This window comes from Spermophilus citellus, assembly GCF_964194105.1.
Source record: "Spermophilus citellus genome assembly, chromosome: X".
NCBI lineage: Eukaryota > Metazoa > Chordata > Mammalia > Rodentia > Sciuridae > Spermophilus > Spermophilus citellus.
The window spans coordinates 10,121,688-10,193,776 of record NC_138190.1 but is presented as its reverse complement, the minus strand read 5'-3'; the positions used below and the strand labels follow the sequence as shown (position 1 = coordinate 10,193,776).

The window sequence follows — 72,089 nt, the reverse complement described above, 5'->3', positions numbered from 1 at the left end:
TATCTGAGTTCTAAACCTATAGGGAAAGACAACACTTATGATATTGGAAAATGTGGCTTATATTTGTGCACAAGTGAACGTCTTAACACTGATCTCCAGAATCAATCAGACATCATCAGAGTCTCTGAAAACTACAGGCCTATGATAAAAGACTAGGGATAGAGATAATGAAAATATATAGCCTTACTTAAGAAAGGAGGAAGACAAAGGAATAGGGCTCTTCAAGTCCATTTTATTATCTCATACCAAACTGGTCATTTTTAGATGGAGAGGTTAGAAAGACTACATTCATGGATATCCCTCCACAAGGAGGAAACATCAGACATGGAGGGAACTAGATTCAAATGCCGACATCGTTCAGGATAAAACCTCTTCATTGACTCATCTTACCACCTATTCTGCTGTGGAAAAAAAAAACTCCATTGGTTTCAAACTTAATGGAAATATTAAGTTCAGTCCAGGTTTTTCTTTTTTGGCTAGTCATGAACTTTGCCATTTCTACCTCAGATGTCTCTTCAAACCTTTCTTCCTCCACTTCTCCACTCCATCTCCTTTAAGTCAGACCTTAAAAAAAGTTTTTAAAGTATATTTCTTGGATTTGGGGATATAGTTCAGTGGTATAACACTTGGCCTGTGTTCATTATCTAGTATTGGGAAAAAAAACTAAAGCATATTTCCTGTAACAGGCACATTATCACATTTCACATGTACATGGCTTCAGCATGTCTGTGTTGGATAGCTTCTTATACCCTGAGGATATCCAATCTCAAGGACACAGATAGAGCCTTCCTTTTTTTTTCTGCCCCAGGGCCCCAAAGGATTCTATTAACTTCTGTGTGGGCACATCTGGAGGTGCTAGAGATTTACTATCTGGTAGTCATCTTCAGCAAGTGGAAAGTCTCTGGATAAATGCTTTAGACACAGACACATCCCTCTTTGTTTCAGCAGAACAATTTTGAGGAACATTCTTCATTGATGCCCTGGTTGGTTTGAGTTGGTGGCAACAAGCTCATTCATGCAGTATTTTCTTATCTTTCTTCTTCCCTGACTCATCCTGCTCTCTTATTTCCACTTTATGGGATTACCTCCCAAGTGAACGACCTATCCTCTATCTTGGTATTAGGCTTTACTTAGAGGAAACACAAAGTATGTCATTATTCGTGAAGTTGGGTGGTTTTATTACTATTTCTTTAAAGACAAGAAACCAAAAGCATCGATAAGTGAAGTAACTTGTTGAAAATTTTATTTCCAGAACATGTCATAGTGTTATGGGCCAGGCTATATGGGCAATGACCAAACAGACTCCATTTTACCCTGAGACTCCATATCATGTAAGAAATGCATGGAAAGCCCCTCCTCTGCACTCATTAATAGTTGCCTAGCATAATATACTTGGCAACACAAAATAGCAATTCTTATGCAATGTTAAATTGTTCTCTATGGTTTTCATTTTTTTTTTGGGGGGGGGAGGCAATGTACCTTGTCAGAGATTGATTGTCTAGACAGTAACCATTCTCTAATACGTTCTGAACTAGAGTCATTTTAACCACTTTCCCTTCTGCTTGCTTGCTGCCATGCCAATCTGGAAAGTCCCATGGGAAATACCATCGTACCCATTGCATTGTCTCTCTAACTGCCAATTCAGCTTCTGTACCTGCTTGTTTGCAGCTATGTCAACCCGGATGTGTTTTTTGCCTTTAAATATCCTAAAATGCTCAGGCTTGGGGCTGTTCCTTGCAGAGACAGCCCTATCTGTTATGGGTCCTGTGGGGTGCAATCACTGGCTGGCTATTTAGACAAAACTGGGACTTGGTGTGTTTTCTGAGCAACCTGCCTCACAACGATATCTAAGGATAGATCCATGTTCAATGTTTCCACTTTACTGATGTCTCCTTTCCACCCAAGATCCAATGCATTTTCCATGTAAACATTTCATTACCTGAATGAAATTTTAATAGAAAAATTTAGATGTATTAGTAGGCATAAGGTATTTTAAAACGCATTTGTAGAAAGTGGCCTCTTTGCAAGTAGGCAAAGTGGTAAATACTTAATCCATGTGTTTTGTTCAAGTGCTAGGACCCATTTATTGTGATTCAAAGAATGGAGACTTTTTAATCAGCTTTTTATTTGTTTGTTTTCTGAACTATTCATATTACAAGTATTGTTTGCCATGTTCATTTCTTGAAATAGAGCCAAATGAAGCACTTTGCAAGCAAAACAGGCCACTCAAATGATTTATTATCATTCAAAAATAAATGAAAATGCTCCAAAGCTGAACAATTAAGCTTTCAAGAGTAAGTACTCAAGTAGACTTCCTCATTTAAAGAAATCCAAATTAGCTTTAAACTCTCAACTCTAATTTCAATTAAGCAGAAAAAAAAGCCCCTGTCCAATTGTGAACTATTTTTATTTTGCCATTTTCAGTCTTTTTAAACATCAGAAGTGTCAAGACAGAGAAAAGACTGTTGGAAAACATTTGCCTACCATCCTGAATGGTCATAAATAGCAGGTAGGAGATGACATCTTGGGAATGCCCTCTTAGCTTCTCTAGGCTTATAATCATCTAAGTGGAAATGAATGGAAATTGGTCCAAAGAAAGTGAATATATATATATATTCCAAGCAGAAAACAGTGTAACTCACCTGGGAGTTTTGAAGAGCTCTTTTTTACTGAAGAAACTATTTACTATTTAGAGGTATGGGTGGAGTTAAGGGTACCATTAAGGATACTGGGGTATCAGCATGTAGCAACATTAGAAAGCTAGAAAACTATTAGCAATCTTAGGCCTGGTGAGGTAAAGGAGGGAACAGATCTACTAGGCACAGTGATAGCCAGAAACATGGATGTGCCCCCACTCCCAGAAATTGTGATAACAGAAGAATGGTGTGAAGCTGGCAGAGATCCAAGGTAGTAAGTACTTTAACCATTTAAAAAAAATCTCCTATTTTCAAATCACTCTCCAGGTACTTCCCTTTAGCTGAAACCAACCAGAAGCCAGTGGCATGGGGTGGAGGTAGAGGTGAGAATCAAGTGATGTAGCTCACATAGGTCACTTTACTGGGGCACAAAGAAGGACAGAGAAAGATGGAGAAGGGATCTAGGAGCTAGTGAAAGAAAGAGAAAGTACTGCATTTGCTCACTCACTCATGAATCAATCCTATCACATATATGAGCAAAATCAGTTTCATGGAAGCTTTAGCTCCCCAACGGGTAGAACTTAGACCCACCACTTATAGTAACTAAGAGAGAAGCACTCAAAATAGATTTTAGCCTAAAATTTTAATGTTTACTTGGAAGCCTATATACATTTGGGTGCATATTTAAGCAAACAACTGTGATAGTCAACCTTAATATGGATAAAAAGCAATAAGTGCTCATTACACAAATCTTTCCTCAGTTGACTGATTATTGAATCCACATCTCAAAGGTTTATTCAAATTGGACCAAATTATTTTATTTTTTCATATATTCTTATTGGGGCTGGGCATGGGAGCCTGCACCTGTAATTCCAGTGAGTTGGAAGGTTGAGGAAGGAGGATCACAAATTCAAGAGAAGCCTCAACAATTTATCTAGGCCCTAAGCAACTTAGCAAGACTGTATCTCAAAATAAAAATAAATAAATAAAATTGGCTGGGGATATGGCTCAGTGGTTATAGGAATAGGGTGCCACACTCATGAATTTGCTGCAGTTTGTCATTCATTCGTTAGACACTCATTGAGCATCAAGCAGTTTACTAAGCCTAAGAGGAAGACATAAAAGCATCCTTGTTAAGGCTGACTCATAGTGGGGTAGGGAGAGGGAGCACGGGAGGAATAGACAAACTCTAGATAGGGCAGAGAGGTGGGAGGGGAAGGGAGGGAGCAGGGGGTTAGAAATGATGGTGGAATATGATGGACATCATTATCCAAAGTACATGTATGAAGACATGAATTGGTGTGAATATACTTTGTATACAACCAAAGATGTAAAAAAATGTGTTCTATATGTGTAATATGAATTGTAATGCATTCTGATGTCATATATAAATTTTTTAAATAGTAAAATTTTTAAAAAAGCATCCTTGCCTTGTTCAATATTGCTTGCAAGTTAAGGAGGTAGATAAGAGACAAGTAAATACTTTAATAAAACATGTGCAGATGATGATCAGTACTGTAGAGGAAATGAAAACAGTGAAGAACTGAAATACAATTAGGGAGAAGGACAATCTCAAGTAGATAAGGTGGTCAAGTAAAGTTCTTTTGAGACAAGAACATGAAAATTGAAATCAGAGGGATGGAAAGGAGGTAGACCTGTGAAAAGCAAAGGAAGTTATAACCTAGACAAAGGGAACAGCAAGTGTAAAGGCCTAGTGGCAGGAAAGGAACTGAGTCTTATGACAGTGTATCCTCTTATTCCTTTAGGATAAGGTGACTTAGAGTTACTTCAAAAGTTATAAATTCCTGCAGTCCCCTCACAGGTGCACTGCATCAGGATGCAGAGAAAGGATCCCTGGGAAATAGGTAAAAACTATGATCAGGAACATTTGCAAAACCCTGCCCATAAAAAATACCAAATATTATTTGGACTATATATGGTGGTATATCTCAAAGACATGGGGGCTGAGTGTAAACATGTGTAACCTTGTTGATTTCCATAGTGCCTTATTTCAGAGGTATTAACCTCTTAAAAGTAGCAACCAAAGTTAGCAAGATCAAATGTACCTGAGACACCTGCTTCCTGGACCTTGGGGCTGCTGTTGGCTTTAGATATACAAGTGATGAAATGTGGTAGGCTGAGTTCCAAAGATGCTCCTCCAAGATTCCCGTCCTCTGGTTATTCAATCAAATGCTAATCTAGGTATTGCCATGAAGGGGCTTTGCCAATGTAATTCTGGCTACAGGACTTAAAATAGACAGTAATAAGGATTACTCAGGCAGGTTCAATTTAATCACATAAACCCTTAGAAGTAAAGAATTTTCTCCAGCTGGAGTCAGAAGGATGATGCCACAGAAGAGGAGGGCAGAAGAGGCATTCAGAGAGATGCAGCAGATTCAAAGAGATTAGAGGCACGACAAGGACTTAACCTACTGATGCTGTAGTGGGGGTGGGGCACATGGAAAGTGTAAGAAAGAATGTGGGAAGCCTCTAGGAACAAAGACCATTCCCTGGTTGACAGCCATCAAGGAACTAAACAGCTTGAATAAATTAATTTGGAAACTGATTTTTTTTCCCTTAGAGCCTCCTAACATAAGCCCAGTCAGGCAACAGCTTGTTACTGGCCTTGTGAAATATGAAGCTGGGAAACAAGCTAAGCCCACCAGGACTTCTGACCTACAGAAATGTAAGATAATAAATTCGTGTTGTTGCATGCCAATAGGGTTGTGGTCATTTGTTCTGGTGGCAATGGAAAAATTATACAAGAGGTTATAGTCAAACTCAGTGGCTCCCAACCTTAAGGCCACTTTTAACACTCATCATCATTAGGAGTCCCACCAGTGGTTTAGTGAATTGAATCATTTATCCATCACTTAAGTTTTCTGAGACTCACATTCCTGATCTGTAAAACAGAGATAAAATTGCCTCTGACTCAGAGTGTATCTGAGATGCTGATGAGATTAAAGCACTAAATAAACTTTGAAATACCATACACACATTAAATGGTTGCTTCCACAGGTTTGGAGACATCAGAATGCCTTTTGGCAAAAATACTTGCACATAGTTCTTCCCATCTGTTACAAGTCAGATTGCCTGAGAAGCAGATTTGAAGATGGAACTTGGAGTTAAGGTCTGAGGCTATTTATTAGGCCTATATGGGATCAAGACCTATGGAAGGAAGCAGGATTGGGCTAGGGAGAAGTTGAGCTGGAACACAGTTCTGTCAGTTAGTCCCATAAAAACTTTATAGCTGAGATGTTCCTTCAAAGTTGTTCAGGGATGAGCCCTGGGTCTGAGCCTTGATGCCTTCTGAATAGATTATCATTGGATGAGGTTGCCCTAGAAAGAAAACACTGGCTTGATCCAATCTATTAGATTGAGCTGAGGCAGTTCCTGATGAGGGCTGATAGCCAATAGCACTCCCAGCAGCTAAGGGTAAAGTCCTTCCCACTTGAAGGGAAATCTGAGTAGTCTACCACAATATTCACCACAATATTATTGATCTTTGTGCATTTTCAATAAGAGGCTTTTCTGTTATACAAAGGAAAGCATATCTTAGGTACCATTTTGTTGTCTATATGTTTCTTGTGACTTGGCACTTCAGTTTCATGCAAAATAGATGATATTTTGTAATTAGTATCCCCTCTTAACTCTCAATGATCTCTTGTATTAGCCCATTTTTAGGATCTTTGAATGCCTATAGATTTTTGGCCAAATTTGAGCCTGCTTAAATATGCTGGCATATATATCTGCCAAGATCAGCTCAAGAAAATAACATTGGGAAGGAACTAAGGAGAATCCTATAGGAATCCTCTTAAAATGCCTGTGGGCTAAATGTTTAAATATAACAAACAACCACTAGGGTCCCCCAAGGCTCTAATTTGCTGTACTAAAGGAGAACATTTTGTGCAGTGATGGCCACGGGATTCCAGGAGAGTTTCAGGAGAGGCATTTTAATATTTCATTTTATCAAACCTCTTCTCTCTTTCAAACAGCATAATAAACTGCAAATGTCTTATGACCTTGGAGTGTTTTTATGCCATATTCCAAGCCTTACAAGTTACCCTGGGATGTGAGGGTTGAAATGTTATGGTAATGTGTGATTGAGAAGGAAAAAACTAGAGCAGTAAAGGAAAAGGATGGAAAGACATGATTTTTAAACATCATGTTCAATCCTATTCCTCTAGCTGACAGTTTTGTACCTTTGAAATCAGCATTAATTCTTCACTGCCTATCAGGCATATTACTGTTTTGTTATTGTAGGGGTTAAAAATATTAATCTGCACTGAGATCTTTGACATAATGTTCTAGGGTGAACAATATTTGGTTAAACCAATTTTAGCAAAGTATATAGGTTGTTAAAACTTAGACTCAATCTATAAACCAAATCATAAGAAACTTAACTGTGGTTACAAGTCAGTCTGTAAGTGTTATCATGCAGAATAAAGATTTAATTGACAATAGTTGGAACATGAAAGAGAAGAAAACAGGATGGGGTAGTATTATTCTAGTCTAACAAAATGAGGAGAAAAAAGGAAGAGCCCATGTTTAATAGTCCCAGACAAGGAGGCTTAAAATTCTATATAATGTTACACAGGTGACTACTTTTGTTGTTCTCTTATGTGTAATATATAGGGAAGAGGAGTGGATAAGTCAACTGTCTCTATCTAAAAATCAAGAAATCAGAAAATCTTAAGGTTGATATCAGCATAAGTAATTTATTGAGAAGTATAATAGTATCAATCTGAGAAACAAAATTAGAAATAGTAGTTTCTTCTAGGGAAGGCAACTATTTTCATAAACTCTTCCATGCTATTTTATTTTTAAGAATATTACTTTGCACATATTCATTTGACCAAGCCAGAGAAAGAGAAGATGCAACATCAGCAACTTAGTTTCAGGACAGCAACAACATTCATTACATTAAATTAAATGTAGCTAATTTGGATTCTATTGGCAATGTAGCTTTGATCATATTTAATTTGTAAATTTGTTTTGATTTTACAATAGAAAAAAGCATAAAGATTTTATACTCAGCTTGATGTATGTGCATTTCCAAATACCATTAGAATAAATCAATTTTTAGAGGTCAAAACTTTTTCTTTCTATCATTATATCACTTAAGTTTAAAGACTACCACTTCATTGTAAGGGGTTGAGCTACCTTGGTAATGACTCATTACTCAGGGCTTGGTTCAATTTCATGTCCTCTCTGAAGCTTTTCCTTTATCTTCTAAACAGAATTGATGATGCTCTCCTTTGGGTCCCACTGTATATTATACATGCATTTATCACAACTTATGCTTCTCATCATAGAGCTATTTGTTTATACAGATGTTTGTTTATGGTTACTAGACTAAAAGTGGTTATGAGTAGGCTCATAGCTTGTTCATGTGTATTTTTAGTACCCAGCTCAGAGCCAATCACATACAAGAAGCCCAGCAAATATTTGCTGAATTGAAGATATTCCCTTGGTCTTCAGAGTCGTCCCCCCCCACCCACCTCAAGTGTTAGCCATCAATTTTAGAAATCTCAAGGTACTTTATTCATCACGGCCAAAAAGCTTTTTAGAGATAGGAGAAACATTAAGATGAGGCATAAGTCTTATAATTAGATTTATGGCAGATTCAAGGCATCATAAAAAGAGTTGTCTTAAACTCCTTTCCTGGGTGTCTGTACCCCGTGTAGAGATAAGGTAATAGTCTTATTATATTCAGGTATAGAAAATATTAGTACAATGGGAGACTATCCTAGCATATAATGACATATCATAGGTACTTATGTGCCGCAGTCTGGCTGGGCACAATTCAGGAGCCACTTGTCAAAAGAAACTAACTTTGGGCTGGGGATGTGGCTCAAGCGGTAGCGCGCTCACCTGGCATGCGTGCGGCCCGGGTTCGATCCTCAGCACCACATACCAACAAAGATGTTGTGTCTGCCGAGAACTAAAAAATAAATATTAAAATTTCTCTCTCTCTCTCTCTCTCTCTCCTCTCTCACTCTCTCTTTAAAAAAAAAAAAGAAACTAACTTTATTTTTAGAACCACACACCAAACAAAACAGCTCCTCAGGAAAAAACCCTCAGAGCCCAACTGCCACCACCGGCTTCCCACAAGCCTCTCACCCCCACACCAGCCTCTCCACCTCCCACAATCCTCCTGCTCTTGAGGCCGATTGGCTGGGTTGCATGGGCGGAGCCAAAGAAGTCCCCCAATGAGCAGCTCCGTGGAGGAGCCAATCAGCTAGATGTTGCTGGGGCCGCTGTGAGCCAATCATCAGCTGGCAGTCTGAAGGGCAGGGAAACAGCCCAATGAACATCACCGCAGAGGAGCCAATCAGCTAGATGTTGCTGGGGCCGCTGTGAACCAATCATCAACCGGCAAGCTGGAAGTTTGCTGGCAGCTGGAAGTTTGCTGGGGCCCCTTTGGCTGTGGCTCTCAACACTTATGCATGATCAGCTTTTTAAAGATAACTCTGCAACACTGAGATTTTCAGTATTACTGCAGGAAGGAATTTTAACCTACTTCTTAGCCCCATTCTCACTCATCCCCCTTTGCAGTTCATCCTTTACCCAGATGAATCTGTCTTATTGGTCTACCTACTTATGAAAAGAGACAATAAAACCACAATACAAGAAAACAAAAGGTGAAATTATTGAATATTTCTGAAAAGATCAGACTCAGAGGAAGAAGCAGTAATTCTATTTGGAGATGTATAACCTATTTGTTGAGATTGGTGAAATTGTTGAGATTTTTGTTTGTTGTCTTCCCCAGTCCCCTTGGTATTGCCAGTGCACATGCCCATTCATTAATTCATTTAGCAAGACATCAGACACCAGTTAGGAGCAAGATGTTTCTCTAGGCGCCATGGTTGATTTGCAAGATGTGGCCCTAATAAACCAGAGTAAGAACTTCATGCAATTTGTCTCCTGGCCAACCAGTCTGTTATTTGCAGTTTTACAACTGACTTTGACAAAAGGGAGCACTCTCTATCGATTGCAACTTTTAAAATGGACCTAAATAGCTGACAGTCAGGTATTTAAACAAAAGCATGAAGGCTCCTTGGGAGCCATTAAAGCTGGTTTAGTTGCTTTATTCTTTAAAAAGACATATTTGTTTTATTGTGATCTCAATTATAGCACTTCCTCAAATGTTGACACCTATGAAAAGCCACTATATATATTTACGGTAAAACGATTATGTGATACTTAACCCTACAGACTTTTTAAATACCTCATATTTCCACTCAAATAGATTTAAGGATTCAGAAATAAGACGTATTTTCTTAAATCTTTTGCTTTTTAAGCTTAGAATTTCTAGATAGTAATCTAGTTGGAAACATCAGCACTTGAAAAAAATAGGGTTTATTTAGTTCCTTCGGAATGTTTTTATTTTATTTTTCATTGAAGTTACTTCAAAACATTCTTAAAGAACTGGATTAAGTATTTATGGAAACCTCTTACCCTCTTAAGTTATGAAGTTTAGAATTAAAAAGTTTAACTTATCCTCAACCAGGTATCAAACAAGAATATATGAAGAATATTAAGAATTCATTTGAATTTACTTCCTTTCATCTGTCATCTCCTTTAGTCCCAGTTTCTTTTAAACTACCAGTGCTTTTATAAGAAGAATAATTTGTAATGTAGATATCAAATGTGGACTAATACTAAGAATTTCCATTTCCCTAAATTAAGACCAAGTATTGTAATCTTAAGATATCCCCAAACTTTGCCTATAGGAATTTATCAGTGATAGAATTCTGTACAGATGTACACAACCTCAGAACAGAAACGTAATGGTGCCATATTTAGGCTTAGTATAAGAGAATATTTTTCCATAAGCCCTGGGGAGAACATTATTGACCTTATAGACATATTCCACATTTCACTAGTCCTGGATAAAATAGGATCTCATAATAACACTTAAAAAGTAGTATCTCTTCATCCCATGCCTAGAAGTTACAAAACTAATTCTTTCCTCAAATCTCTTCTACAGCTTTGGGAAAAACTCAGAAAATTCCTGGAGCTTCCACTATGTGCCAGCAAACATAGTCCTCCTAGCATTCTTCTCTTTTGCCACTCTGACTGGTTACTTCTTGGGATCCACCACTGATCTTTGTCTGATTGTTGCTATTGGATGGCCTTCAATGGACTTCAAGTCTTAGCACAGTGTTATGGTAACTCAAGAATTCTCCATCAACAGATTGACCACTTATTGTAAAAAAGAGATAACAATGTCTATTTTGAAAAGTCACTGGAAAGTTTAAACAGGATAATATACAGTTGATTCTCTTTATTCATAGTTCTGCATTTGTGAATTCACCTACTTGCTAAAATTTATTTGTAACTCCAAGAATAATACCGTGACTGTTTTACATTCACAAAGAGAAGCAGCATGGCAAAATTTTGAGTTATCCAAAGCATATGTTACTAGCTGAAGCCAAACAAACAATGCTCTGTCTTGTTCTAGCTCTCATACTGTAAATGAATACCCTTTTCCAGTCTATTTAGTGCCACATTTTTGCATTTTCATGCTTTTCTTTGAATATTTAACTGTGTAAAATGGCCCCCAAGTGTAGTGCTGAAGTGCTGTCTAGTGTTGTCTAGTGTTCCTAAGTGCCAGAAGGTTTTCTGCCTTATGGAGAAAATATGTATGTTAGATAAGCTTCACTCAGGCATGAAGTACTCCTGGCCATGAGTTCAATGGTAACAAGTCAACAATATGTATGAGATAAGATCTTTAAACAGAAATAAATCAAAGAAAGTTATGTGTTGATCAGTTGATAAAAATGTGAACATATGCTTGCCAGAATCTAAACCTGCATTTCTACTAGGAATAATGGTTCAGTATTTGCTGATTCCATATTTGTAGTAATTTTATAAAACATAACTACAGCAAATAATGAGAACTGACCACACTGTAAATGCCTGGTACTTAGGTGGAGCTAAACAAGTACTTCCTCCTTTCTCTGTTCTCTGTATACATAAGAATAAAATGGTGAAATTTTCTTTGAGGGTTAAGAGGTGACTGCTTCCTAAACTTCCTCTTCTTAAAGTGTTTCCTTGAAACCATAAGAGGGTCAATAAGAGGTCCAACCTTTTTATTTTACAATGAAATGTCAGGGGCCTTTTGCTTTCTGGTCCTGTAAATGTATACCTTCAAAATTAACTCTCAGATGAAGTACACAGGGGATTGTCACAGGTGAACGTCTTTATCTCTCAAAGAGATAAGAGAAGATTAAATTATTCTTTCTTCTGTCTCACTGTAGAAATTCGTATTAAATTCTTCCTGTCTTTGTGGGTACATTTGAGCTACCTTACAAGAATATAAATCTGGTATTGCTTACTTAAAAAAATGTGTTCCCTCTCTCTTTTATATTGGTAGAGTGAGGTCTTTTGTCAGTAAGATTATTTTATTTTTTCAACATGTGTTGGAGTTTTATTCTGGGTAGGCTGTTCTTTTTAAATTTCTTGGGCTTGTTTATATCTGTCAATGACTGAATGGCTTTTTGGCTTAGCTATTATGCAGTTCAAATTATACTAATGCACCTGTTAAGTTAAAGTGGTTATGCTTGTGGGCTCTCAGTGAATCAATTTTGCTGCCGAATAATGAAGCACCTCAGGTTTTCCATATTTCTGTGTCTACTTAGAAACCAGAAAAATGGATGTCCAGATATTTTGCAAGGTGCCTGGTGATCCTAATTGTCGATTGAGGATGTTGCAGGCATGGAAAGAAAGGTTGTTTAGACTCTAAATTTTATGGCATGATTCTCAGTTACTGGCTCTAGTCATGAGCCAGATGTCTGATTTTTCTAGGAGGTGTGTAAATCCAGTAATTTAAGATAGAAACCCATTTGGGACTCCATTGGATCATCTTAATAGCTGTTCCGAGGAACCTATTTTAGCAAAAACTGATGCAAGTGATGCCTGATTTTGTACTCATCCATCTGTCCCCTTTTTCTCAATGTACTTCTTTTCCTGGAGATGTTCTAAGTGATATCTAAGTCACTGGCTCAACTCACTCCTTCCTCTAGGACAGGGTTTCCCAGCCATTGTTTGTTGTTGTGCGTGCTGTTCTGTGCATTGCAGGTGGATATCAGCATTGCAGGTGTTTAGCAGCATTCCCGCCTTAACCTGCAAGGGGCCAGTAATACCCCTCACTCTCCATTTATGACAACCCCAAATCTCCACACATTATCAGATGTCTGGGGCGGGGGATTCCTTCATAGATTAGCAGTGCTTTAGTGAGAGAAGGTGTATTTTGTGCCAACTATGGGTTTTCAGTGTTTTCTGGCTCTGTGATTCAAAGTAAAGGGCTTCCAGGCCCACAAAAGAAGCTCATCATAACCTGGCACCAAGGATTTCCACTTGTCTATAGTAATAGGAAATGTGGCTGCCATGTGACCGAGGTACTTCTTAGCAATTGTTGTATAGTTCGAAAGTTGCCCGAATTTTAGGAACAGTACCTGCTGTGTGTCTTGGTTTTCTTGTTTACACAAGGAAGAAAACACTGCCCCTCACAGAAACTTCATTTTGTTTTGCTTTTGGATTCTTTCCTGATTCAGAGAGGACAACAAACAGCAGCTTCTGGAAGATGAAGAACAACCTGATCATCTAAATTGTGCCTTTTCTCAGTTCTCTGGAGTTCCTGACCTTAATGGTTGGGAACTTCCTTTTTTGATATTTCCTTCTTCAGAACCTTTGTCCAACCAAGCTGATTGGCTTATCACTGAGAGGCAGGAAGAGGTAGTGCATCACAGCATAGACTCAGTTCAAAACATGGCTATGTGACTCAGTTTGGGTGACTTTAAATGGCTCGGTTTAACTTCTGGTTTATATTTCTTTTTTTACATAATGCTGATAATAACATTATCATTCTTAGTCTTTGTTGCAAATCTTAAATAAGTTCATATTCTCCTAGCACTTGAACAATGGTGTGAGGAAAAATTTGTACTTCAGTGGAAAACTACAGACCTTTCCCCCTTATCTGCTTCTGATTCTATGGAAGTAAATTTACAACTCTAACTTGTAGACAACTGATAGCAATGCAAAATGATTCTTGTATATGAACGTGAAAATGTGCATTCATTCATGCTATAGCCATTTAGCTGCTTTTATTTCAATGTTTCTCTGTTTAAGGGACATGAAGAGCTGATGTATTTGCCTGTTCTTCCTTTCAGTGTCTATATAATAAATTCTCTGGATCTAAAAAGGACTTATGTTTCTTTACTGGTCAAATCTGTCAAGCCTTGGCTTTGACTTGTGCTTGACAACCAGAATTTGAAACGAGATTTACCTGTCTTTCCAAAGTCTGTTTCTCACCGTATCTCTTTACACCACTGGGTATTACCTCTTTTAGTGGTCTGCCATCTTTTAACTATCCTGTTTTTGTAGTAGTATTTATGATTGTTAGTGCACGTATGAAACTGAATCCACAAATGCCTGTGGCCTTCATCCCAGCCTATATCTGTTACTCATTGCTGCCTAACACATTATCCCCAAACCTAGCAACTTAAAGCATCACATGGTTTATGTGGGTCATGAATTTAAGCATAAATTAGGTGGGTGGTTCCCCTGGCCCTGGGACTCTTACTACATACTCAAGGCTATGGTCTTACTACATGAAGTTCAACTGAAGAAGGATTTGCTTCCAAGCTCACTCACATAGTTGTTATCAGGATTCAGTTCCTCAAAGGCTGTTGAACTGATGGGTTGGCTATTGGCCTGAGGTTACATTCAGTTCCTTGAAATGTGGGCATTTACAATATGGTAACTTGCCTTATTAAGGTGTGCAAGCTAAGAAGGCAATAGAGACAGTCTGCTGAAATGACAGTCCATCATTTGCCATACTGTATTCATTAGGAACAAGTCCCTACATCCTGCCCACACTTAACAGGAAGGGATTATATAAGGATGTAAAAGCCAAGAAGCAGGAATCATGAGCCATCTTAGAAGTCTGCCTATCATACAGCCATATGGGATCCAAATTTGTGGGCTTCATCCCAGCACAATCTGAACCAAATCCAAATGGGCATATAAAATAACCATAAGCCAGAGTTCCACAGATCTCATAAAGAGGAGTAAATATGAGGCAATATTATTATTAAGGTCCAAATATAGCTATATCATAGACCCCGCCTACTGACAGCAGATCTCCAACCTTTTCCTTCAAAGTCAACTTTGGTTATTTCTGAGAGTCCACAGGAGTGCCTCACATAGTCTCATAAACAAGGCCACCTCAGTCTTTAGTTGCAACTTTTAAGAAATGGAGCCAGGCATTGTCATTGTTTCTAGCACTCTCAGAGGGAACCCTTAAGATGTTAAAAAGGAATTGTTTCCTTCAGTTCTCATTGCACTATTGAAGCCATCATCTACAAAATAAACAGAACACACTGGACAAAATTCTCCTTCCCCACTGTAGATCACAACTTGGATATCCAAATAGTGGTGCTTAGTACCCAATGCTTCTTCTGTGGAGAGAGCCTCTGTTTTGTTCAAGTACCCTTACTCAGGTCAGGTCAGGCAATGGATATCATGCCATCCTCTCTGTCTTGTCATCTTCCCATGTCTATTCCCATGTGCTCAAAACTTCCTCATAGGTTCCCTTATCACTTCCAATCTGTGTTAATTTCCAGAGGCAGTCTTTAGAGAAAAAAGTTCAGATTTGGAACTTTTACCAGCATCCATGGTATAAATGTTCCCACTGTGCACAATGATGTCATTGAACGTGGAATTGGGAAGAGACTGTGCACCATCTAGCCCTTTGCAAACTGGTACAAGCTGGCTCCAACATACTGCTATCTGTAAGGCCAATGTCCCCAAAGACACAGTCACAATATGAATCCTAGCCTGGACTAATGGGAGCCTCACTATGTGCTCTTTATTGGTTATTCACCCTCATCTGGGGATGTGTAGGATTAAATTGCTGTACCTTGTAACAATTTAAAGTATATTATATGCATGTATGAATATGGCATAGTGAATCCTACTGTTATATATAATTGTAATTCACCAATAAAAATACATAAACAAATAAAAATAGAAACTAGATGAAGTTATATGGGGTAATGTGGAGACCTAGACAGAATGAAGAATCTTCCTTTAGGATACTGGCAGAAGTGACTATGGAACTCTTGTGTGTTATGTTTACTCAACGTGCCGTCTCTGAAAACTGGGACTGGATCTCAGTATCCTCAGAAAAAGAAGTCTGATGTATGCAAATAATTGTCAAAGTCATCACCATTTAAAATATACTTCCTATTCTCCAAAATTCTCATGGACTACAGATTATTTCCCAGACTTCATTGTTCTTCTTGGTGTCTTTGATATCTTTACTCTATATTCCTGTGTTGGTCCAGCCTGAAGGAAGTTTGTTCCTTCTTCATTCTAAAACTTGATCAAGTTTATTTTTAATGGTTATTTATTTATTTATATTGGTACATTACAATTATATATAATAGATGGATTCTTTATGCCATATTCATACATGCACATACATAGTTTAAACAGCTTCTTTTAAAAACATAATTATGAACTCAAGGGTCTGATATAAAACATTGAGGTTTTAGAAAGAGCTAGATAGACACATACTTCTAATTTCACATCTATATAACCTTGGTGGGTTATCTAACTTTCTTGAGTAAGAATCTTTGTATGTCTACTAGAGGTAAGAATGCCTACCTCCTAGGTTTATTCTGAGGGCATAAATTAGAGGCTGGATGTAAAGTTCTAGGCATAGAGTAGGTGCTTGTCAAAAATTATTATTTGTCAATATATCCCAAGCTTGTATAATTATGTCAAAATGAACCCTAATATTATGTATAGCTAAAGAAGCTAATGAAAATTATTATTTGTCAATTAAAAAACAAATGAAATACTTTTAACATATTCAAATATTCTAGCATTGCTTTAATTTTTCCTTTTTATTTTTCTATTTTTAAGCATGGATTAGTTTTCTATCCATGGATACAGGGTTGGGTTGAACTGGGATGAATTGCTCTATTTTGGGTTGAGAGCCAAAATGGGCACTCAGTGCAGGACACAGCAAGAGAGGAAGGGAGACATTACTTTTATAAGGAGGCTCAAAGTCTGGAGCCACATTTGGTTTTGTTTATTCATTTTGTACTAGTATTTTACGACCCCCACCCCATTGGGTTTTTTCCTTCCCTGTTGCTATATCCCCAGCATCTAGAACATCACTTGGCATAAAAACAAGTATACAACAGTACTTTTTGTAATTAAGTGAATAAAAAAAAAACAAGATGGATTCAGAGATAAAAGGTGGATTTGCTCTGAGCAGAACCCAAATTAAGGTGATCCAAGATATCACCAGGCAACAAAACAAAAAGCAGTTGGAGGAAAATTAAGTCATCAAAGAGCCTAAACTCAGAGAGGTACGCCAAGCACACAAGAAGACCCCACGAAGCCAAGAATCCCAGACACAGCGGTGAGCCACAACGGACACCAGCAAATTGTCATCACTTTGTTAGTGGAGCTAATGCAGATTTTATTGGTTTTGTAGTTTTATGGTCATTTTATACATTTTTTGAGGCTTTATAAATGTATGTGCTATAAAAAAATAAATAAATAAAATATAAAAGCATAGCCTATTTATCTTAAGAATAGAAAAATGTCTAGATACGTATTTAGAAAGATAACAAGTAACAGTCCACTTTCTCCCCCATTCCTACTCTTTTTTGAAGGCAAAGTGTTCATCTTTCCATAAATTTTTGTGTTCTAATTAGTAATATATGACAGTAGAATGCATTTGGACACATCATACAGTTTACACAAACACAAATATATAGTATAGGTATTTCCTCAATGTTTACTTTTAAGAGATATGCTTTACTCTGAAACTTGTTTTTCTCACTTAACAATCCATCGTATGAATATTATTTGTTTTGGGGGGTAGACAGGCAATAGGTACTGAAATATTTATTTATGAAATAAACCTATAAAATTATTTTGTGGTAACAACTTTATTGAAATATACTTCACATACCGTACATTTTACTATTTAATGTATAGAATTCAATAGTTTTTAGTACATTCACAGAGTTGTACAATCAATACCACAATCAATTTTAGAACTTTTCATCACTCCTTAAAGAAACCTCATACCCTTTAGCAATTGCCTTCCAGTTCCCTCAGACTTATTCCCCTTTACTAGCCCTAGGAAACTGCTAATCTACTTTTTAGCTCAATAGATTCACCTGTTCAAGATATTTCATAGAATTTGAATCATACAATATTTTTGTGACTAACGTCCTTCACTTGGCATAATGTTTTCAAATTTCATATATTTTGTAGCACATATCCACACTTACCTCATTTTTATTGCTGAATTATATTCCTTGTATAGATATCCCTCATTCTATTTGTTCATTTATCAGCTGATGGGCATTTGGGTTATTTCCACTTTTTGAAATAATGCTGCTGTGAATGTTCATGCATATCACCTGCTTTTTAAGCCCTAATTGCCTGGTCATTTAGACCTGTTTCTCAGCCCTGCTCCACAGTCATATCAACCTGAAGCCAATCTTCTTCCATACCCCATGTTCTAAGAATGTCTACTCTTTGGCAGACCCCTGATAATTCTAATTTAGGTATGTGTCCTGGAGATCAAGCTTTGATTACACACTATGTCTCCATGTTTTATGACACTAATTTTGAAAATAATGATTCCCTCACCAAAACAAATTTGTACGTATTCTGACTACTTGGTCTTGTGTATAACAAGATATGCTGAAGCAAATAAGATACTCATAATCTCAATGCTATATTTTCAGTTTAGATCTCTTTATGTGTCATATACCCAGAGTATCAAATATTCAGCTTCTTGGGACACATGGATTTCCTACAGGCATCTCCAAAATGCATGTCCAAGATGGTACTCATCCCATTTCTTACAAACTCACTCTTACTCCTGTATTCCCTACTGTGGCAGATGGTACTACCACATATTACTGTCAACGAAGTCAGAAATCTGGCAAATGCCCTAGACTTTCCCAAACACCCACTCTGCATGTAGTCATCCAAGGTATATTAAACTATCTGAAATAGGTCCCTAATTCATCCTCTTCTCTTATCCTCCCTGCCACTACCTTAATTCAAGCTACTCCAATATCCCTTTTGATGCCATGAACTCTTGAAACAGTGCTCCATGTTGCATATTTTCTTTGTCTATGATATCCTTCTACCTCTCATGGGCCTAGTTAATGTGAATGTAAGACTAAATTCAAATGTCACCTTCTCTGGAATACATTTTCCTCCTTTCTTATTTAAGTGTGATGAATTTCACTTGTTCTCTGCTCCTTGGCACTCTGTTTTACATCTATTTTGGCGAGCACAACATTCTAGTGTAGTTGCTTATTTAACTATTTGTTTTTTCATTTGATTCCAAAATCCTTCCTTCTTTTTAAAATCACATGCATAAAAAAGAAAATTTTGGGTGAATGATCAGTTTTCTGTTTACTAATATAAATGAGGAACCCCCTCCTTATTATATGTCACCTTCTTATAACATCAGTATTAAATTCAAGAGTACTTTAAAATATGTTACTGTTTTAATTTCTGCTTTCTCTATCTGGTTTGACAAATTTTAATGATTAAATTCTCTATAATTGGAGTGATTCTTGAAATGTGAGTAATAAGTCCATTAATAGTAATATCTAACTTAAAACATTTTCAAAATGAACACAGTAATACAATAAACTCATTAAGTTTCCATTAAATTCCTCCATGAAAGTGAACATTGTGCATTTGTTAAGGGTTACTTAATGAAATATCATTAACCCAAGTACTTCATAAATTAATATAAAGCTCTTCACATAAAATAATGTCTTACATAAGTATATGCCTTGTTATGAAGCTCCATGGTCAGAGTTCATCAATTCTATAAGTTTATCACACTGAGGAGATTGAATTTCATGCTTTGCTAAAGATTAATAGAAAATATTACCTGTGTTGTGCACATTACTTATTAATGTAAAGACAAGACTGACTGCCTCTTCCTAACAAGAAGAGCTTCAGAAATTAAAGCATTATAGAGGATTTCAAATATTCATATAGAGGAAGCAAAAAAGATAAGAAGATAAATGAACAAGGAAGGACCATAGTGGACAGCTGCCCAAGGGGAGCACAGCTTGGTGACCCTGGGCCCACGTATACTTTCAGAGCCTGCTTGGGGTGGGCAGGCAACAAGGGGCAGTGGCAACAAGGAAGGCCCAGTAAGACACCAAGAGATGGTCACCATTGAGTCAAGTATGAGCAAGCAAGGAGCTACAGAAGCACCTCAACCTAGAGAAGTGGATCCCAGAACAGTTCACTCACCTCTACTACAACTGTCAGAAGAGATCCCAGAGCTGTGAGCTCCTGGACATGGAGAGTGATGTCAGGATCCAGGAGCTGCTGGTTGACTGTTACAAACCCAGTGAGGTCTTCATCTTGGGCCTGCTGGACAGGACGGTACATGCAGAAGCTGAGCACACCCAAGAAGCAATAAGGGTCCCCAATCCAGGTGAATGTGATTCCCACAAGACAATCACTGTCCCCAACCTTGTAGCAACAGCAATACCAGAGGACCCTGTGGCCAGGCCTGGTGCCATGAGCAGAGTGCCCCATCTCCATGGCTTAGGGGCATCTTCCATTGCCCCCTTAGTTTTCCACTTTTGGAGTTTTTTTATTGTTTATTCAACTTTTTGTGTTTTTATATCGACTCTAGTATGGACCCTTTAATAAAGCTAGGATCTGCCTTTGGAGCAGCTAAAAACATGAACAAGGAGGATATAATAAATATTTAAATGTTTGTGAGACATCCTTATTTATGGGCAGTAGGGAGGAATAGTTCAATTTTTTTATTGAAAAGAACACTAAGCCAAATACCAATTTGTTACTTCTGTATTGAGATGGCAAACTTCACCCTTTTCTACACTCAAAGATTTTACTGATTTGTTGGAAAATTATAAGAATTATAAACAATTTATATGATCTCTGAAGGAAAGGTTTGGGTGCCACCATTAAATCAGACCTTTTGATGCATATCTGAAAAATGTAAAAAGTAGAATTGGACTGATGGAAAAAACAGGTGAAAACCCCTCAAGCTCAATCAAACAGATGAGGAGACTGAAGAGAAGTGAGTAGATAATTCAGAGGAAAGTTCAGTGCTAAAGAGGGACTGAGAGTGGGAGAAGATAATGGTGTATTTTTGGAGTAACTGGGTGGCTGTGGGGGGGGATCCCTAGTATGGTTACTAGGAACGGAGAGTAAAGAGGATCTAGGGAACTCCTGTGGCCACAATGAATGTAGAGAAGAAAAGAGAGGTTTTCTCTGGTGGTATTGAAAATTCTTTAAGAACTCAACTCCAAAGAAATTTACTTCCTACTTCCTTAGTGAGGGACATCTTCAGATTCCATTCTTCCCAATAGTTGCATCTCCTTCATGGGAGGTTGCTTTGACCACACAGAAGAATGGAATCAAGGTACAACAAAGTACCCTGCCTTCTTACTCATGGGCAAGATGTGGGAGGGAGTATGTGGTAGAGATAAATACAAGGGGAACAGTGATCCTCTGTTACTGAGGAAACCTTCACTAGATACCAATATTGATCAGTTTACATTATCATTTATAGGTAGGAATAGGCAGTCAAGTAGGGTGAAAAACAATCAACATAGCAATGACCTCTCAGGAAGCAGAGTTAATGTATGAACATATGTTTATATGAAATGAAATCTGATTAGTAATCTCAGGAAGTTTTTTTAAGTATTATGCTCAATTAAGAAAGCATGCAGCCTAAATACATAATTATATTAAAAATTCTTCCTTTTTAAAATTTTTTAAGTTGTTGATGGACCTTTATTTTATTCATTTATTTATATGTGGTACTGAGAATCAAATCCAATGCCTCACACATGCAGGACAAGTGCTCTACCATTGAGCCACAACCCCAGCCCCCCAAAAGCTCTTTTAGTCATTAAAAATAACTGCAATTTCACTTCTGGATATAGATTCAAAAGAAATCAGGATCTCAAAGAGATAGCTCTACTCCTATGTTCATTGAAGTATTAATCACAATAGCCAAGATATGGAAACAACCTAAATATTCATTGATGGATGAATGGATAAAGAAAATATGATAAAAAATATAAATGATAGATTCACCAAAAATATCGAGTAAAGAATCAAAACACACCACTAGAGGAAATCACTTAACCACAAAGGAAGACTCTAAGAAAGGGAGAAAGAAAGAAATGAACTGCAATAAAATAGAAAATAAGTAATAAAATGGCAGCAGTAAGACCTTATCTATCAGCAATTACCTTAAATGTAAATAGATTAGATCATCCAATTAGAAGATATAGAGCAACTATATGCTGCTTACAAGAAATTCACTCCACTTCTAAAGAAACACATGGAGTAAAAGTGAAGGGATGGAAGCCAAAAGAAAACAGAAATAGGCAGACTTACATCAGATAAAATAGATTTTAAATAAAAAATAGTAAAAAGAGATAAGGAATGTCATTATATAATGACCAAGGGATCAATTAAGCAAGAGGAAATAGCAATTCTAAATATGTATGCACCCCATATTGGAGCACCCGAATATACAAGGCGATTATTAATAGATTAATGGGAGAGGTAGAGTCCAAAATAATAATAATTGGGGATTTTTAACACTTCATTTTCCACAAGGGATAAATCATCCAGACAGAAAAATCAATAGACAATACAGAAAACAAGGTTCATACAAGGTTAATAAACATATATACAATGACAAGTATATTAGGTGATGTAGAGAAAAATAAAACAGGAAAGGATGAAAACCGGTAGAAATTCTCAATTAGAGTGACCAAGAACATCTACTCTAGGAAGATGACACTGAACAGAAATTCAAATGAAATGAAGGCATGAGCCATGGGGCTTTCTGGGGGAAAAGTGTTTGTTGCAGAGGGACCAGCCAGTAGAAATGTCTTGAGGCAGGGGTGCAGTGAGAGTGTAAGATATCCTAGGTGAAGAAATTAGAGAAGTAGCCACAGGCTAAATGAATTAGATTCTTGTGGGCCATGATTACAAACTTGATATTTTATTTTATTCTATGTGATAGGAAGGCATTGAAACAGTTTGCAAAGGTGAATGTCTGAATTTGCCATACATTAAAATTTTGTTTTGACTTTTGGAGGTAGAAGGAATGTAGGAAACAGGAATGGATGCCAAGAAATCATTAGAAAGCTATTCTAGAACTTCAGGTGAGAAAGCTGATGGTGGTAATGCAAAATAGTGAGAAAGGGTTGGATTCAGGTGTATTTTGAAACTAGAGTTGATGGGATTTGGCTGATGAGCTGTACAGGCAAGAGAAAAGGAGAGAAGTCAAGGTTGATTTCAAGTTAATAAATAAATGGAGGATGGGGCCATTTACTGGAATGGCAACACAGGAAGAATGGCTGAGGGGAACCAAAGGACCAGTTTTATGCAAGTTAAGTTTGAGATGCCTATAAGGCATCTAGGAGGAGATGTTGAGGAGTTTGTGAGACTCAGAAGTCTAGAGTTCAAGGGGAAGGCTGGATTGAAGGTCACAATTTGGAGCCTGTCAGTATCCAGGAGGCATTTCAACTAAGTGCCAAGTGAGTCCCTCAAGACTGGTTATTATTCAAGGTAGCTATTCTTTATTAAAAGTCTACAATAGGCTTGTAATTGTATAACTCACTTTTGAATTACTTAGGATAATAGAAGAACCTACTGAAGAAAGGAACTCTAGAATTAATTCCCAATTACATATACAGAGTATGCAATTCAGAAAAATATAGCTCTTTGCACATAATTGGAATTTTTGTCTAATTTTCTTTCTGATAACCCAATCTTTCATCATCTCCAGGAATTCCTCTTGTACATTCAACATTTCTAAAAGTGTATACAATATCTATTGGACAATTTCTCCCTTATGTATGATCATATTACCTATTTTGTGTTAAAATCTTGAATCCAAGATTTTACCATATTTCCCATAGGTTCTCTGTCCTGCAAGAAAAAGAGATTTTTCTCTCCTCAAAGACACTTGCCAAAGCTGCATTAAAGAAGAAATGAATGAAATCTGTTTGATCTCAGAGACATGCTGTTTTGTAGATAATGAAAACAAATGAAGCATAGCAGTTAATTTTGTTCTTTGTATCACAGATGGGGCCTCCTGTTAAAGAAATCTCTCAATCAAATAAATTCTTTTATTCGACACTGAAGACCCAGAGAATTATACAGTTAATGTGGACACCCTCTTTATTTTCATTTAAAGAAAGATAAGCAAGGACAACTCATATTTGCTCCCAAACTTCCATCATTCTCTGAGCTCTAGACATTTTAAATTCCAAGACCATGGATCATCATTGCCTATTTTTAAACAGTGAAAGGCTTCTGTATAAGTACATAAGATAGATACCAGCATTGGACCAAAACAAAAAACAAAAAACAAAAACAAAAACAAAAAAACAAAAACACACACACTGTAGAGACCTTCATGTTTTAAATGGCTTGTCTCACCAAAGTTTCAAGGTCACGTTTTCTTTGTTTTTAAAAAAAGGTCAGTGCAAAAATAAATGAATTGCAGCAAAAAGAAATACCAAGTAAATAGAGCAAAAGAGAAACCTGCAGGATTGGGGGAAAAGCAGAGTTGAGGGGTGAGGTAAATATCAGCTGATGGGTTCTGAAACAGAAATTTCATACTCACAAAAATCTTCTAGAAATAATTTTTAATATATTTTGAAAAAGCTTAAAAACAGTGGCTCAACACTGGTTATGTCTTTTTCAGAAATAGAATATTTTCACTCCAATGATTCTCTGTCTTATTTTGAATGTGTTTTCTCATGAATCCTTGACAATTTGGGTGACCTTGTATAGAGATGAGAGAATCTGAGAATCAGAGATGACATGTGACTTATATTAAACAAAGACATTCCTCCATGCCTAGGATTAGAGGTTCACTGCTGACCATTGATTTACCAGGTCTCTCCCTGACTTTTGCCTAGGGACATATTAGCATCACAGATAATTATGCAAAATTATTTTATCTATGCTAATCAGATTAAACACAATACATAGTATTCAACAATCATTTATCTAATTTCACAAAATAACATTCTTGTCTTTCATGTCAATATGTGACTCTAGGACATTCTTTTTAAAGACTGCATCACATTCACTTAAATCAGTGGTCTCTAACTGGGAATGGCAGGAGCAATTTTGCTCCCTCCCACAAGGGGACAGATGGCAATGTCTGGAGACAATTTTGTTTGTCACAACTGGACAGAAGGTGCTAATGGGTGGGGGCCAAGAATGCTGCTCAGTGTCCTACATGCACTGGACATCCCTCACAGCCAAGAATGACTGACGTTTGGCCCAAATGTCAGCAGTGCTAATGCCGAGAAACCCTGAAAATAGACCTATAGTACTACAATTTACTTAACAAATTCTCTATTGGTAGACATTTGAAATGTTCCCAATATTAACTACTACAGTAGCAATGAACATACAAGCATCTATATGTCTGCACATCATTCTAAATATTACTTTAGGATAAAATGCTTAGAAGAATAATTTTTGGTCAGATATTATGCCACCAAAGGGTTATATATGTTGTAAACTTGAACTACAAAAGGGTATATGAATTCGTATTTCTCTCAAGAATATGTGAAAGTGCATGATTCTCCAAACATTCTTCAATCTCCACAAAGTATTATCCACCCTGTTAAGTTTGGCCAAACTTTAACATATGAGTTTCTACTTCCTTATTGTTATTTGAAATGAATTTTTACTGAGTTCAACCATATTTTCAAAAGTTTATTTGTCTTTAGGTCTTTTTTTTATTTTGTAAATTGTCCATTCACATCCTTGATGATTTTTTCTATTGAGTTGTTTATCTTTATGATTTGAAAGAATTTTGTGTTATATGTGCTATAAATGTTTTTTCCTCATTTGTCATCTGTATTTTAACATTTATAATTTTTGCACATGCAGAAGTGTTACATTTTTATAGAAGCAAATTTATCCTCATTCAAATATTACCTCCTGGAGATGTCATGTTTAGAAATGCTTTTCCTACCACAAGATTATAAAAATATATGCCTGTGTTTTCTCTAGCATTTTCCCAGTTCCTTTTTGGTATGTTTGTCAGTTTTACATCTAATCCTTTAAATCTAGCTCCATTTACTTCAGTATAAATAATGTTAAGCCACTGACTTCTCCTAATACAGCTATCACAGCTTCATAGGAACAAGTCAAATGGAGATTTTCACAGCTTCATAGGAACAAGTCAAATGGAGATTTTCACAGCTTCATAGGAACAAGTCAAATGGAGATTTTCATTGCTGAGAGTAAACTCCTAACCTTACCATCTGTAATCCATTCTGGAACACTAGCCAAGTTTCTTCGTAACATTACCCACAGGCAGGACTGATACCTAACACTTGTTAAGTGTTAAGCTCATTAGGCTTAAGAATTTGAGAGATTTCACACTATTTATATATTCCATATCATTTTAATTATTCACATTATTCCACTTAATCACATTCTATATTGGTTTATTTTATCTACATATCACACTCTAAGAGCAGGCTGTACAGATGGAGCACAGTTTAGGCTGTTGGCTTGGCTGTGTGTTTCTTGAGAACAGTGACTATATATTTTTCCCTCTCCAGTGTGGGGCACATACGATTTATTGAATAAATACCTGTTGGACCTAAAGTCATACTTTACTATGTAAGAATCTCTGCTTGGTTTGGCTATAACTTAGCCCCAGTGTTTTCCTCAAGAGAAATTGTCTGCAAAATACCAGGCGTTTTATTATCTTCCATTTAATCTTTGTACTATCTGTTCTTATAACACTTTTCTGTGTATGGTATATATAAATTGAAGATAAATAATTTAAAATCACCCAAATTAAGGTTGGCATGAAATGTGAATGTTTAAGGTAAATAAATCAATATTTTTGAGATTTTTATAGTCCATCAGCTCACATGCTTGGGTAGGGAGCTTACAAATAAAAAGTTATTGCTAGAACTCTAAATGAAATATCATGGCTAGAGAGAAAGAAAGTGGAATCTTTAATAGACCATAATAATATTTTAATCTGAAAACATTTCTACTTCTCTTCAAGAAAGTTAAACTATTAAACTCCATTGCAAGTGACTTACTATCATTCCCTTAAAAACCCTCTTAATTGTGACATTCCCAACCAATACACCAGACATCAAAGTACTTACTCATCACCAGCCCACCTAAAGGAAATTTCTAGCTGATTTCAAAGTGCTTGTGACTGCATTATCTTGGAGGAACCAAGACCAGGCCACTTTGTATGTGGCTATAGAAACAGATAATGGTGTTGGTGTCCTTTAAACAATTCTATTCACTTGGTCAAAATGATCATGTGGTAAACCATTAAGTATTATTGCACAAGTGATATGAAGAGATCTTTAGATTCTTGCCACTTTGATTTGAGGCTGAATGAGTGGACAGATTCTAACTTTGTGTGTGGTCAGTGTTATCACTATTATTTAAGAAGGAAATTTGTTCTATGCCAGAAGCACTTCCAAACAAAAGTCTTTTTTTTTTTGTATTCATGGCTAGTTGCATCCATAACTATCAGACAAAAGATAAAAATTGATAAAACTACAGCCTTGGGGATAGAATTTTATCCCTGAGGTCTCCTCAGAGCCCTAGCTTTATATAAATTTTCCATCACACTCTCAGCCAGCTGTTCAAAATATAAGAATCTATTTCCCTGATGGGTAAGGAATCTCAGGGTAGAAAACATATTCAGAACAAAATTACAGAATTGCACTTCTTCAGTAAAATTCATTTCTTTTCTTACTTTTACAGAACATTCACAGCTGAGTCTAAATACATTTCTAATCAGATGTCCTTAAGAAAACAAGGCCACTGGGGTTGGTGTGGTACACATTGCGAGTCTCTAAGACTGGTTTTCCCCTGCCTATTGTCTCAGCTGTGTTTTTCTCTTCCTGGATCCTTAAGCCTTTAATCTTTTAAAGTTACCTTTTCTTTGGAATTACTTCTGAGTTCAGTGCCACCAGCTGGTTCTTCTCAGGTCCTAAGAGTCAGTTTACTGGTTTGTCTGTGCCACTTAGGGACTTATTTCTGTTCCTTAATCTTGGTCTGAATGACAGAAGGTAGAAAGGGTGGGTAGAAATTGCTGTAGAGAATATCAATTAGAAGGAACATTTGAAGTGCTGACATTTTCAAATTTTAAAAAAAGCCCTAAACAAAACTGACAATAAAAAGAAACTTACTAGTTACCAAAATTTCAAATTAGTAATCAAAAATTTTCAAAACAAGTCCACATGTATTATTTATTTCACTATCCTCAAAGAATCTTCTTTGGCTAAATTGGTTATCCCAATATCTCCACTAAAGAAGTGCCAATGTGATTACATTGAATTTGTATTATGGCATTTGCAGGTAAATGGATGGAAATGGAGACCGTCATGCTAAGTGAAATAGGCCAGTTTCAGAAAATCAAGTGTTGAATGTTTTCTTTAATATGTCGAAGCTAGAGCAAAATAAGGAAAAGAAGGAGGGGGGATAGGATATGATAAAGATTCAGGAAAGATCAGTGGAGTAAAAGGAGATTAAAAGGGAGGGAGTAAAGACAAGAAAAGGGAGTAAATGCAGAATGAATTTAACAAGTCAAGTTATGTGCATATACAAATATATGCCACGGAATCTCACCTTTATCTATAAATAGAAAGAACCATCAAAAATAAATAAAAGCAGAATTGACTAGTTTTGAAATAAAAGGAACATCAGTAGAGTAAGGAGAATGGAGCAGGGAGGAGGAGAAGGAAAAGAGGGAATAACGGGCACTGAAATCAAATTTCATGCGTTTATGATTTTGTCAAAATGAACCCAATTACTATATATAATTATAATACACTCTTTAAAAAATGCCGATTCTGAAGGTGAGTTTCCAAGGGTCACATGGCCACTAGATGGCGAGGTGAGATTCGGATTGAGGCTTAGATCTTATGTTCTACTATACCTCCCCACTCCTGGAGTTGTTTCAAGTGAGGACAGGAAGTGGGAAAGAATAAGCAGAAAATGCAGAATAGGAAAGTAGTGGGGGAAAGATGCTGGCACACTTCAATTAAGGACAAATTTTATGGATTTGAGTAAAAAATGGAGATAAATTCTTGAGAGCAAGAATGGGGAGAGTCTGGGAGCTGGCCTCTTAAAGAATGGTCAATGGGCCCTGGGTGGAGCTGAAGCTGGAGGGAATGTTATCAATGGTCAAATATGCCACTTCATGGTCTGGTCTGATTCTCCAATGATACAAGACCCTTCCCATGCAAATATGGTCCTTACATTTGAGGTTCTATTTGCTTAAGTTGAAACTGGTCTCCATGGACTATAGTGCAAAGGCATGTTATCATATTTGCAAAGACAATGTGTGTCCAAAATCACACAGATCACTCTTAGATATTTCAACTCAATGTCTCTGGTCTCATTTGTCATAATAGAGGCACTTTCACCGAGAAGCAAAGAACTCAAGTGAGAAAGGCCAGAAAGGAGGCATTCTTTATGTATCATTGCATGCACTGTGTTTGTTCAGTCTACTGAACTTTCCTGGTACTGCTTTCACAAGTAAGAATACCCCAATTTTCATTTATACATTTTGTTTTCCTTTTAAGAACAAAACAAAAGAAAAAAGTATCAAAAATCCCTTCCTTCAAGAGTTTTAGTCATTTCACAACAAGTCAATTCTGCTTTTGTTTTTGTGCCTGTGGCATGGTATGTGGTTAGTTGCTAGATTAAATGGCAAAGGCTCATTCTGAATATCTCAACTGGAGCTACAGAGTGGTTATTGGAAGAAGGAGGAAGAAAGCAAACTGAAGAAGGGGTTTGTAATCCACCCACGTAAAACAATTTGGCTCCAGGTGAATGGTGTGGCGTATTTGATTAAAGCCCTTTCCAAAATGACCTTTTCTCCACCTGTGTGTACTATGCATCTTTTGGAACCTGAGCTTGGAGGCTTGATAAGAAAGGGCAAGCCTTGACACCACTTTTGGAGCATGATTCACTTGATAAACATGCAGACCTTGATGCAAGACTGGGAAGGCACCAAGAGCAGAAATCACAACAAAAGAAGGCTCAGGGCTGACTTACTGAGTTTTACCAGCACTCTCTTTTGATTTCTTGCCTAGCTTTGGGTGTGTATGCATGCCTGGGGAAGCATAGAGGACACTTTTGTAATCTCTACCTTGCCCTTGGTGACAAAAAGCTAGTACAGGTTGAACATCCCTAATTTGAAAATCTGAAATCTGAAATGCTTCAGAACCTGAAACTTTTTGAGTGCCAATATGAGACCACAGTGGAAAATTCCATTTCTGACCTCATGTGATATGTTGCAGTCAAAATACAAAGGCACTAACAATTTTGTGTATCATTACCTTCAGGCTCTGTAACATAAGATTTATGTGGAACATAAGTGAATTTAGTATTTAAACTTGGGTTCCATCCCCAAGGTGTTTCATTTTATATATGTAAATATTTGAAAATAAAAAAGGAAATCCCAAACACTTCTGGTCCCAAGTATTTGAGGTAAAGTATGCTCAACCTGAATCCAGTGGCATCACATATATACAGAAACTATAATTTGAGCTGAAAAAAGACTCAACTCTTAGGAAAAAAAATTATTTTGGGGATCTTTGCACATAGATTTATTCTAACATACATGTACCCTCCCATATTCATACTTGCTTGCGGACCTTAGAATGGTCATCTTAATTTTTAAAAAAATATTTTTTAGTTGTCAATGGATTTTAATTTTATTTATTTATATGTGGTGCTGAGAATTGAACCCAGTTCCTTGCACATGCTAGGCAAGTGCTCTTAGATATTTCAACCCAATGTCTCTGGTCTCACTTGTCATAATAGAGGCACTTTTACATAGAAGCAAAGAAATCGAGTGAGAATGTGAGAAAGGGATGACCTAAACTCCAGCCCTTTACCTAATTTTTAAATGTATTTGAAATGCGGGTTTAACAAAGGTAGCATTCCAGCACTATTATGCTGATACTTAGAAATCTCATCAGTAGTGAGCCAATATAATAACTACATACCCTTATATACTCTATTTTAAGGGGTCTTGGTAAGAGATTTCCAATTTTTTTGAAATTATATATAGTTATAGGCTACCACAGTTTCTCTGTTAGTGAGTGCCAGCTTAAATCCCAGAGAGATGGAGAAGCTTTCATTGCAGTAAAAATACTTTCTATGATCTCTTATCTGTGACTAACAGTATATGGCTATAGCTTTTTTTTCCTTTAGAGCCATTTTTTTCCAGATTTCATAAGGAGATTACCACATACAGATGCTAATGGATAAAAAAGCTCTGACCTTTGCCTTTCTTTAAGTGTAGCTTTTTAGGTTGTAATTCCTTTCCAATTCATTTTCATAAAAGGCCTTTGAGACCCAAAGTAGAGGTGAAAAAGAGGACATGAGAGGTGCTGTGAAGCAGAGGTCATGAGCACATCTCATCTTTCATGTCTTCAGTCCCCAGGATGACCTGGCTGTTGGAAGACTTCCTCACTTGACCCTCTGTTAATTAAATAAGGGAAAGCAGTACCATGGGAAGGGGAAGATTCTTTATTTTCTATTCTTTTTTGTGTTTCCGAACTACCTCTTTTTTAAAAAAATTTTTTAGTTGTAGATGGACACAATATTTTTATTTTATTTTTTTAATGTGTTGCTGAGGATCGAATCCAATGCCTTGTCCATGTGAAGCAAGTGCTCTACCACTGAGCCATAACCTCAGCCCCTTCAACTACCTCTTTGAGCATTAGTTTTCCCTTCTTCTGAGGTCCTCATTTCCAGCTTCTGCAAGGATGTATCCATCAGCTACTGCCACAAAAATTCTTCATAACAAACCATCGCAAAACACAGTGGCTTTAAGTAACAATCATTTATCCTGGTACTCATAGGTGTGTAGTTTGGAAACAACTAGACTGGGATAGGCTGGTATCCAGACTTTGGGGTCCAAGCTTTAGGATCCAGACCTCAGGCTCTAGGCTGCATGCTGATTCCAGTTCTGTTTGACATGTGTCTTATTTTTCATGGACCAGTGGCTATCCAGGGTATGTGGTGAACTCCAGATGTCTCAATCAAGGACCCAACATCACAAGGCAGTGTCTATATAGGGCATGTTCATTTCATGACAGTGCATATAGTACAAAAGGACAAACTCAATAGCACAAACATGTTTCAAGTCTTTGGTTGTATTGTGCCCACTAGCATCCTATTGTCTAAAGCATATCACTTATACTAACCCAAAATCAAAAGATCAGAAAAGTAATCCTGCCTCTCAAGTAGATTTGGTAAGGGTGAGGTTATATAATGCTACTTCAGTTGAGTGAAGAACCAGGGAGGAAAAATTCAATATTCCATAAATAGAAAGTATTATAGTGTACTGAAATTGTTAGCTGTTTCTACTCAAACTAGACTGATCAGCTTGAGGATAGAGCCCAATTCTTGTTCACCTCTGAATTTCCATTCCCAGCATAAGACTTGCAATTGTGTGAGGTACTAGCTAAATTATTCTAGAAATAAATTCCTTAGTAAATTATTCTGGAAAAACAGAGTATGGATCTATTTCTCTCAAAGCCTTATTAAGACAAAGAGAAAGAGAGAGAAGTAAATAGCAAGGGCTAGACATTCTTTTTGTTGATGACTGTTACAGAGTTTCTTCCTAACCTTCTCTATTTATCTTCATTCTTTTTGGCAAGTGTTAAGTTTTTTAGGGTTTGAAACTCTTTGGTTCATCTTGTAGAAGCCCATGATGGCAGGAAAAGTCTTTACTCTTACTTTCATCTCCCTGTACTTCCTAACACCTGTGTGGACACTTGCTGTTTTTGTTTTCATAAACAGAGTGGCAATGTTCCTCAGAAAAACACATTTTTATGCTTCTGATGAAACATCTTGAAATTAGATGGGCACCTAAAATAACATACGATTGTCTTGAGGCTTCTTTCCCCCCGTGTAACTGACAAGAAATTGAAATTCTGGCATTCTATTTTCCTCTGTGATCCTGGGCCTCCAAACATGTTAACTCTAAGGCTGAAATAACAACTAGATAGCTCCCTTGATATTATGTGTATTAGGGTTTTGCAACATTACAGGGGACTGGGAAGACTTCAATTTGTATTAGTTGAATAAAAGTAACCTTTATTTATACAACACCTACTTTTTCTTTCCATAAAGTGTTCAAAGACTAATTATTCATATTACCCTGCAGCAGCCTATCTTTGTCTAGAAGGAAACACCATCAGTGCCCCATATATCCCTGGGCATTCAAGATCCTTGTATGCTCTGTGATAGGTATGGAACAATTAATTGGTCCTCAAAGATGTTTGTGTTCTGAGGTGGGCATGGTGGCACATACCTTTAGCCCCAATTTGGGAGGCTGAGATGGGGAATTTCTTGAGACCATGAGTTTCAGACTAGCCTGAGCAATATAGAATGACCCTATCTTTAAAAAAAAAGTAAAGAAAAAGAAATGTTTACATTCTAATCCCTGCAATGTATGAATATGTGAACTTACAAGTAAAAAGGGAATTTGCAGGTGTGATTCAGTTATGATTTTGAGATGGGGAGATTATACTGGATTATCTCGGTAAGCCCATGTAACCACAAGAGTTCCTGTAAGAGGAAGGCATTGGGGTCAGAATCAGAGAAGAAGATGTGGTTACAGAAGCAAAGGTTGGAGGTATACCGTTGGCTTTAAAAATGAAAGATGGCTACAAACCAAAGCTTCTAGGCAGATTCTAGAAGCTATGAAAGGCAAGAAAATGGGTTTCCAGAAAAAATATAAATGTCTGACCTACAAAATTATAAGACAATAAATTTTTATTATTTTAAGCTACTAAATTTGTAGCAATGGGTAACTTATACACTTGCCAAAGGCTTTCTACTGCAAATACTGGGATCTCTCGAGGCCTGAAGGCTTTCTCTGGCTATGGAAGCAACTTACCTGCTTAAGCACTGGAAGGGCCATGTGTGCCATGTATTTGAGCCTCAAAAAACACCCTCAATTAATGAGTGGCATGTTGAATATGCCAATTTCTTTGCCACTCAGGTGCAACAACTCTGAGGCATGTTCTACAGCACCTCCAGAGGTCTCAAGTTGCATAAAACTTGGTGACCCATATTAGTGATCCACCCAATAACCTACCCTACAGTGGCTTCCTCCCTTTCCTGTCCCACTTCTCCATCCCCCTATTGGTGATTCCAGGGATTGTTTCGCTAACCTACTACTTATGTAAGGGCCGGTTTGTTGAGAAGCACAATCTTAAGACACCCACCTTCCCTCTCTTTGTTTATACATATCCCTGGAGAATCATTGAGGTGGGGACAAAACAATGGCTGGAAAATAGCTTGACATGACAGCTCAGAGAGGCCCTCTCCAGTAGATATGGGGGAGATTATAAAAATCTTTATAGTATTTTTTTGGAGAAGACACAGCAAGTTTTTATCTGAAAAAATTCTGATAAATAGGGATGGGGTTGTGGCTCAGCAGTAGAGCACTTGCCTGGCATGTATGAGGCCCTGGGTTCAATCCTCAGCACCATGTATAAATAAATAAATAAAATAAAGATATGGGTAAATAATAAATAAATAAAATAAAGGTATGTGTCCAAATACAACTAAAAAATAAATATTTTTTAAAAAGTTCTGATAAATAAGCTGTAAAATGATAATAGAAGATTAACTGGAGATTTAGAAAAGGAAAAAATTAACTTTTAAAAATTGCTCATTGAGTGTACACAGAAAGTCTGCATTTGGCATGATGAGAGTGGTGGGATTTATAGGTGCCTGTTTAGGAATAAATGTCTCCTGGTTTCAAATGCATGTATTATTTGTCTTTCTGCTAGGATGCATGATTAGGAATTAAATTGTGTCTTTTTTCATGCTTAGGAAAAAAATGGTTCATTGATTTTATGATAGTTACCCCGTAAGATTGTCTATGGATATTTAAAATCAGAAACATGATGGGTGGGTACTTTTTTTTCATAGATCAACAGGGGAACAAAAGGTAATTTCAATCTAAATAACGTAAAAATGCAAAATAAATGTAATCTGATTTCCTAAAAATCATTTTGCAAGCAAGGAAAATGGAAAGGTGGATGTGTGCGTCCTGAAGCTGGCCAGCTAATGTTAATAACTTAGGGTTTTCAGGCATTCACATTGCATCTCATCTTTTATCTCAGGCAATCCAAATGCAACTTTGAAAAGTACAGTTCCTGTTGTGTGGGTTCTTTAATATCTGTGACAAGGAAGTGCTAATTCTATAGAACAAGGGGTGCAGAGTGTTCTAACATTATAAGAAGCAACTTTAACCACTATTCTTTTAACTACATCATCTTATTTGCAAAAGCATTTGGAAACAAGACCCCTTAACAGTGGAGTTGATGTTTTTATGAGGATATTTTCATATATTTTTTCTTATTACAAAATGAGGCCATTGCTTATTTCAATGTTAGAATACTTAGCTGAAAAATGTCAGTAGTTTTACATTTACATATTAAGTGACCAAAACCCGATATTTTTGAAGCTTAAGAAAATAAGCTTCTATTACTTTTATTATCACACTTGACATCTTATTTAGAGCTAGCTCTTTTAGGTATGAATGACCTGGATTATGTTAGCAGATAGTTTTTACTTATGTAATTCTATAATGCAATAAAAACCATTAATGTTATTATTATCATGTCACTTTATAAGAGTTTCTTAGTGTACCAATTTGTATGGCATTAGCTCACACAATCAAAATTATGTGAAAAGGGTACCCTTGACAGGCCTGTTTTATAGTTGAAGGCATTGAACATCACAATAGTAAAGTAATTCATCAGAAATCACACACCTTGCAAGTGGTAGAGCCAATATTAATATCCCAAAACAGAATCCTTCATCTGTTTTAAAAGGCTAACTTAAATACTTTTTTTTAAAAAAAATATTTATTATTTTTTAGTTCTCGGCAGACACAACATCTTTGTTTGTATGTGGTGCTGAGGATCAAACCTGGGCCGCGCGCATGCCAGGCGAGCGCACTACCGCTTGAGCCACATCCCTAGCCCGTAACTTAAATACTTTAGAACCTTCATATATAAGTTGACTCTAAGACTTAGTAATCAGAACTCTTGATATTATAGTTATTTTAATTTTACTCACTACACAATAAAGTAGTATGGCTGGACTGGAGTCATAATGAGGAAAATATAATTCTATAACAGTTCAACTGACCCTAATATTTGTACCCCATATTTTTTCCATAGGTTATTTCACCCAAAGCTAACACACACATATTCTCTCTCTCTCTCTCTCTCTCTCTCTCTCTCTCTCTCTCTCTCTCTCTTTCTCTCTCTCTTTACACACACACACACACACACACACACACACACACACACACACAGAGTTATATCTCCAGCTCACACCTTTCTTCTAAGATCCTAATTCATGCTACCATCTGCTACCCCTGTCATTTCAATGCTGCTATTTCAGACATTATTCAGCCATAAAGAAGAATGAAATTCTGTCATTTATGGCAAAATGGATAGAACTGGAGGACATTATGTTAAATGAAACAAGTCAGACATATACAAATACTACATGTTCTCTCTTAATTAATAAAATATTAATTATGTGTACAAGCTTTAAGAGTTGATCTCAAAGAGGAGTATAACAGTGATTATTGGAGGTTAGAAAAAATAGAGAGGCACGGATGATAGAGGGAATTTGGATAATGGATACCAGAAAGCAGTTAGTTAGGAGGAATAAATTCAGCAACAACAAAAAAGAAGAAATGATAAGAAGATGGAAATTTTAATTACACATTCTATACAAATATTCAATCTGAAATACTGAAATGTCACACTGTACCCCTTAAATGTGTATAATTATATGTATCTTCATCATCTTCATCCAAAGTACCCATCAACTCTTTTTGATACCAGGGATTGAACTCAGGGGTACTCAACCACTGACCCACATCCCCAGCCCTTTTTTGTATGTTATTTAGAGACAGGGTCTCTCTAAGTTGTTGATGCTGGCTTTAGAACTTGGATCCTCCTGCCTCAGCCTCCCAAGCCCCTGGGATCACAGGTGTGAGTCATTATGACTGGCATCCACCTACTCTTTTTTATAAAAAAATATTTTTAGTTGTAGATGGACACAATACCTTTATTTTATTCATTTTTTTGTGGTGCTGGGGGTTGAACCCATGGTCTTGCACATGTGAGGCAGGCACTCTACCAACTGAGCTCAATCCCCAGCCCATTTATTATGTGGTGCTGAGTATTGAACCCAGCGCCTCACACATGCTAGGCAAGTGCTCTACCACTGAGCTACAACCTCAGCCCACTCAACTCTTACTGGAACAATTGTAATTCTTTTCTTACTACTTGTCCCAAGTCCACTCTTGCCCCCATGTTTATCTTTAACTTTTAAAAATATTAATTATGACATAATAGAGAAAAATATAATAGAGACTTATGCTACTCAAAAAGCCATTCTTTTACAGTGATAAATATATTTTTATAGATCTTACACAAATATTTTGTTTTTTTATTTTTCCAGACCTCTTTTTTATGTTTTAATTAATGCATTATACATAATATTAGGCTATATTTTGACATAATCATACATAAATGGAATATAATTTGCTGCACTTAAATTCTCAGTACTTCCTCTTTTCCTTCACCTTCCTGCCCTGTTCCATTTCCTGTACTCTACTGGTCTTCCTTCTATTTATTCAAAATCCTCAGCATGCCCCATTTAGTTGCCACCTTGCTTCCCAGGCTTTGTGCATGTATACACTCTACCCCTCTGTTGTGAGACTTCATCTATTCTGTGAATTCTTCATGGTTCTCATTGTTCCTCTCTCCCCCATTCTCCTAAACCCGGCCAATTGCTAGGATTGTTGGATACTTAACTCTAATGTCCTTTCCTTTCAGAGGCTTTCTCTGACTTGAAAGTCCTCCCACCTCCAAATTTTGATGAAGTCTCCATTTTAGATAGGCTTTTAGCAGCATTGTCCAATAGAACATTCTGTGGTGATAAAAATGTACCACATATGCACCATACCTATACCATATGTGACTAATAAACACTTCAAATATGGCTGGTGAGATTGAAGAACTGAGTTTTTCAATTTGAATTGGTCTAAATTTAAATAGCCACTGACTACTATATTATATAGTTCAGAACTTTTCCTTCCAATTGTCTCTTACCATGGCACTTATGTGTTAAACTCAGTGAATGGTTGTTTAATGTCTGTCTACTGAAACTTTAAACTTTGTTAGGGGAGAATCATGTCTGCCTCATTCATCATCAGCATTTAGCAGAGTACCTGGCATCTAGGAGACAATCAATGACTCTTCATTGATCACTCCATATATTGCTCACATATTCTAACTATTAGACAAATAAGAGCCCTTTCAGAATTGTGAGCAAGAAGACTGACAAGATAAACTTTGAAAGCAGGGGACCAAGGAGTACTGGGGAACAAAGTTAACTAAACTATGCTATGAGAATGTATGAATGCATCCAATTCTATATATAACTATAATGTACAAATTTATTTAAAAATAAATAAATAAAAGGAAGATCCATAGCAGAAGAAGATAGAGAGGAAGATAGAAGATAGAAGAAGATAGCAGAAGGAGATAGAAGAGGAAGAGATAGTATTGAAGATTATGGAGAAAACTATGTTATATGACTTTCTGAATATGTCAAAATGAACCTCACTTTTATGTATACATATAATGCACTGAAAATAAAAAAAATCATCAGCACTAAACTTTGCATTTTAGAAAGAGTATGCTGACACCCATGGGAAGAATGTGTACACGTGACTGAAAGATACAGAGCTCAGAAGATTGGTACATTTATCCCAAGCAATAAGTATCAAGGTTTAAATCATGGTATGTTCTTAGGGGTGTTGCATATATTTACGAGTTTAGGTATTAATTAAACTTGAGACATACAGGAGAGAAAGGTATCTTAGTTTGTCTCCTACTCCCTAAAGCAGACAAAGGCGAGGGTGTTCGTGGTTATTTGGAAGATGGTCCCAGAGAATCCAAGTTAGGAAGGGAAGACATGAAACTGGGAAAGGAAAAAAGCCAATAAGGATGAACTAATGATAAAAATTATTGCTGAGAGCAACTGAGACTCAATATCACTGTGACTGTGATATTGAGGAACTGTGTGGAACACCACTTCACAATTGTCCCATTAGAGAATGAGAAGGCAGGGGCATTATCCACTAGCTCACATCTCTTATAGAAGGCCTCCTGTTATAGTTTGGATGTGAGGTGTCCCCTAAAATCTCACATATGAGACAATGAAAGAAAGTCCAGAGGATAAATGATTGACGTTGTGAGAGTCTTAACACAATCAGTGATTTAATCCCCTGATAGGGATTAACTGAGTGGTAACTGAAGTGGTAGGATGTGGCTGAGGAAGTGGAAATTGGGTATGACTTTGAAGCATATATTTCTATCTGAAAAGTGGAGAGCTCACTCTCTGCTTCCTGATCACCATTTGAGCTGATTCCCTCCATGATGCTCTTCCACCATAATGTTCAGCCTCACCTTGAGCCTCAAGGAATGAGTCTTCTGTCTATGGACTGAGACCTCTGAAACTGTGAGCCCCATATAACTTTTTCTTCTCTATGATTTTTCTGGTTGGATCTTTTAATCACAGCCGCAAAAAAGCTGACTAAAACATTTCCCTTGAGATATTTGGCTCCACTGAGCATCTGTGTTAGGCATTTGTGGCCCAGCGAGTTCCTCTACTGTCAGAAAAAGTGCTTATGTGGAGAAGTGAGATGAAAGTGCTCCAGGAGAGAAGTTGTCAACCAGCCAGGAACCATTTCCCTCAGCTGCAACACCGAGGGATATAGAGCAGGGCATCAACTGCATCTGTTCCAGATGGTTCTAAAAATACCCTCAGGTTTCTGACTTGGGCAAATGAATGGAATGGTGAATTATTCCCGAGAAGTGGGAGATATTAAAGAAGGTAGGAATAACTTAAGAACAGGTGCTGTGCTTCGTTTCTTTTGCAATTCTATCACTGTCTCCCCTTCTTTACAATGGAAATGGCAGGGACAAGTAGTGATGGCATTATCATTTCAAGCACTGCTTTCCTCATGGCTTCTGTGTTCCCAAACTCTATGAGAAGTGAACACAAAATGAACTATAATTAAATATTCTACCATCATCTTCCCTAACATACAACTCACCTGTACTTAAATAAAGTAATGTGGTACAGAGAATATTAAAATGTCCCCAAGATTCCTGAATCCTGGTGTACATGTTCTATGTAATCTCCCAGTCTGGAGTGTGGACAGGACCTGGAATATAATTAGCTTACATTATATGGCAAAGGTGAAGAGATATAAATAAGATTGCTACTAAGTTAATGTTGAATTAATTAAAAGGTGAATTATCCTGAATGGACCTGAGTAAACAAGATGAGTCCTTTAAATTAGGGTCTACAGGTCAGACATGATTTTATTACTAGCTTTGAAGAAGCTTGCTCCTATATCGTGGGAATGCCTATGAAGGGAGCCATGTAGCAAGGATTTGAGGGCAGTCTTGAGGAGCTAAGAATGGTACCCAACTGAAAACTAGCAAGAAAATGAGGACCCCAGTTCTACAAGCACAAAAAAAAAGAATTTTTTTTTTTTACAAATTTATTTGTTATACATGGCAGTACCAATGCACTTCAATTCATAGTATACATATGGAACACAATTTTTCATTACTCTGGTTGTATACAGAGCAGAGTCACACCAAAGAGAATGAATTTTAACAACCTGATAGAGTTTGGAAGTGGATTCTTCCCCAGTCAAGCCTCTAGACAGGAATGTAAACTGGCTAACATCTTGATTGTAGCCCTTTAAGACTCCCAACAGAGAACCCAGTAAAGGCATGCCTGGTCTCCTGACCCATGGAAATTATGAGATAATTAATTTGTATGTGGTTTTAAGCTGCTGAGTTTGTGGTAAGTTACACAAAAATGGAAATCTATTATAGGTAGTAACTAAAATAAAGAGGTCTGTAATTGGATCCACCCTGTTTTAGTTTTACCTTGAACCTATAGCTGAGAGTTTGTATGCCTGTTTCCTCATCTACAAAATAAGAATAAAAATACAACTTATGTAATTTTTATAAGTATTAAATTCAGGCTTTAAGTCAGAACTCAACTAACTCAGCTATTATTATGATATTACTATGACACTGTTATTATTTTCATCATTATCTAATTCCTTCCTAGGTCCTAAGTTATCCAGGAGCTTAATAATTAGATAGTGATTTAAATAAAGCTGAATAAAATTGATTTGGGGGGAGTGGTGAGTTCTGACAGGTTGATCTAAGAAGAATGGAATAATTTTATGTTCAGTTTTATGAAAATTAAGTAGGTATTTACTATATTTTTAGGAGAAAAAGGTGAATAAATCTAAAGAGCAAATAGTAAGGGTTTAGTGAAGAAAAAAATTAGGCAATGTGGCACAGATGCTATTCTAAGTGTTTTTCAAAATCAATTACCAAAGCATAGCATATATGTATAACACTGTAAAAATCCTAAGTAGAAAGCTGAAAAAAAATTAAAAACTTCCATGTACCTGACATCCAGATGAAGAAACAGTATTTTGGGAAATTCTGGAAGTAATTATAGAACACATTCCTCAGTGCTATGCCTCCTCAGGGGTGAGATAGCTGGCCATTTATAGAATTCCTCAAACTTTAGCTTATATCAGAATCATCATCAGGATTATGAAAATACCTCATTGAACCCTACCTCCAATTTTTCTAATCATCGGGTCTGAGAAAGAGTTTGATAATTTGCCTTTATAACAAATTTCCTGGAAATGCTGATGCTACTGTTCTAGGGTCATGATTTGAAAACCACTGTCATTAGTGTTTCTATATGGAATTTCTTCCCCATGATTTCTCAAGAAATGTATTATTCTGAATTTTGAATCCTAAGATAAACCTATTGATAAATTGGGAAAATAGAGAAGAGTATTATAATTTTCTTGCATGAATTAAAGCTTAAATATCAACATAGAGATGATGGTGTTAAAGGAATCCACTAATATAAAGCCAAAAGAAAAAGAAAAAGTGTGAGCAAAAGTTCACATATAGAATTAAAAGTTAAGGTCAACATTTCCAGGAACAGAGACAGGAGTACACAGAAGAGAGATGATCATGATCTGATTGGACAGTCTTGCTTGTATCTGTTGTTAGGCTAAAACTGTGTAGTGTATTTGTGTTCTACTGCTAACAGTAAGTCATTCTTGCAAATACAAGAAATATCCATTAGTTTATATCCAGAACTATGCTTTGTAAAAATCCTTTCATTTATACATTAGAATAACAAGTCTCAGAAGCAAAATAAGTCCTTAGATTGGCAATTTCAACTTGTGAGTCTGGGTAGTGTTGTTAACTTTGTCAAAAGACCTAAATAATGCATTATTCAAATAATATCCAGTAATGTTCATTGGCATTTCCAAATACTGAATATTCACAATAGAATACTGTAGTATGTAAGTACTGCTAAATGTAATATTGTTATTTATTAAAGATTTTTCTATACTCATAATAATGAGTAAAGAATGTAAAGAACACTAAAGTATTTAAAGAATAATTTATAATTTGGGGAATTCCTATATATCATTTCCCAATATTTCAATTTATTATTTCAAATGTTGAAGAGTTTGAAAACATTATTTTACACCAACTTTTATTCCTCATAATTGTTCATAAGAAGAGCTAATTATCTGACCTTTTCCCCTTGTGAAGAAGACAAAGCCAGCTCTATGGATCTACCAGAGAAAGCTGGAAGCAACTGATACAAAAATGGCATTACAAAAGACAAAAGATAACTAGTGTTGGTGAAGGTATGGACAAAAGGGAACACTTGTGCACTGTGGGTGGGAATATAAATCGATCCCATCATTACAGAAAAACAGTATGGAGTTTTCTCAAAAAATTAAAAAAATAGACCTATCATATGATCTAGCAATCCCATGACTGGGTATATGCCCAAAGGAAATTAAATTAGCATTCCATAGAGTGCAGGTACCCACTCTGTTGGTCAGTGTGCAATTACCAAGATATGGAAGCATATCTAAGCATCTGTTATGGACTGGGTGTAAAATGTCCCCAAAAAGCTTATGCATGAGACAATGCAAGAGGGTTCAGAGGAGAAATGACCGTGCCCTGAAATCTTAATCCAATCAATGAATCATTTCCCTGATGGGATTAACTGGGTTTGGTAACTGAAGGCAGATAGGGTGGAGCTGGAGGAGATGGGAATTGGGGGCGTGGCTTTGGGGTCTATATGTTGTAATCTGGCAAATGGTCTCTCTCTCTCTCTCTCTCTCTCTCTCTCTCTCTGCTTCCTGATCATTCATCATCATGTGAACAACTTCCCTCCCCCACACTCTTGCCCTGTTAAGTTCAGTCTCACCTGGAGCCCTGAGGAATGGTGCTGGACTTCTATAGACTGAGACTTCTGAAACTTTGAGCCCTCAAATAAACTTTTCCACCCCTTAAAATTGTGCTGATGGGATCTTTCACTAACAACAGTGAAAAAGTTGACTAAAACTGTGTCCATAATCAGATAAATGGATAAAGAAAATGTAGAACATACAAACAATGGAATACTCTTCAACTTTTTTTTAAAAAGGTAAATCCTGTAATTTGCAACAACATGGATGAACCTGGAGGACATCATGTTAAGCAAAATAAGCCAGGTACAGAGGGACAAATATTGTATGATCTCATATGGTGGGTGACAAAGGTTTGGGTCAGAGGAGACAGGGTGATAGTGATCAAAGTCTTCAAAGTTTCAGTTAGGAAGAATAAACTTCAATGAGTTATTGCACAGAATAGTGGCTATAATAAATAACAATGCATTGCATATTTAAAAATTCCTAAAAGTGTAGATTTTAAATGTTTTCACCACAAAATAATAACTGTATGAATTGATGCATTTAATTAGCCTGATTTAATCTTTTAAAATTGTAAACGTATGTCAAAACATCCCATTGTACTCCAAAATATATGCAATTGTTATTTGTCAATTAAAATAAAATTTAAAATAGAGGGCACAAGTATTGAGGGAAAGATATTATTGAATTACTATTTAAAAATAGCTTTATTGAGGTATAATTTATATACCATAAAATTAAACTATTTTAAGTGTATATTTTTTACATGTACATGATTTTTGGTAAATATATAGAGTTGTTCTACCATCGCCACAATTCAGTTTTAGAGTACTTTCATCACCCCCATGTATCCCTCATGCCAATTTTCAGTGAACCTCAACTACCCAGCTCAAATATCATGCAATCATTGTTGATCTATATGCTTTAATTTTGTGTGTGTTAGGGCTTGTGTGTGTTACTGGGGATTGACCCCAGGGGTGCTCTACCACTGAGCCACATCCCAAGCCTTTTTTATTTTGAGATGGTGTCTCACTAAGTTGCCCAGGCTCAACTTGATCTTGAGATACTCCTTCCTTCACCTCCTGAGTAGCTGGGACTACAAGCATGTGCCATTACACCCGGCTGCTTGAATTACTTTTAAGGGATCTGTCAACCATAGGACTTTATGAAAGTAGAATCCCGAGACTTGAGCACAAAATGCAAGCTCACTCCAGGGAATTCAGAAAGCATTTGCCTTTCTGAGAACACATGCCTTCCTTGCATTTGCCATTTTGACACTTAGCAGCTTTCCTCATTAGCACAACTTTTCACACTTAGCAGTCCTGCAGACTCCTGTTGATTGTATGGCTGTTAACCGAGACCCTGGAATCCTAGAAATACTGAGGGTAAAGGGGCTCTGTTGTGTTGTGTGTTATAAATATTGGCTTGTTTGCAAGTGTAGACACTTTGCTTCCAGGTAATTCTTTATGGATAAAATCAACAGAACACAGGTTTTGAAAACTTTGAAGTGCCAGATATTTGCTTTTGGGCTTTCCCTAGAATGTTATCTTGTCCTAACTTCATAAAATGATGAATTTAAACCCTGTTCTCTCCATCTCAGTTGAAGAAACTGATGTCACAATTAGAAATACCTGGAGTTTTCTACCCATCCCTAAGAACATGTGTTCATGTTGGACTCCTAGGTAACCTTTTCCGTGGCTGAGGAGATTCTATTATTGTGTTCTTCACTCTCCTAAAAGCCCAAAGATCCATCTTTGTTCTGACCAATAACTTGAAATTTGGTATTATAAAATGAATAAACATTTTCCCCCTGAGCCTCAGTTTTCTTACCTGTAAAACAGGCCTAATCATAGCACACCCTAAGTGTAAGGGAAATACACTAAAGAATAAAAAAGAGAATTATGTATAATATTTAAGACATAGGTAATACATTCTATTTTTCATCCTTTCATTTGTTTACATTGAGTAAATGAGAGGTTCCACTATACTATTCTACACAAGACCTAAAAATTGCAGTATAAAAGGAATAGGGGTTAGTGGTATAGCTCAGTGGTAGAGTCCTTGTCTACCTTGTGCAAGGCCCTTGGTTTCATCCTCGACACTACTAAGCAAAAATGAAAACAAACAAAAAAGGGGTAAATTATTGATATGAATAATAACTCAGATTGACTAGAAGGGAATTATGATAGTGAGAAAAGACCATTTCAAAGCTTATATGATTCATTTTATATAAATAGAAACGTTTTACATATATTTTTTAAATTCTTGAAATAACAAAATTATAGAAATGTTGAATGAATTAGTGGTGCCAGCTGTTAGGATTAGGGGGAGGGAACAGGTATAGCTTATAAGGGGGTAACAGAAAGTAGCCTTGTGGTGACAGACTGTTCTGTATCCTGACTGTGGTAGTGATTACATGAAGTTACATATGTGATAAAATTGCATATATCTACACACACAAATAAGAAAACTGAAATCTGAAAAAGTTCAATAGTGTATTAATGTCAGTTTCCTGGTTTTGATATTATACTATAGTTATGCAAGATGTTACTATTGGGAGCAGCTAGATGAAGGATACATGGGGCCTCCCTATATATATATCTTACAACTTCTTGTGACCCTACAATTATTTTAAAATAAATATTCAAAACAAATTTTTGTGTAAGATACAATTAATTAGAAAATTTAAGATTCTCCACATTATTCATTAGGGTAAGAGAAGAGATCAAGAGGAAGATTAGATGAATTATAAGAAGCAAAGAAGATATATTTGTTTTGGACACATGTGTATATTTATAAACCTGTGACCCCATTACATATTTAGGTGAGCATGCCTTTGATTGACATAAATGAAAACATAAGATATTTGACATTTGTTTGGTTCTTTTTAAAAATATTTTTAGTTGCCAATGGATTTTTTCACTTTGTTTATATATATATGGTGCTGAGGATCAAACCCAGGGCCTCACACAGGCCAGGCAAGTGCTCTACCCCTTAGCCACAACCCCAGTCCTGTTTGGCTCTTTTCAGCTTTTACAATGCATCTTGCATTTATTATATATCACTACACATATATCCACTTTGTTTTTAAAAATGGCTAATTAGTATTCATTTCTATGATATGCCAGGCAATACATTAATTATGTAACCATTTCCTCATTAATCAGCTTTGAAAATGAAGCTTCAGTGAAAATGTCCCTGTATTTGTCTTTGCAAGCCTTTATCTCTATGAAATTTTTTCTGAAGTGGATTTACAGGGTCAGTATTTTGTCAAATTGCACACTAATGATGAAACTTACCCATGTCAATTAATCAAGCCGTTAACTTAGTTTACGATAAGAAAGGACATAGATATGGAGATGTTCATACTGTTGAGAGTGAAACAGAATGGGCAGAAGGGATCATCAGCACCTGCTGTTGAATTAGAGGTGCTACTCTAATCTCCCTTCATCTACTTGAGACACAGCGGCTATGAAACCAGATGTGACCTCCTTCCTGATCAAGTCTCAGTAGCTATCTTCCAACTTTAGTAGGACTTCATTTATATGCCACATTTCTTTCTTTTTTTTTTAGAGAGAGAGAGAGAGAGAGAGAGAGAGAGAGAGAGAGAGAGAGAGAGAGAGAGAATTTTTTAATATTTATTTTTTTCGGTGGACACATCTTTATTTTATTTTTATGTGGTGCTGAGGATCGAACCCAGCACCCCGCGCATGCCAGGCGACCGTGTTACCGCTTGAGCCACATCCCCAGCCCATATATGCCACATTTCTATATGCATGTATTCCATGATACTCATGCACCATCACCTTTTGACTTATCATTACTATTTCACCAAATTTGAAAATTACCATGTCCATGTTAAGAAAAACTAGTGCATAACAGATGTAAATTTTTGATGTTTTGGGGAAGCTCTTTTTCTGGGATTCACAGTTACACTATCCCCTTTTCAGGAATCTCCAGTAGATTTCAACAACTGCTCTTATGGGGCACATGATTTGAAAATCATCTTTGAATACATTTCTACCAGAGTGTAATTGTTAGAGGTGGTATAGAATAGTGATTAAAAGCAAGGATTAGGTTGATATTTCAAATTTTACCTTGCCCACTCATGCAGCACAGAACAGGGATTAAAAACCTATCAGCACAACTTTTCATTTCTCTGGTTGTACACGATGTAGGGTCACACCATATGTGCAGTTATACATGTACCTAGGGTAATGATGTCTATCTCATTCCACCATGTTTCCTGCCCCCTGCCCCCTCTCTCCCTTTTTTGTGTACAATGATTCAAAATGCATTCTGTTGTCATATATGCCTAATTAAAAGAAATAAATCTAATAAATAAATAAATAAAAGAAAATATAAGAAAAGCAAAGGATAATAACAACACTTTAAGTGTTGAAAATTATAATGAATAAAATCAAAATTATGCATACATCTCACTACTGTTTACCTTAATAAACACGTAGAACTTAGAAAATAATAATAATAAAAAAACATCAGTCTGGCTCAAGTCTAGAGTCTCTTACCCACAATTTCAGTTACATATTGCTATATTAATACTCTGTAGTGAGTAACCAAACACACACACACACACACACACACACACACACACACACCCCACAGTGCCATACAATAAGAAGCATTTATTTTTTTGCAAATCCATGGGGGAGCCTGGGGTTGGCTGATCTGAATGACAGGTCTCAGCAGAACTTCCTCAGCTGGAACCAGAAGAGTAGGCAGGGCATATTCTTCTCATGCTTATGACAAAATGGCAAAAACATCTCAAGTCCCGACTCAGGTGATGACTGCTTATACCCATTGGCCAAATCAAGGCATATGCCCAAGCCTGATATCAAGGGGTGGGAAGCAAGATGAGAATTACTACTGAGAAACATGGCACAGGTTATCACTACAGAGAAGGGTGAAGATTTGGGGCCATTAATGCCATCTGTCACAACCATCAATCTAACACTACTTCCAATATATTTCAAGTATTATTCATTCTCAGCAACTTAGTAGAGTCTTTATGGAGTATACTACACTACCCCTCCTTTTGTAAACAGATAAGGTTATTTCTTGTATTTGAAAAGCATTACTATTTTCTCTTGGCCTCTGAATATAACCAGGCTAGATTGTTACAACATCTTAGTTCTTACTTTCTTTCTATCATCTAGGGACACATTTGGCTATAGTAAAAGAACTCAACAAGGGAGGAGGAAAGGGAAGAGTAAGGACAGAAGAATTAATCAGACTTAACTTTCTTTGTCTTGTATTTGAATACACAACCAGAGTTACTCCACATCATGTACAACCACAAGAATGGGATCCTAATTAGAATAAACTATACTCTATGCATGTATAATATGCCAAAATATACTCTACTGTCATGTATATCTAAAAAGAATAAATAAACTAAATTTTATAAAAAGGAGAACTCAAGAGCTAACAATAATTTAAATAATAAAGAAATTCATTTTACACAAGAATTCTGGTGATTCCAGGTTTGGTGTGATGGCTCAATGAATGAGTCAGGATTTTTCTATCATTATGTTCTGTTGTTATCAGCCTGTTGGCTTTTCTGCCTTAGGTTATTGCCTCCTGGTCTCAAGATGGCTGCTGCAGTTCCAAGCATCAGAGTATCCCATTTTCATATTCAAGCCAGAAAGAAAAGTAAAGGAGCTATACCAGAGAGTATGCTTTACTTAAATATTGTCACTTTATAAGGAAGAAAGACTTTTTGCAGAAGTTCTTGGCAAACTTCCTCTTCCATATAACCATGTAGAACTGTGTCACATGGATACCTATAGCTACAAAGAGACTAGGAATATAACTATTTGTCTGCTGTTCATGTATTTACCATTTTAATAGAAATTGAAAAGGTAGAGGGGTTGGGATGGCTATTGTGCACCACTGGCACAATATATCATACTTTTTTCATTATACTAAGAGATCATTTTAGGGCTTCACAACCTAACTTTATACTCTTATAATAGTTTTCATATTGACAGGCAGATTGGACAGGGGAGAATTAATCCTGTTTTTCTGAAAAGTCCAAGTCTGGGCTTATGAGTTAAGTATTTTTTTCAACACTTGGGATTTTATTTTTCATTTTAAAAAATTAGTGTTTGTTTATTATCCCAGTAGCTTAGTATAACAACAATAAGGAAACCATGTAATCATTTTGAATAACTGAAAAAGACAAGAAAACAATACAGAGTCTTTGTTTCACAAATTCAGCATTGAACTTCTTAGAATATTCAATCTGATTGAAATTTACTGAGACTCTCTGCCTTTGGGATAATCAAGCTATTATGTAGTTCCCTAAATAGCAAACACTGAAAAAGAAAAACTCAGTTTTACTAGTAACACATACACCTATAAACAAAGTATTTAGTCTGATCCTCATTAAGACAAGTAAAATCTATTTACATTTACTTGTGGGAAAAAAGATTGATTTTTTTCATTTGTCCTTAGATAAACACTAATAGCTACACTCTGAGAAAAATATTATTCACATGCAGTGTCTTCTTCCCTTGCTTATCAAATTAAAATTATTCAACTCTCCAAATTCAGACACAAATGTGTCTTGTCAGAACACATAAATTAGGGGCAAAAATATAATCTGTGAATTAGAGTGAATAAGAAAGGATGCTGTTATCCACATGCTAGGATACCAAAGTTTAAAAATTGGCAGAATTCTCTAAAAAATGTGTTCATCCATATATTGTAAAGCAAAATGAAAAGGTCCAGGAAACAAAAGGAATTTTTACTTAAATTGATTTAATTTTATTTTGGAATTTGAATTGATGGTCAGTTTTATGCCATAAAAGAAACTGATGTCTGGTCCTTTAATATATCTGCTTAACATATCCATACATATGAAATCCCATCATCTCTCCAATGAGATTTCTAATTTATAAAATTAACACACATGCACACACAAGTACAAATAAAACTGGCATAATCTGAATAAAATTAGTAGATTGCATTACTGTCCATACCCTGATTCTCATGTTATATTTTAGTTTTGCAAAAGGTTACCATTGGAGGAAATAGGTACAATGCACATGACAGTTCTGCATATCACTTTTCTAATTTCATATGAATCTACAATTATCTAAATAAAAAAGGATTATATGCTAAGCACAAGAATTAGGCTATTTGGTCCCTGGAAACACAGAGTTAATATTACAGTTGCGAAAGTCCTTAGAATGGCATTTCTCATATCATGTTCCTCAGAAAATTAGTCCCATTACATACTCTATGAAAAGAAGGCATGACAGGGTAATTTGTGGTCAAATAATTTTAAATTCTCTCCTGGAGATTCACAATGCTCATGAGTATAATAAAAATTCTGCAAATCTCTGTACATTATTTTTCTATGGCCATAGTAACACTGGGGTTATAAATAGCTAGTCTTAATGGCATAAAATAATAAACATTTATTTAGCTGGTTTATTAGAAAGGGGTTGGCTTATCTAGTATGACTTGGTTAAGGTGGTTTGTTTCTTCTCTATGTGACTTACATCCACCTCTAAGGTAGTCTCACCTTGAGGCAAGGGAGTTAGCCTGGGGTAACTCTTTGTTTTTCAAATAATTTTCTTGTAATAGATTCCTGGAATAATGGTAGTCAAAGTACACATGATCCCATCTGGGGTGGGAGACAGAGTATCAAATTATTAATAGAAACAAAACAGTAAATATACACTGTAATAAGTGCTCTATGAAGGAAAGATATACATGACTATTGAGATTATAAAATAAGGATCTGACCTGTCTGAGAGAATAAAGTTGGTATGGGGAAAATTCCCAACAGAAGTGACATTTGAGCTGATGTCTGAAGTATGTGTAGGCATTAAACAAGAGAATAAAAGAATATAATCCTAGTAAAAGAAGAGATAGGAGCATCAGCCATCCAAAAAAGGCATTGCAGAAGGCCTGAAAGAGCCATCAGACTGATTGGCTAGAAGGAGATTCCAGGAGGGCTGGAGTTGTGGCTCAGTGGTAGAGCGCTTGCCTAGCATGTGTGAGGCACTGAGTTCAATTCTCAGCACCACATAAAAATAAAATAAAGGTCCCTCAACAACTAAAAATGCATGTCAAAATGTTAAAAAGGGTGTTCTGAGGTAAGGCCCAAAGTAACAGCAGCTGCCTTGGAACAACAACTGGAGCAGTATGTTAGGAAAGATGGTAGTTTGTAAAGGTTGGTTATGTGGGGGAGTGATAATTGATACAGAAAAATATATAATTCCCTCTCCTTGGCTTGTGAGTTATCTATTCAGAACAAGAGAAGCTCTCCCAGAGCCGAGGTAGCCAGCAGCTCTTAGGCACGTGGAAAATACAGCATTTCCACCCAACCCCATTGGTTTTCACTCCTGGGAAGCTCAGTGACCCCTGTAGGAGGTAGCCCACCTTGAAGAAGGAAAGGTACCAGGATGTAAAGGCTACTTGCGAATTCTTGGGGCTGTAAACTGGCTGCAGCCTTTTAAAACCAAGAGTTTGGCTGCCTCGTACAAGGGGGAGTGCACTGGTCTCTGTTGTTGTCCTGACTGCATCCTCTTTACTTGTTGCTGTGAGTATTAGCCCAAACAACTCATAGCTGCTCCTCTCCCTGAAGATTTTCCTCCACCGAATGGCAGCTGCCTCACCTGGAATGTTATTGACAGGGACTACAAAGGGCCTGTCCCCTGGGTTCAAGGTGAGACTAACTAGGTGTTATCTGTGCTCCAGAGTGCTGCATGGGCTCAGGCTGAAACCCCCATCTGAACCCACATACTTGCTTGATTTCCTTCATGTCTTACCTTGATTTTGTTAGACTCTTCACTTCAATAAAACACTCATATCCAAAACTGTTTCAAGATCAGCTTCTAGGGAGCCTGATCTAAGACAGGGATTTGGTAGTGGTCAACCAGTTAGCTATTTTTTTTTTAAAAGAATAACTACCTGATTAACATAGGTTTGGCAAAATACTCTATCTTTTAGATGATTAAAATGGTCAAAAATGGATGCTGTCCAATGAATAAGTATATCTGGACAGATTGGCTCAGGTACAGGTTTTAAGTTGCAATGCCTAATGCCTGGGACTTGGGAAGTTTATGTTAAACTTGCAGATTCTAGTTTCACAAGGTATTTCCTACAGAGGAGAGGTCAGAAAACTATGAAACTATGACTCATGGGCCAAATCTGGCTTTTTGTATAACCCATGAGCTAAAAATGGTTTTATATTTTTAAATGCTGAAAGGAAAACAAAGAATATTTATGGTGTCTGATAAATATATGCAATTAAAAAATTGTGCATATGTAAATACAGTTCATTGAAAGCCAGTCATGCCCATTTATTTACATTTTGTCTGTGTCTGCTTTGAACTACAATAGCAGAATGGAGTAGTTACCAAAGAGATCATTTGGCCTCAGGAACTTAAAATTTTTACTATCTGCTTTTCCTGAAAAAGTTTGCCAACCCCTACTGTTGAGGAATGAAGAGCTTGAGTTCAGTTCTTTTGATGAAGCTGATTCTGTTGGTAAATTCCAACTGTTAGAAGATTTATCTATTTGGGGGGGTTAACAAGTTTGAATTGAGCAGACATCAAGGAAGTAGTTATGTTTGTGGCTAATGGGGTAGAAGGCCTCTGAGTTAAAGGTAAAAATCCATCATGAGAAAAAAGGACATTGCAGTTTGGAAAGACACTCAGGTTTTGTCACTAAGAGGAAGGAAGAGGTTGACTTGCAGCATAAGGGACTTGGAGAGGTGGGGATAATGGAGTGGGCCAGCAAGGAACTTGCAGAGCTAAAATAAGTGAAAATCAGTAATTGCTTTTCAATACTGTCTAAGCCCCAGGAGTCCCACTGAAGCAGTCAAAATGGATTGAATTCCAGCTGGAGACAAGGCTTGCTATTGATTAGGCAGGCCCATTCAGCATCTTGCATCTTAGTATGAATGATTACTCTCCAAGAAAACCTGCCCAGAAGTAGGTTTCCATCACTTTTCTGATGACTCAAGAGATATACTAGGTAGGATAAAGTCATGGCGATAGATTACTGCAGCACAAACTAACACATTCAAATTTAACTCACATGTGTTTGATACAGAATAAATTTTTTACACTTATGTTACTCCATTGTGAGCCCCAGTTTATGAATGAAGAAAATAAGACTTGGACAGTTTAAAAATATTTATGCAGGACCACAATGCTAGTAAGTGAAAGTAACTGGAAGTAGTAGTGTTAGCAAGCTAGATAGGCATCATGGGGTGAGGAAAAAGATGAGAACGGGAAAAAGAAGACAGGAGAGGGATCCCACCACATGTGAGAAACCAGGGGGCTGCCACTGGATTTAGGTCTTGGACTCTTGTAGATTCAGGCTAACTACTAGAGTGGGCCTAGGATGAGATCAGTGAGCATATTAAGGATCCCAGAGACAGCAGAAACAGCACAAGTTCTAAGTATGGATGAAGATTAGAATAATCTCATTGGTGTACTATATTTTCAGAAAAGGAAGACTACATGCATACTGATTGAGAATATGGAGCCCAAAACCAATCTGCCTATCTACTTAGCTTGTGTGAGTTAGGTGAAGTCACTTTAACTTCTTTGTGCTTCAGGACCACAAAATAGATTGAATCTAACAGTAGTGCTTATCCCATAGGGTAGCTCTGAAGATAAAAACAAGGTTAATAGTATCAAAACATCGAATTACCTCATGAATATGTACAATTTTTGTGTTGTTATTTATCAGTTAATTTAAAAAATATTTTCAAAGGATTTAAGATTTTCAAAATGTAAATGCACCTTTATTAAATAAAGTAGATAAAGGATATCATTAGTAATGTTCTTGTGAACATCGAAAAATAGGTTCTAATAAGGTATAATTTGCAGCATCTGTTGACTCCCCTGGTGTAAATACTCCCACCACGGCAGGTTTTAAGCTACAAAGGTAGCATCATTGAATGCAAAATTGGGAAGAGATATATGCAGTAGCATATCATTTGATATTTCCCTACACAGATGCAATGATGAAATTAATCTCAAGAGCATAATCATAACAGTGAAATAAATAGAAATTTCTAATATTACCTTTGTTTTTAAAATACTTCATTTAATTTTTAATTGATGTAATTTAATTTTTAATAGAGGCTACATTTAATAATTGATTCTTAGTCCCTAAAATTTGAACAATTGTCTCCCACGAGTTTATATAAAGTAAAATTGACCCACCAATGGCATGTCCTTTGGAGCCACTAGTCTTTTTTTATTGGCAAAGGAGAGATTTGTGGGAAGACTTCTATATAGTTCCTTCTGTGAGCCAACTTCATTTGGCTTCAGGGTACTTAGATATTTGGTCAAATTTTATTCTGGGTGTTTATGTAAGTATGTTTTTTAGATGAGATCAACATTTAAAATGGTAGGCTAAGTAAAGCAGATTGTTCTCCCTAACTTGAGTGGGTTTCATCCAATCAGTTGAAGGCCTGACTAGAACAAAAGAATGCCCATGCGTTTGGCAAGGGAGAATTCCCCTGCCTGACTGCTTTTAAATGGGACATCAGTTTTTTTTCCTGCCTTTAGAATTGACTTGAAATACTGGCTCTTCTTGGGCCTCAAATCTGCCAGTCTTTGGGATGAAACTACACTATCAGATCTCCTGGGTCTTCCATCTACATAAATAATCATGAAGATCTTGGAACTTGTCAGCTTTCTTAATCACATGAGCCAATGTGAGCCAATATCCCTTATACCTTATAATAAATTAGTCTCTCTCTCTCCCTAACTCCCTTCCCCCATCCACATATTCTTTCCACATAAACATGTGTGTACATCCTATCAGTTCTATTTTTTTGGAGAACCCTGACTAATACAAGTTCCTATGTAGAAGAGAAAAACTTCTGCATTCCAGTGGATGTGATCATTGGCTAAAATCTGAGAGTACAGGCTACTGCATCTTTAAAGGTTGACCTCTCCTGGTGGCAGCCGGAGTTGCTCCCCGCTCAGATTGTCAACAATCTGAAATCATCCAAGACTGTCCATATGCTCTTTCAGTTTCCCCTTGAAAGAGGGCAGATTCGTGGAAGCCTTTCTTTATTATGGAACACAAAGGAACCACACAGGTTTATGTTAGAAGCACAACTGAGCACAATGAAGGCTTAGCTTGGGAATTTAGGCAATGCTTTATCAACAGTGGAATAATGCAATATATAATGATGGAGAAATAAAGAATGTTGTGACCTCACCTATGTTTTCCCCTATTTCTCCTGTATTCTTTATTGAGGGTCATCAGGATATTGATTCATTGTCCACGGGAGGATAGTACTGGATGAGTTGGAGCTGTCCTTGAGCAAAGGCAGGTTGAAGACAACAGTCAACCTCCAGATATAGTTGAAGATTTATTCTGAAAAGTCTCTCCAGCCTTGCCATTTTCCTCCTATACCCTTCTCACTACATACCAGGCTTCAATAGGTATTCAGTAAGTTGTTTTCTAATAAATGAATGAATGAAGAAATAAATAATTTAACTTTGAGGAATAAAAAGTTTGGTTTGGCCTTTCTAGAGAAAGAACTATCAATATCTTGAGGTTAAAAAGATTCTACAACACTGCTGTAGAGTAGTGTTAATAACATTCACACTTTCCCCCATCACAAATAGAGGAATATATTTCCCTATTCTACTAGTGTTGGGCTCAGCAATGTGACTTATTTGGCTAATGAGGTATTAGGAGATGGTTGGCATGTGCTTTCATCTCTCTGCTGTCACCATGAGAGGAGTTTTCCTTAGATAGTTGCTACCTTATCAGCCTGAAATGGAGAGTGAGACATACTGAACAGAACAGAGCCCAGTCCATAAAAAGGCAGACTTGCTTGGGCCCACAGCTTGAAGCAGGGTAGCCTATTAGAAGTCAGTCTAGGACATCCAAGCTCAGCCAAGTGACAGACACATAAGTATTGTTGTTTGTTATGTGGCAATAACTGACCCATATAACCATAGAGCATGAAGAATTCTCAAAAGGACAGCTTGAGGCTAAATATGCTAGGGCCATGCATAGGGCTATGGTCCTGGTCAAAACTGAATGGGGTTAAAACCTTTGTGTCAAGAGTTTTAAGTAGAGGAAACACTTTTTCTATTAATCTAACTGTCCATTATCTTTTAAAGAGTGTATTATGTACTAGATACTCTGCCAGGTATACAAATACAACCTGGAAGTAAAAACTAAAATTTCACTGTTGAATTTGAAGGACCATTAGTCTGCTTTTGTACAAGGACCTTGGGTCATGATTATTCTGAACAAATGCAGCTCCTGTCTGCATTCTCTTCATTAAGAGACATATGAGCCCCTTGACATTTTCCACTGCTATCTTTTAAGGGAAGATAGATAGAAAGAAACTCTTTTCTTCTCTTTATTTAAAAAACCACTCGGGCTTTTCACCAAGGTGGCAGCAAAAGCAAAGAATGAAGCTCCTGCCCTTCCTCAAACTAAAGCCAAAGCAAAGGCTTTGAAGGCCAAGAAGGCAGTGTTGAAAGGCACCCACAACTACAAAAGGAGGAATATCTGCATGTTGTCACCTACCTTCTGGTAGCTCAAGATATTGTGTCTCTGGAGGCACCCCAATATCCTCAGAAGATTACCCCCCCCCAGGGGAAACAAGCTTGCCCTCTATGCCACTATGCCATCATCAAGCTCCTTCTGACCACTGAGTCGGCCATGGATTAGATAGAAGACAACACACTTGTGTTCATTGCTGATGTCAAGCCCAGCAAACCCCAGATCAAACATGCTGTACAGAAATTCTATGAAACTGATGTAGCCAAGATCAATACCCTAATCAGGCTTGATGGAGAAAGGAAGGCATATGTTTAACTGGCTCCTGCTTATGATGCTTTGGATATAGCCAATAAAATTGGGAAAATGTAAACTGAGTCTAGCTGGTAAATCTAACTATACATTTTTTCAACGTAAAAAAAAGCCACATGACTTTAAAAAAAATGGACACTTTTTGCTATGAAAGATGAAAACCCAACTTGAAGTGGGTTAAGTGTAAAAATTAAACTATTAAATGGCACATTGAATTGAGAATTCCATAGGACTGGCATCATGAAAAGATCCAGTGGTTCAAATTTTATTATCAGGCTCATTCTTCCCTATCCCTTCACACTATTGTCTTCTATAATGGCTACATTCCAACAGTCCTTTTGGTGAAAAGATTGCAGGCAAAAACTCTAGGTCTTTATCCTCTACGGTTCAAATTCAAAGGGAAAGATTTTCTCTTTATTTATAACTCTCACCAAGTCCAGGGATTAGCTTTTAGTGGGACTCAAAATGAAGCTTAGCTTTACTTGAGCCACATGTCTATAATTGTGGTTGAAGGAATGAAATGTTCTGATTGTCCAAGGATGAATTATGTAGCACGATTGTGTCTCCCTTTCTCAAAAACCTGAACAAAGGAAGAAGAGAAAAAAATAGTGGTATTGGGATTTCATAACCCACTTGAATCAAATATATGAAATATGATATGTCAAGAGCTATGTAATGTTTTGAACAACTAATAATAATATAAAAAGGAAAAAAAGATTTTTAAAGCAAAAAAAACAGCTGATCGATATGGTTTTATAAAGATGTACCATAATTCACTTCGACAGTGCAGTTTGGGGCCATTTCAGAAGCCTTCCGGATGCTTATTTTCTTTCTTTCTGCTAATATATATATATAGTAGCAATGAACATCTTTGTGCAATGTTAAAAAAAGAATATTTACAACTCTACAATAAAAAGACAAACCAATTTAAAAAATGCACAAAAGATCTAAATAGACATTTCTCCAAAAAATTATACAAATGGCCATTAAGCATATGAAAAGAAGCTCAACATCATTAGTCACAAGAAAATTGGAAATCAAAGCCACAATTTATTTACTGTTTTGATTCTGAAGATTGAAGCAAGGGCCTTGTGCATGCTAAATACACATTTTGTCACTAACCTATACCACTGATTCTCGAAGTCACAACTTGATGCATTTTCATATCCACCAGCATGCGTATAACCAAAAAGTCATATAATAGCAATGTTGATAATAGAAAAATCAGAATTCTTACACACTGCTGATGGAAATGTAAAATGGTAAAACCACTTTGGAAAACAATCTGTCAGTTCCTCATAAATTTTCCATTTAACCAGGATGTTCTACTTTTAGGTATACACCCAAGAGAAATGAAAAATTTATGTAAAAAATTACACATGAATGTTCATAGCATCATTATTCATAATAAAAAATCCAAGTGCCTATCATCCAATAAATGGTAAAACAAAAAGTGGCACATTGTACAATAGAGTATTATTCCACCATAAAAATAGTGAAGTATTAACATACATACAACATGGATGAAACTTGAAGACATTATATTAAAAAAAGAAATCTGTTACAAATAACACATATTATGTGATTCTATTTATACAAAATGACTAGAGAAGGTAAATTGATAGAGTCAGGAAGTAGTTGGTGGTTGCCTGAGGCAGAAGGGCATGTGGAGTTTGGGAGGTAATAGTTAAAAGACATAGGATTTCTTTCTGGGGTGATTAAAATGCTTTGGAATATTTTGTTGTGATGGCTGCCCAACTCTGTGAATATACTGAAAATCTATTGAATTGTACACTTTAAAGGAGTAAGTTTATGACATTTGAGCTTTGTCTCAATAAAGCTGTTAGAAAAAGAGTTAATATCTGCCAACATTGAATAGTATAATTTCCACAATAAACTTAACGGTCTATGGTCCCAACCATTAATTCCAATGAGAATAGAGTTATGTATTTAAAAAGTAGTTGAATTGATATATTCCATTGTGAAAACTTGTGTGTCTCCATCTAATTCTCCCTCCCCATTTTCTTATTAAATCATGTTTTTCTCTATCTTGGAAACTTCTTATTGCAGAAAAAATAACAAATATTGATTTAAATCATAATCTTTTGACAAGTGAATGGACTGAATTGGAAAATATTTCTAACTTTCACATACGCATTCTGTTAGGAAACTCAGATTATATAGATATATTTATTAATAAAAATGTATGAAATAATATGTATTAGGTCAGTAACTTTTTACAGACATGTGTAATTAATATATTCTATTTACATTTCTTAATAAAAATAGATATACTCAGCATTCTGAGGAGAATATTAATTTGTAACAGATGATTGCACAAAAAGAAAGCAAATTTTATTTTAAGTCTTCATTAATGGACTGAAAGAGAGAATAAAGTGAAGCCCATTAAATTCTCCACTGATACCCAATTAGAAATTTTCTCACACTAGGAAGGCCAGTAAAGTTATATAAATATATTTAGAGAGTGTGGGTTGATGTGAACAAGAATAAAACTATGGGTATTATACTCTGTTCAATGACAAAGTAATATATTTGGAAGAGATAAAAAACTGTGACAATAATATATTTGAAAGGTAATAGGGCTAAAAAGAACTAGATATTCAGGGTAAATATAGAAGTAAATATTCAATGTGATGTGAGGTATCCATAGTCTGTACTGGCCATCAGACCTCAATATACCTGTTTATTTTATGTACTCTTTATTTGTTCTAACTAGTTGTACATGACAGTAGAAAGTATTTTGACATATTATACATATATGGAGTATAACTTCTCATTCTTCTGGTTATACATATTTTAGAACTACATTGATTGTGTAATCATATATGCATATTGGATAGTAATGTCTGATTTATTTTATTATCTTTACTATTCCTATCCCCCACTTCCCTTCATTCCTCTTGTCTAATCCAAAGTACTTCTATTCTTCCCTAACACCCCCCCATTATTGTGTATTAACATCCACAAACCAGAGAAAACAGCCAGCCTTTGTTGTTGTTTTTTTTTTTTTGAGGTTGGACCAAATCACCCCAAACAAACCAAGATGCTCCAATAATAGAATCCATTGATACCACAGTGGAGGAAATGTCAGAGAGGGAGAATGTGCATAGTTAAACATAGTTAAACTGATCTGAGAAGTAAAGGATGATATAAGAAGTGAAATCAGAGATAAAATTCAGGAGGTGAAAGATCACTTTTTTTTATTATTGGTTGTTCAAAACATTACATAGTTCTTGACATATCATATTTCACATTTTGATTCAAGTGGGTTATGAACTCCCATTTTTACCCCATATACAGATTGCAGAATCACATCAGTTACACTTCCATTGATTTACATATTGCCATACTAGTGTCTGTTGTATTCTGCTGCCTTTCCTATCCTCTACTATCCCCCCTCCCCTCCCCTCCCCTCCCCTCTTCTCTCTCTACCCCCTCTACTGTAATTCATTTCTCCCCCTTGTATTGTTTTTCCCTTTCCCCTCACTTCCTCTTGTATGTAATTTTGTATAACCATGAGGGTCTCCTTCCATTTCCATGCAATTTCCCTTCCCTCTTGCTTTCCCTCCCACCTCTCATCCCTGTTTAATGTTAATCTTCTTCTCATGCTCTTCGTCCCTACTCTGTTCTTAGTTACTCTCCTTATATCAAAGAAGACATTTGGCATTTGTTTTTTAGGGATTGGCTGGCTTCACTTAGCATAATCTGCTCTAATGCCATCCATTTCCCTCCAAATTCTATGATTTTGTCATTTTTTAATGCAGAGTAATACTCCATTGTGTATAGATGCCACATTATTTTTATCCATTCATCTATTGAAGGGCATCTAGGTTGGTTCCACAGTCTTGCTATTGTGAATTGTGCTGCTATGAACATTGATGTAGCAGTGTCCCTGTAGCATGCTCTTTTTAGGTCTTTAGGGAATAGACCGAGAAGGGGAATAGCTGGGTCAAATGGTGGTTCCATTCCCAGCTTTCCAAGAAATCTCCATACTGCTTTCCAAATTGGCTGCACCAATTTGTAGTCCCACCAACAATGAGCAAGTGTACCCTTTTCCCCACATCCTCGCCAGCACTCATTGTTGTTTGACTTCATCATGGCTGCCAATCTTACTGGGGTGAGGTGGTATCTTAGGGTGGTTTTGATTTGCATTTCCTTGACTGCTAGAGATGGTGAGCATTTTTTCATGTACTTGTTGATTGATTGTATGTCCTCCTCTGTGAAGTGTTTCTTCATGTCCTTGGCCCATTTGTTGATTGTGTTATTTGTTTTCTTATTGTCTAATTTTTTGAGTTCTTTGTATACTCTGGATATTAGGGCTCTATCTGAAGTGTGAGGAGTAAAGATTTGTTCCCAGGATGTAGGCTCCCTATTTACCTCTCTTATTGTTTCTTTTGCTGAGAAAAAACTTTTTAGTTTGAGTAAGTCCCATTTGTTGATTCTAGTTATTAACTCTTGTGCTATGGGTGTCCTATTGAGGAATTTGGGGCCCGACCCCACAGTATGTAGATCATAGCCAACTTTTTCTTCTATCAGACGCAGAGTCTCTGATTTGATATCAAGCTCCTTGATCCATTTTGAGTTAACTTTTGTGCATGGCGAGAGAAAGGGATTCAGTTTCATTTTGATGCATATGGATTTCCAGTTTTCCCAGCACCATTTGTTGAAGATGCTATCCTTCCTCCATTGCATGCTTTTAGCCCCTTTATCAAATATAAGATAGTTGTAGTTTTGTGGATTGGTTACTGTGTCCTCTATTCTGTACCATTGGTCCACCCGCCTGTTTTGGTACCAGTACCATGCTGTTTTTGTTACTATTGCTCTGTAGTATAGTTTGAAGTCTGGTATTGCTATACCGCCTGATTCACACTTCCTGCTTAGCATTGTTTTTGCTATTCTGGGTCTTTTGTTTTTCCATATGAATTTGATGATTGCTTTATCTATTTCTACAAGAAATGCCATTGGGATTTTGATTGGCATTGCATTAAACCTATAGAGAACTTTTGGTAATATCGCCATTTTGATAATGTTAGTTCTGCCTATCCAAGATCAGGGTATATTTTTCCATCTTCTAAGATCTTCTTCTATTTCTCTCTTTACGGTTCTGTAGTTTTCATTGTATAAGTCGTGAAAGATCACTTTAATAAAGTGATAGGGATTCTGAAAAGAAATCAAACAGAAATCCTCAAAATGAAGGAATCATTAAACCAAATTAAAAATTCAATGGAAAGCATCACCAACAGACTAGACCACTTGGAAGACAGAGTTTCAGGTAATGAAGAAAAAATATATAATCTTGAAAATAAAGTTGACCATGGAGAGAAGATGTTAAGAGACTATGAACAGAGCTTCCAAGAAATATGAGATAACATGAAAAGACCAAATTTAAGATTTATTGGGATAGATGAAGGCACCAAGATATAAACCAAAGGAATGCACAATCTTTTCAATGAGATAATATCAGAAAATTTCCCAAACCTAAAGAATGAAAAGGAAAATCAAATACAGGAGGTTTATAGGACCCCAAATGTATAAAATTACAACAGACCCACACCAAGGCACATTATTATGAAAATGTCTAACATACAGAATAAGGATAGAATTTTTTAAAATAAATTAATTTATTTTAATTAGGTATATATGACAGCAGAATGCATTTTGATTCATTGTACACAATTTCAGCACAACTTTACATTTCTATGGTTGTACATGACGTAGGGTCACACCATTTGTGCAGTCTTACATGTACCTAGGGTAATGATGTCCATCTCATTCTACTATCTTTCCTGCCCCCATGCTCCTTCCCTACCCTCTCTCCCCTTTACCCAAAGTTCCTCCATTTTTTCCCATGCCTCCCCCATACCCATTTTGGATCAGCATCTACTTTTCAGAGAGAACATTTGACCTTTGGTGTTTTGGAATTGGCTTACTTTACTTAGCATGATAAGGAATAAGGATAGAATTGTAAAGGCTGCTAGAGAAAATGTCATTATGTTTAGTGAGAAACGAATTCAGGTCTCAGCTGCTTTCTCAACCCAGACCCTCACAGCTAGAAGGTCTTGGAATAATATACACCAAGCTCTGAAAGAAAATGGATGCCAACCAAGAATACTATACCTAGCAAAATTAAACTTCAGGTTTTAAGGTGAAATAAAAAACCTTCCATGATAAACACAAGTCAAAAGAATTCACAATTAGAAAACCTGCACTACAGAGCATTCTCAGCAAAATATGAAATGAAAAAAAAGTGAAAATAAGCAAAGGAAGAAGCTACACTAAAAGAATGGTCAATAAAAGGAGAAAATAATTAAAATTAAAAGTCAACATACCTATTTAAATGACAAAAGTTAAATACATCTTCAAAAGCATACTTGGGATCTGGAGCCATAGTTTGAGTCACAATCTGAGTTCTGCCATTTATTTGTACAAATTAATTTACTTTCCTACACTTCATTTTTCTTTTTTTTAAAAAATATTTTTTCAGTTGTAATTGGACACAATATCTTTATTTTATGTATTCATTTATTTTTTTATGTGGTGCTGAGGATCGAACCCAGTGCCTCGCATGTGCTAGGCAAGCACTCTACCACTGAGCCCCAACCCCAGTCCCAACACTTCATTTTTCTTATGCATAAAATATATACAATAATTTTCTTTCTCACAGAAATAAAGAATACAGTCCTGGCTGGAGAGTGTGAAGTCTATGGGTCAAAATTCAAATCATTTGCATGGCACATAGGGCTCTTCCATTTCCAACCCCTATTCCTTTCTAGCTGTTTATACCTAGGTATTTTCATTTTTGCATTCCAATTTTCGGTTAATACAAGCTTTTACTTCTCTTGGAATTTTAAATCTTTACAAAAACTAATCTTTGTTTCTGAAATGGGAGAAAAAAAATCTTTATTCTTAAGAATGTGAAGGGTCTGTGATTTCTACTCTGCTAGCAACTGACAAGGTAGTGTGAATTTTATGATCATAATCAAAATCCCTTGATTAAAGATAAAGATCTCCATTACTCATTTTGCACAACAGGATGCATGAATTTTATGTTTGTGTCAGGTTTTCTTGCTCTCGAAGTCAAAGTCCCACAAAGGCAACACAGTGTAGCCTAGGTAGATGTTGCAAACATGCTCAGTCATAGCTAAGGAACCCTAGACTTAGGAAACCAAAATATTTTATAATGGACCTCAAACAAACCACCATGAACTTTGCCCCAGATGGATACATTATGTTTATTATATTGAACAGCAAACAAACCTGCCATCTATTCTGGAGAAGAATAGTATATCTAGTTTCCCAGGTTATAGAGACATCTTTGTCCAGTATTACAAATCATAAACCCATCTCAACAGCTTGTCTTTATTTAAAAAGTTGATTTTTTTGCATTAATTTTGATTTTTAAAAATATTGCATTAAAATGCTTGTTTTCATAACTGAACATTTTGCCAATCCTTTGAATTTTGTGCCTGAAAGAAGCATACCTTTCATACCTCACCACAGTCCTGTCCATGTGCAAAAATACAACAAAACAAAAAATACATAGTGACATATATATATTTGTGTACAATTTTTATATCCTTTTCTCTATAGCAATATTGATACATACATATTCTTTTTCTTCATTGACACTAAAATAATTTGTTACATAAGCTGTCTGTACCTTAACTTTTCTGCTTAATAATATATTTTCTCCACTTTATCATAAACATACAAATCTAATTCATTTAAAAAACATTATTATTATAATCATGAATATTTATGGGATATAGTGTGATAATTTGATATATGCTTATATGCATACAGATATACTGAACAAATCACAATAAAATATTTCCATATCCTTAAATATTTTCTAAACAATTTTTTGTTAACATTATAATTGTACATATTTAGGGGGTACAGTATGCTATTTCAATATATGTATAAAATATGTACTTATCAAATCAGGGTAATTAGCATTTTAATCTCATCATTACATTGTGTTTGAAGAGTTTGAGTTCCTCTTTTCTAGTTATTCATAAAATATTTTAGAGGTCCACAACCTTCCACAGGATTGATGCACTGTACTTTTATTGATGAGTTTTGAAGTGTTCCACTTCTTTGTAATTAAAAGCAACAATGTCGTAAACATCCTTTTACCAACCATGGTGAAGTGGAAGTAGAGAACAAATTGTGAATATTAAAATTGTTGGATTAAAGAGTTTGCATGATTCCACATTTAGTAAATATTATCGAGTTGCTTCCAAAAACTCTTTATGCTTCCACTAATAAGGTACAAAAGTGCACGTTTCTCCACACTCTCAAAAATACTGGATATCAACAAACCTATAACATTTTTTGCTGACAATGCATGAATGATATTATCCTTTGATGTGCATTTTTGAAATTATAGTGGAATCGAGTATATTTATCATGCTTATTGGTTATTTAGAATTTATTTTCTCATAATTGGCTGTTTATATCCTTTTTCCATTTTTATATTGATTGTGCTGTTGTTTTCCTAATAATTGGAATGGGTTCTTTGCAATTAATGCCATAACATAATGATGTATATTTTCCTGCAGCTTGCTATTTGTTTTTTATTTTATCTTTTATTTATTCAAAAAATTTTTCCCATGTGTAACCTTGTGGGTTTTTTTAGTTAGCAAGTTTAATAATATTTTATGGAGACAAGTTTTGTATCTTTTTTCCAGATTTAATAACAAGTTTTTAAATAAAAAAATCTTATTTTTGCCCTCAAGCAATAAATTTTAAAAACCAATTAAAAAACAGGTTTATAAGGTAAAAAGTTGAAATAATACTAACCTTTTACCCCCTTCTGTCCACTATTCTCACCACTATTAGCTGTCCTCTATAAATTGGGAATAATCATATACTTATACAGCAGGAGATATATGTGTACCATATGTATCAAACACATACATGCAAAAATATGTAACATATATTACCATTATATATAGTATACTATATAATGACCAGGAACCTATATATTTATTTACACAAACTGTTCCTTTTCTGAAAATGGAAGAAATCATCTTGTTTAATACTGAAGGGTCTGTGATATCTGCCTTATTAGCAACCTGACAAGTTAGTGGCCATTTTAGCTGCTCAATTCTTATTTTCTTCAGAAAATTATTTCACCTTTTGACCAAGGGGTTTCTCATTTTTGGTGCTGTCTAAAGTCTCTCCCGACTCTGTGATTTCATATCTTTTCTTCCTGTATCCTACCTTACACAAACCCAACTCTATTAACTTGACTTCTAACATTCCTGTTGCTTTGCTTACAAAATCAACACAGTTTCTAGGAAATCTAATTATTTTTGAATGAGCATGAGTTATGACTGTCTAAAAACATCTAAAACCCAATTGTCATTGTGTGAATTTCTTTAATCAAAGACATCTCAAGAAATCAGGATGGTTTGCCTCCCAGCAGGACCCTATTTATATCCCACTGGCTTTTCTTTCAAGGGAGTGTCAGAACTGTAGAACCCTTTCCAAAATTTCTACTTAAGTACTGTCAGTCTGAAATGTAATGTGCTTTGCATTTCATCACTATTCTATTACTCCATGACTTGCAACTTTTTATACATTTTTACTTTTTGTTGTTAATATTAGCATAGATTGGCAAATCATAATTCTATATATTTATAGTGTATTTTTTGATATGTACACAATATGGAATGATTTAATGAAGATAATTGACATATCTATAGCCTCTCTTACCTATTTTTTTTATGTGTGATATAACCCAATTTGCCCATTTTGCATTTGTTGGATGTGCTTTAGGAATCATGTTGAAAAAGTTATTGCTTAATGTCATGGAGATTTTTCCCTATGCAACTCTTATTTTCTCAGCTTTCTTCACTTCTTTACCTATTGAATAGTGTAAACCAACAAAAATCTATAATTCCTGTAAATTTCTTTACTTTTCACTGGGTGGATATGTAGAATATAAGTAATGGGTTTGTTCCATTAAAAAATCTATTGATAGTCTATTTTGAGATGACCAATATTCATCTAGAAACATTTTTAGAATTCCAGAGTGCCCAAAGCCATTAGGATTCTGAGGACAGTTTGTAATGACAAACTTAGTCCTCTACACTTTAGTGATAATGTAAATTATTACAGAGATGCAGTGGAGCAAGGAGGTGGGGAGGATGGAGGTAGTCTGAAATGGAATATGTGAAACTTGTATATGAAAAACAAATCCTTCCTTCCTTCCTTCCCTCCTCAATCCCACATAGATTTACAGAGATCTAAAATATGTAAACAGGAGAATATTCTAAGTAGTCTGATAAATCCATTGTGTGAAAACATGATTGATCTGGGGAAAAATTTTAAATATGTATAATTTGGCCAGCCTGATATATAACCATTCACTTAATTACAGGTTGAATGACACATTTTGCCAAGTGAATATTAAAGAATGTTTAATTCATTTATTTTATTACCTGGGTATCTCCAGAGGGAATAGGGCAATGAGAGAAGAAACAGCTAATTAAATGTCTTGGTGAACTGGCAAGTAGCTGAAACTTGTTTACAAGCTTGGTATAATGCATAATTAGATTGCAGTTTTGGAGAATAAAATTCCCAATGCTTAAGATTCTAATTTTTTACCATGGGGTCAGACCTATAGATATAGACCATTGGTGGGAAATAAACAGGGCTTAGTTTCTGGAAGAAATAGGTATTTCGGCGTAGTTTCTATTCAGTACATTTTTACATAACTGTCTAAATCTTTACTGTTGGCAATCTAATTATGAAGTCAAATGATATGTTTATAAAGTGATTTAACCCATTGCTACAAATTGCACGTGAACTTCTAAAAAGGGATCTGTTTAGTGTTGGGAACTGTTAACATTTAGATGTGAAGCATCCACAAAATCTCCTGTGTTGAAGGCTTGGTTCCCAGTGCAGCAACGTTCAGAGGTTCGGCTTCTGAGATGTGATTGGATTGTGAAGGTTCTAACCTCATCAGTGGGTTAATCCATTGTCTGATTTATAGCTTAATGGGGTTTTGGGAGGTGACAAAAACTGTAGAAGGTAGTGCTTTTTTGGAGGAAATGTGTCACTGGAGGCATCCCCTTAAAGGGCATATTTTGATCTTGCCTCCTTCCTCTCCCTTTCTGCTCCTGGTTATTATGAGGTGAGCAGCTTTGCTCCACCGCATACTCCTCACCATGATGCTCTGCCTCACCTTAGACCTAGAAAAAAGAGAGCCAATGACAATGGACTGAAATCTCTAAAATCATGAGCCAAAATAAATGTTTCCTCCTTCAAGTTGATTTTGTTACAGTGATGGAAACTTAATGCACACAGTAATCCTGTCCTAGGACCCAACAATTCTATATTCCTAAGTTTATACATAAAAGGAATGAGAACTTATGTCTATCAAAAAAGCATGGTCATGGAAATTTATAGCAGCTTCATTCATCAGGATCCCAATTTGGAACAGTCCAAATGTCTATCAGTAGTGGTATTTAAAAGAATTTGTGCCATATTCATTCAATGGAATACTCCATATTGATGAAAAAGACCTGCTGATATATGCAGCGGCAGTAATAACTCTCCCACATATGATGGTGAATGAAGGAAGCCAAATGCAAAGGGAGCCTGCTTGGACATGATGTTCAGGAAGAAGTAAAAATAACCAATGATGACGGAAGTCAGAATGATGGTCATGGCTATGAAGTGGGGGTGGAAGTGGGAAGTACTAACAGAGGAAGGCCTCCTGGGGTGATGGAAATATGCTGGATCTTGATCTGGGTGGTTGGTTACACATATGTACATGTTTGTAGACCTTAAACAGTTCATTTTCATGCACTTGAATACAGTTTACTGTATGTGTGTTACACTGTGGTAAAAAGCAATAAATAACAATAAATAAGCACATAAATAAAATTTATCACTACCTTCTATATACCCAGAGATAGATTGTTCTTGTGCACTGATTCTCACAGAGTTTGCATAGGAGGGAAATGATGCTGTGGGCAGATGTTCATGTGTAGGTGTTAGCGGAGGCAATTGCACTCAAGATCCCAGCCTTCTCCCTTCTTTTTAAATGTATATTCTGTATCCTCTTTGGCCTTCTTGATCATCTGGGAGGCTATAGCATATAGAAAGGGATGTTACCATGAGAGGGAGTGGGAGAGGGGACAGGAAAAAAATGAGTTTCATAAGCTTAGGTCCTGAGGGGACTCAGCAGAGATGAAAAATAAATTGTACTCAGACAAAACTAGGCTTCCTGCCAAGCAGAGTAGATAAAGATTTGCCAGATAAGAGAGTGAATGAGACTTGGAGGAAAAATAAAGAGTGAGAAAAGATGGGTCCTTGAGAAAGGGGCCTTGTCTTTTCTATAGAACTTCCTGGAAGGACTGAGGGCTCCATCAGTATCTTGCTCCCACACTTCTTTTTCTGAATATCTTGCCAATTCCATATTTTCCTTTTCTTGTTGATTATTAGTGTTCCCAGACAATCAATGTTGTATTTGTAGGTTCTATTTTACTTTCTCTGAGTCTATTGGGCCAGAAAACATAAGTTTACCTATTTAAATAGTGTCATAAATGAACAAAATAATTTTTGTATTCATACCCACAGTCTCCTTATGACATTTAATTTTCAAAAATTTGATATAAAACACTTTCTACTAGGGATTCAAGTTCCAAGGATTTTTCTGGCATGAGTTTTCCTTTAAATTTTATGGTTTATTGGTTATTTTTTAACCTCAAAAATACATTTTTCTTTCAATGAAAAAGTTGGTTAAAAATATAGACTGGGAAAATAGAAAAATATTCCCTAATAGCAGATATTTTAGTGCTGGAAAGTAAAACCATTTTTTTGGCCTGCCTATCTGAGACATTTGGGAGAGTGATTTATTCATATCTGCTATGATAAATGTTCTCTGTGTTCCATTTGTGCAGGGAGAGACTCAACTGCTTGTTTACAGCATTTTTGTCTTTTGATTTTGGCACCATAAACAGGCATAACTAGAGACATGGGTCTTTCCTGAAAAACTGATTTGAAAGCCCAACGTTTTATTGATTACTATGCCTGAACAGCTTTAGACTTCAGAATATGTAGTGGGCCAGCAAACACATGGCAATTAACCTTAGATATGGGGATTTTCTGATGGACAAATTAATGCTGAATTACATGTTGACCCCAAAATTATCATTTTCTTTGTCATATGTTAACATTTTTAGCCTTCTATTTCTCATTTCATTGAGAGAATAGCAGTGTCATAGTAACCCAAGGCTTTATATTTGTCTTCTTCCTGAAACACAACATTATTAAATTACATATACAAGTCAAATTCTCTTGAGGTTCTAAGGCATAGATATATTCCTCTGAATGTGGTCCAAATTGAGAGCATCACAGAACTTGTGAAATCCACCATGCATTTCAGATTCGATACTTCATACCTCATCAAAAGGTTGTCAGCAAGTCGGGAGACACAGAAATTTAGAGACAGAATGAAGCATTTTTGAGTCCCTGTCAGACTTGTCAAGTCTTTGTTTCCCAGACTTTGTAAATGAAAAGCTTAGCAGTAAGAGTGGGGAGGAGTCTCTGTATTTAAAAGATATAACAGTGTTTTCTAATGTTACAGTTAATAGCCTGGTTGTGTTTATGTTGTTCAAAGAGTCTCTATTTGTACATCGCAATATGTAAGTCTGTAAAACCAAAGGCAGCAGCATGCTGGCATTGTCATTTTCCTTCTCCACAAAATGTATTGGATAGTAGCTAGAAATTTGTAACCTACTGAATACACTTGGAGTTTATATTTTTGACTTGCACTATTCTACTCTGTCTCTTAATATGCATTGTTTTGTAGATGTGACATGTTACAACTTAATGCCAAGAATGATGGAAACCTTCTGTAGCTTTGTTTCTTATCATCTTGGGTTTTGCCTTAAAGATGATTAAAAACCAGAATATATCTTCTGGAATGGCATTAGCAGGAGGCACTGCCATATTTGTAATTTTTTAAATTGCTCATGTTTAGGAAAGGAAACCTCACCTGTTCATTTAGACACTCTGTACACCCTACCTATCATCACGATTTTGCTTTTGTTGGTAGTATCTTTATTTATATTTATATTTTTATTTATATTTATATTTTATATTGTTTCTGATTCACAGGCTTGAAGCCACAGTGACTTGCTCTTCCTCTTGCTTACTGATTTATTCCAGCATTTGCCATGGCCCAAACCATAAAAAAGCAATTCCAGAACTAGGGATGTAGCTCAATGATAGAGTTTGCCAGCATATGCACTCCCCTGGGTTCAACCTCTCTCAAGAAAGAAGAAAGAAAGAAAGAAAGAAAGAAAGAAAGAAAGAAAGAAAGAAAGAAAGAAAGAAAGAAAGAAAGAAAGAAAGAAAGAAAGAAAGAAAGAAAAGGAAGGAAGGAAGGAAGGAAGGAAGGAAGGAAGGAAGGAAGGAAGGAAGGAAGGAAGGAAGGAAGGAAGGAGGGAAGGAAGGAAAGAGAAAAGACAAACGGGAAAATTAATTGCACAAGAAGATTTGGGTTTGACTGAAGATCCATTAGTCCCATTTCAGTGATGCTTCATTTGTTCCTATTGGAGACGGTCAGTTCCAATTCCAATTTTCCATCGCCTCCCAGAGCACTCATGTTCAATTTATATCCATTGCTCTTCAGTCTGTGAGTGTCAGTAGGAGTGCCTTTTGGTACCAGAATCATGAGGGCCTCCTTCAGTTCACATTGCAACTTCCCTGCTGCTTCCAGAAATTTCCTCAGTACTCCTTTAAGATTCTTGTAATAGAAAAAGAAATGAAGATTTTATGGGATTCCCATTTTCCATTTCCTATTTGATACAGGATCAGGTATTGAAAAGAACATGGTCTTTGAAATTGCGCAGGTCAAGTTTTAAGTCATGTCTCTGCTCTGTGACCTTGGATAAGTCAACTTAACTTTTCTGAATATCAATTATTTCCTCTGAAAAAATTACAACAAAACAATACCTACATAAAATAGAGCTGTGTCCTCTGAAAAAATATAACAGAAGTAACACAATGCTGTTGTAATGAAAAGTGCTAAGGAATATCATCATAGTAGATGCTCTACT

At 36.2% G+C, this 72,089-nt stretch overlaps 1 pseudogene across 1 annotated transcript; it reads left to right on the top strand.

Moving 5' to 3' along the window:
• Window positions 1-28,576: 28,576 nt before the first annotated feature.
• On the top strand, window positions 28,577-57,045 carry LOC308638974 (large ribosomal subunit protein uL23-like; annotated as a pseudogene). The gene is made up of 2 exons: window positions 28,577-28,591; window positions 56,510-57,045. The product of its transcript is annotated as a large ribosomal subunit protein uL23-like (transcript).
• Window positions 57,046-72,089: the final 15,044 nt, after the last annotated feature.